This window comes from Macaca fascicularis, chromosome 1 (assembly GCF_037993035.2).
Source record: "Macaca fascicularis isolate 582-1 chromosome 1, T2T-MFA8v1.1".
NCBI lineage: Eukaryota > Metazoa > Chordata > Mammalia > Primates > Cercopithecidae > Macaca > Macaca fascicularis.
Genome location: NC_088375.1, coordinates 112,767,527 through 112,839,615, shown reverse-complemented (window position 1 = coordinate 112,839,615; position 72,089 = coordinate 112,767,527). Strand labels below are relative to the sequence as shown.

Here is a 72,089-nt window from a genome sequence, read left to right as displayed (position 1 = left end):
TTTCATGTTAACATTCTATTGTATGGATATACCACAGTTTGTTTCACCATTTACCTGTTGATAAACATTTGAGCTATTTTCAGCTTGAGGTTTTACAAATAAAGCCGCTATTAATATTAATGTACTAGTCTCTGTGTGGACATATACTTTTCTTTCTCTTGGGTAAATACCTACAGTGAGTTTACTAGGTCATATGGTAGGTATATGTTTAACTTTTTAAGAAGCTGCCAAACTGTTTTCTAAAGAGATTGTTATTTTACATTTCTAATAACAATGTATGAAAGTTTCAGTTGTTCCATATCCTTGGCAACACTTGGTTTGGCCCTTTAAATTTTAGCCACTCTAGAGGAAGTTTACTGGTATCTTATTTTAGTTTTAATTTGTGTGACCTTAATGAATAATGATGTTGAGCATATTTAATATACTTATTTGCTACCTATACATCTTCTTTGGTGAAATGTCTGTTCAAATTTGACTATTTTTAAATTTGATTGTTTGTCTTATAGTTGAATTGTAAATTTTTTTTATACTAGATACAAGTCCTTTTTTGGATATATGTTTGCAGATACTTTCTCCCAATCTGTGGCTTTGCTTTTCACTTCCATTAGAGTATTTTTTTGAAGAGTAAAAGTTTTTAAATTTTGATGATGGCAAATATATGAATATTTTCTATCTCTTGCTTTTTGTGTCATATCTATAAAATCTTTGCCTCACCAATGTCATTAAAGTGTCTCCTATTTTTTTGTAGAACTTTAATAGTTTTAGATTTTATATTTGGGTCTTTGATTACAAGACTATGTAGTACACATAAATTTTGTTACCCATTCTAGGTTTTTCAAATTTCCGTATAAATTTTAGAATCAAATTGTCATTTTTTTTTAAAAAAAGAGAAAATCCCTGCCATTATCTTGAATGGTATTACACAGAATCTATAGAACAATTTGGAGATAATTAACATGTTAATATTGAGTCTTCCTGTACATGAACAAGTTCCCAGCTTTATTTTTTTAAAATAGTTTCTGCTATTCTGAGTCTTTTGAGTTTTCATAGAATTTTTAGAATCTGCTTGTTTGTCTCCGCACAAAATCTACTGGAATTTTGAATGGCATCAGATCTATAGATCAATTTGGAAAAAACTGCCATCTTAAACAATATTGAGTTTTCCAATCCGAAAACATTGAAAGTTTGTATATTTATTTAGAGTTAACAAATTACCTCTGCAAGGTCTTTTTTTTTTTTCTTCTATTTTCAACTTTTATTTTAGAATCAGGAAGTACATGTGCATGTTTGTTATTATACAAAGGTATATTGCATGATGCTGACTCTGCAATGTTTTGAAACTTTCCATGTACAAGACTTGTATACCTTCTATTAAATGTATTCCTACATGTGGTATTCTTTTTAATGCTTTTATAAATTCTTAATTCCATTTTCAGATTGCTTATAGCAGGTAGGCGGAAATATAATTGATTGTTGTATATTGATCACATATCTTGTGACCTTGCTAAATTCCCTTATTAATTCTAGGATTTGTTTTGTTGTTATTGTTTCTTGTGTAGACTCCCTAGGGTTTCCTACATGCACAGTTGTGTCATCTGCCCGTAGGTATAGTTTTTTGCTTTTTGTTTTTTGTTTTCCTTTCTGATCTGTACGTCTTTTCTTTCCTTTTATTTTCTTTTGGCATGGATTACAACCTCCCATAGAGGTTAGAGTGAATCAAAGAGGTTAGAGCGAACATCCTTGCCTTTTACCCAATCTTAGAGGGAAAGTCTTCAGCCTTTTATTAAGACTGATGTTTGCCATAGGTTTTTTTGTAGATGGCTTTCACCAGACTGAGAAAGTTATCTTTTATTCCAAGTCTTTTGAGATTTTTAAAAATCATAAATAGGTATTGAATTTTGTCAAATATTTTTTGGCATTTATTGAAATTATCATGTGGTTTTGTCTTATATTATTTTAATATGATGTATTTAATTAATTGTTTTTTGGATGTTAAACAATGTTGCACTCCAGAATACATCCTACCTAGTCATGGTGTATAATTCTTTTTCATATTCTTATATTTCATTTTCTAATATTTCCATCTATATTCAGAAGAGATGTTGGTCTATCATTTTATTTTCTTGTAATATGCTTATCTTACTTTGGTATGAGGATGATATGGCCTCATAGAGTGAGTTGGAAACTGTTCCTTCTGCCTCTACTTTCTGGAAGAGCTTGTGGAGCAGCAGTCTTAGGTCTTTGTTAAGTGTTTGATGGAATTCACTGGCAAAGTCATGTAAGTCTGAGTTTGTATTTGTGAGAAGGTTTTAACTACTAATTTCTTTACAAATTTTACATCTGTTCAGATGTTTCATTTCTTCTTGAGTTAGTTTTGGTAGTTTATGGGGTTTTTTAAGAATTTGACTATTTCACCTAAGTTGTCTAATTTGTTGGCATAAAGTTCCTCATCATATTCCCTTATTATGCTTTTCATTTAATTTAAAATATTTTTTTCTTTTTTAACACAGGCATTTAAAGTCATATAAGTTTTTCTCCATGTTGCTTCAGCTGCATCCCATAAATTGTAATATGTGTGGTTTTAATACTGATTCAATTTAAAATACTTTCTAAATTTTTGGTAATGTCTTCCTTGACCTGAATTATTCAGAAATATATTGCTTAATTTCCAAATATTTGTGGAGTTTCCAAATTTCATTTTGTTGTTGGTTTCTAATTTAATTCCATTGTGTCTGGGGAACATACTTTGTATTATTTAAATCCTTTCATGGAAAGGGACAAAATGGCTGACTAGACACAGCCAGGAAATGCCTCTCCCACAGAGAGAATCCAGGATTTCAAGTAAAACATCATAGTTCAAACAGATCATTTGAGAAAAAACACAAAAAGTTGATAGAGAGGTGACAGAGACACTGAGGTTGGAGAAGGAGGAAGCTAGGACACCTGCATGGAGTTACCGAGAGTGCCAAGACCAGCTCCTGGTCCTGAGCAGGTCCTAGGGAAGGAGTGAGTGAAGGAACTCCCAGGCACCACACTCCTGCCACACACCTCTGGGATCCAAACTACAAGAGATCCTGTGATCCCCAAAGACATTTGAATTGATAGAGGAAACTGCCTTGAAAGTAGACAGAAGCAGAACTGGAATCTGCATGGAGCCCAGAGCTATAGCAAAATGTGACCATAGGCTCTCATTCACCAAGGCTCGCCATGTTACTGTGTGTGCCTCTAGCCCCTGCTGACTGCCAGGCTGGAAGAGAGCAGAGCTACCTTTCCCATGGGACAGGGGCACATCTGATACACATGGCCCTTGTCCACCAGCTCCTCCGAAGGCCACATGCCTGGCTGCTCCTGCAAGAGGGAGCACAGAGCACAGCCTCCAGCCTCCATCCTCCACTGCCCCACCTGAGTGTTTCTGCCAACAGCCTGGGAGCACTTTGGCTCCCTGGAGCACAGCTGGTACTCAACCCAAGAGGCCAGAGGACAAAGCCATGGGCCTGGTCTCCAACCCCCAGGGATTGTGCACACTGCCTAGGGGCATCAAGCTGAGATCTGTGACCTGACCTCAAGCGAGGGAGAAGCCTCCACTCTCAGAACACTGAGAAGAGTGAGGCGTGAGTTCGTGGCTATGTGCTGGTGTGGGAGTTGAGCACTCTTCCTATGCAAGGCTGGCCTGGGAAGAGCCTCGCCTGTTGGCCAACTGCAGCTTCTGCCCAAGAGGGCCCCAAGGCTTGGAACACCTGGAACAACTCAGCGATCTGGATGTGGAATGCTTGAGAAATCTAGCTGGTCAGGTCTCCTCCTGGCGCAAACACCTGAGGGAGGCCCAGCTGGGGTAGTGCAAGCTGAGTAGACCCAGTAGCCATCTCCTGGGCAAAAATTAAAAACCCAGGCCATGGATGCCACACCAGCTGCACACTCGTGATGCTACCACCCTGCCCAGGGATCCTCTGCCCATGACCCATTGCATCACCAGGCCAATGCAGACGTAGCCCACAACCCTCTCTGACTCTGCCAAGCTCAGAGAATCAGCAAGTTCGCTGGAGTGGTGGGTCTCTTGGTGACCCAACCTGTGGATCAGACTGCCCCTAACGGAGGTGGGAGTGCAGGCCACCAGGACGCCCAATGGAGCTAAGGAACGTAGGCACAGTGCTAGTGATTGGAGGGGGTCCCCCAAGGCCCAGGAACACATAAGACCAGGGAGACATGTCTTGCCCTCCCCTCTCCGGCTTCCCCTAAGCACTGCTAACAGCATACCCACGGGCTCTTACTCTTAAGTGCCATCTACTGGATCATGGCATGAATTACACTACCAACCAAAAATTCGTTGGGCAGGCAAAGCCTGTGAAACCCAGTGCAGGAAACTAGCTACAATTCAGGAATACCTACAGAGCCTATGCCCTTTGAAAGCACCCAGAAATGAAGCCAATTGACTGTACACAACATACACCACAGTCAAACCCTCAAGAGGAAAAAAAGAATATAAAAACAAAAAGCCCCACTCAGTCAACAGCAACTTTAAAAAGACAAAGAAACACCAGCCCTCTCTGGTGAGAAGGAATCAGGGCAAGAACTCCAGCAATTCAAAAAGTCAGAGTGTTTCCTTACCTACAAAGGATCGCCCCAGCTCCCCAACAACACATCCTAACCAGACTGAAATGTCTGAAATGACAGATTTAGAATTTAGAATCTGAATGGCAAGGAAGCTCAACAAGATTCAAGAGAAAGTTGAAATCCAAACTAAGAAAGGCAGTAAAATGATCCAAGAATTGAAAGACAACATAGCTATTTTAAAAAGAATCAAACTGAGCCTCTGAAATTGAGAAATTCACTACAAGAATTTCAAAATACAATGGAAAGCCTTAACAACAGAGCTAACCAAGCTGAGAAAAGAATTTCATACCTCAACAACACAGCAAGCAAAAAAGAAAAAACTCCATTAAATAGTGAGCAAAGGATATGAACAGATACTTCTCAAAAGAAGACATACGAGTGACCAACAAACATATGAAAAAACGCTCAACCTCAGCAATCACCAGAGAAATGCAAATCAAAACCACAACAAGGTACCATCTCACACCAGTCAGAATGGCTATTTTTAAAAAACCAAAAAGTAACAAATGCTGGTGAGGCTGTGGAGAAAAGAGAACGCTTATACACTGTTGGTGGGAATGTAAATTAGTTCATCCTCTGTGAAAAGCAGTTTGAAGATTTCTCAAAAAACTTAAAAAAACAAAAATTACCACTTAACCCAGCAGTCCCATTACTGGGTATATACCCAAAAGAAAATAAATCATTCTACAAAAAAAAGACACATGCACTCAGATGTTCGTCATATCACTTTATGATAGCAAAGGCATGGAATCAACCTAGGTACCCATCAATGGAGGATTGGATAAAGAAAATATGGTACATACACACCACGGAATACTACACAGCCATAAAAAAGAATGAAATCCTGTCCTTAGCAGCAACATGGATGAAGTTGTAGGTCATCATGCTAAGCAAATTAACACTGACACAGAAGACCAAATACTGCATGTTCTCACTTACAAGTGAGCACTAAACATTGGGATACATGGACATAAAGATGGGAATAATAGACACTGGAGACTACTATAGTGGGGAGGTAAGAAGGGAGGCAAGAGTTGAAAAACTAACTATTGGATACCATGGTCACTACCTGAGTGATGAGCACAATCACACACCAAACCTCAGCATCATGGAATATGCCCATGTAACAAACCTGCACATGTACCCCTTGAATCTACATTAAATGCTGAAATCTTTTAAAAAATAAAAATAAATAAACCCTTTAAATTCGTTATTGCTTTGTGGCCCAGTATGTGATTATCCTGGAGAATATTCCACATGTGCTTGAAAAGAATGTGTATTCTACTGTTGGATGGAGTATTTGATAGAGGTCTGTTATATCTAGTTAATAGTGTCTTGAAGTCTTTTCTATCCTTGCTGGTTTTCTGTCTATATTCTTATCCATTACTGATAGTGGAGTATTGAAACATCCAATTATTATTGTATTATCTATTTCACTTTTCAATTTTGTCAGTTTTTGTTTCATATCTTTGGATCTCTGCTCTTAAATGCGTATGTGTTTGTAATAATTAAAGCCTCCTTCTGAATTGACCTTTATGCCATTGCAAAATCTCCCTCTTTGTCTGAAGTAAGCTTGTTTGTCTCAAAGTCTATTTTTTCTGATATTAATATGGTCATTCCAGCTCCTTTACAGCTTGCACAGTGTATATTTTCCATCCTTTTACTTTCAATGTATTTGTATTTTTGAATTGAAAGTATATATCTTGAAGAAACACATATCATATAATTGGATCCTGCCTTTTTTTTTTTTTTTTTTTTTTTTTTGAGGTGAAGTCTCACTCTGTTACCCAGGCTGGAGTGCAGTGGCATGATCTTGGCTCACTGCAGCCTCAGCCTCCTGGGTTCAACTGATTTCTCCTGCCTCAGCCTTCCAAGTAGCTGAGATTACAGCACCCATTACCATGCCCGGCTAATTTTTGTATTTTTGGTAGAGATGGGGTTTCACCATGTTGGCCAGGCTGGTCTCAAACTCCTCACCTTAGGTGATCTGCCCGCCTTGGCCTCCCAAAGTGCTGGGATTATAGGTGTGAGCCACTGTGCCTGGCCTGGATCCTGCTTTTTAATCCAATCTGAATCCCTGCCTTTTATTTGTAGTGTTTAATCCACCTACATTTAACGTAGTTATTGAAATAATAGGAGTTACATCTGCTGTTTTGCAATTTGTTTTCTATATATTTTATGTATTTTTGTTCCTCTACTACTGCTACCTTTTGTGTTTATAGAGATTTTCAAATGTAGCATTTAAACTCCTTTGTTAGTTTTTTATTGTTTTGGTGACTAAACATAGACTTTCAGCTAGCTGTGGTGGCTCACGCCTGTAATCCCAGCACTTTGGGAGGCCGAGGCAGGCAGATCTCTTGAGGCCAGGAGTTTGAGACCAGCTTGGCCAACATGGTGAAATTCTGTCTCTACTAAAAATATAAAAGTTAGCCAGGTACGGTGGCACATGCCTGTAATGCCAACTGCTCAGGAAGCTGAGGAAGGAGAATCACTTGAACCGGGGAAGCAGAGATTGCAGTGAGCCGAGATCATGCCACTGCACTCCAGCCTGGGTGACAGAATGAGACTCCATCTTGAAATAAATAAATAGGCCGGGCGCGGTGGCTCACGCCTGTAATCCCAGCACTTTGGGAGGCCGAGGCGGGCGGATCACAAGGTCAGGAGATCAAGACCACGGTGAAACCCCATCTCTACTAAAAATACAAAAAATTAGCTGGGCGTGGTGGCGGGCGCCTGTAGTTCCAGCTACTCAGGAGGCTGAGGCAGGAGAATGGCGTGAACCTGGGAGGCGGAGCTTGCAGTGAGCCGAGATCGCGCCACTGCACTCCAGCCTGGGCAACAGAGCAAGATTCTGTCTCAAAAAAATAATAATAATAAAAATAAATAAATAAATAAATAAATAAATAAAAATAGACTTTATTTTTTAGAGCATTTTTAGGTTTACAGCAAAATCGTGCAGAAGGTACAGAGATTTCCCATATACTGAAGTTTTTTTTACTATATATTTTAAAAGTTTTTTAAGTGTTTGCTATGAGTATTGCATGAAATCTGTGTCTTAATCTAAACCTAAAAAGTTATGATTAATATTAACTTAAGTCCAGTAGTTTATAAAAACTTTGCTTCTATATAACTCCCGTCCCATTATAAGCTCATTAACACAAATTTGTAAGTATTATTTTATTTAAAAAAAATTTTTTATTTGATGTATTTATTTATTTATTTTTTTGGGCAGTGGGGGTGGAGGCTTACTTTGTCACCCAGGCTAGAGTGCAGTGACACAATCTCTGCTCACTGCAACCTCCACCTCCTGGGTTCAAGTGATTCTTCCACCTCAGCCTCCCAAGTAGGTGGGATTACAGGCGCACGCCCTTGTGCCTGGCTAATTTTTGTATTTTTAGTACAGACAGGGTTTCACCATGTTGGCCAGGCTGGTCTTGAACTCCTGACCTCAGGTGATCCATCTGCCTTGGCCTCCCAAAGTGCTGGGATTACAGATGTGAGCCACCATGCCCAGCCATAAGTATTATTTAAACAGTAGTCTTTAAAATCAGTTAAGAGAAGAAAAAATTTTAAATATAAGTTTATAATGACTTTTATATTTACTCCACTTAATTACTTTTACTGGTGTTCTTTAATGTTTCGTGAACATTTGGATTACTCTCTAGTGTTCTTTCTTTCTTTTTTTTTTTTTTCTGAGACGGAGTCTCACTCTGTCCCCCAGGCTGGAGGGCAGTGGCTGGATCTCAGCTCACTGCAAGCTCCGCCTCCCGGGTTCACGCCATTCTCCTGCCTCAGCCTCCCGAGTAGCTGGGACTACAGAGGCCCGCCACCTCGCCCGGCTAGTTTTTTGTATTTTTTAGTAGAGACGGGGTTTCACCGTGTTAGCCAGGATGGTCTTGATCTCCTGACCTCGTGATCTGCCCGTCTCGGCCTCCCAAAGTGCTGGGATTACAGGCTTGAGCCACCGCGCCCAGCCTGTTCTTTCCTTCAAGCCTGAGGTAACACCCTTTAGTATTTCTTATAGGGCAGGACTGCTGGTAGTTCATTATTTGTTATTGCTGAGTAGTATTCCATGATGGAAGTACCACAGTTTGTTTAACTATTCATTAACTAGAGGACATACTGAATGTTTCCAGTTTGGGGCTATACAATGAAATGTTATATATATATAGTTATATAAATATAGCTTATACACCACTATACAATTTATTATATATAAAAATGCTCATCTGAACAATCATGTACAAGCTTTAGTATGGACGTCAACATTCATTTCTCAGGGATAAATGGCCTGGTGAAAAGCTGATGGACTGTATAGCAAATGCACATTTAGTTTGTAAAGAAACTATCAAACTATTTCCCAGAGTGCTTGTATTATTTTATATTCCCATTAGCATTGTGAGAGAGATCCAGTTTCTCCATGTCCTTGCCAATATTTGGTACTATTTTTTTATTTGAGCTATTCTAATGGGTATGCTGTAACTCTTCATGGTCTTCTGTTGCTTTTCCCTAATGGCTGGTGACATTGAATATCATTGTTATCTACATAACTTATTTTATGAAATGCCTCCTTGTGTATTTTGCCAATTTTCTAATTTGATTTTTTATTGTGAAGTTTGAGACTTCTTTATAATTCTAGATGAGCCCTCTGTCAGATATATAGTTTGAAAATATTTTCTCCAGATCTGTAGCTTTTTTTTTGTCCTCTGATCTTCCAGAGAGAAAAAATTTTAAATTTTGATGATGTCAATTTACCATTTTTTTTCTTTTATGGATCAAGCCTTTGGTATTATGTCTAAAATGTGTTCACCAAATCATTGGTCCACAAAATTTTCTCCTATGCTTTTCCCTAAAAGTTTTATAGTTTTATGGTTTAAGTTTAAATATATGATGCATTTTGAGTTAATTTTAGTATAAAGTGTAAGGTTGAGGTTTAGTTTTTTTAAACATGGATATCTAAATGTTTCATCACCATTTACTTGAAAGACTGAATTGATTTTACACTTTCATCTTAAATCAGTTACCCATACCACATTAAGTCTGCTTCTAGGTTGTTTATTCTGTTCCATTGATCCATGTGTCTTATCCTTACACTAATACTACACAGCCTTGTTGTAAGGTACAGTACTTTTTCCCATTTAATTCTTTTTAAAACATAATTGCTTTAGCTATTCTAGTTCCTTTACCTTTTCATTTAAATTTTGGAATAATTTTGTCTATATCTGTTAAAAATCTCACTGGGATTTTGATGGAAAATGTATTAAACCTGTAAATACCAATTTGGAGAGAATTGACATGACTATATTGATCAATCCATGAACACATATGCTCTTCCACTTATTTTTAGAACTTCTTTGATTTCTTTCATGAGCATTTGGTTGTTTTCAGCATACAGGTTGTGTGTATGTTTCATTACATTTATGCCTAAGCATTTTTTTTTTTAACAATTGTAAATGGTATTGTATTTAAAATTTTTGGTTTCCACATCATGCAAGACAGCTGAGCCCCACAACTGGGGCTTAGCCTGGGAGGGTTCTTAATCTAACCCTGGAAATAATCCAAGGGCAAGTTGGTGGTGTCAGGCAGCAATTTTTATTGAAGCGGCAGTGTACAGCAGCAGTGGAGGTACTACTCTTTGCAGAGCAGGGCTGCCCAACAGGCAGTGAGCCCAGAGTAGTAGCTCAGGGCAGTTCTGCCATCGTATTCATATCCACTTTTAATTATATGCAAATTAAGAGACAGATTATGAAAAATTTTAAGAAAAATGGTGGTAACTTCCAGGTCTTGCCATGCCACTGGTAAACAGGTGGCACACTGGTGGGCATGTCTTAGGGGAAGGTGCTCCCACCCCATCCCTGTTTTAGCTAGTGCTCAATTTGGTCTGGTATCTGAGCCCCACTTCCAGAGTTGAGTCCCACCTCCGAAGTCAAGTCCTGTCTCCTACTTCACACATTCTCATTAATAGAATATAGATGTACAGTTGATACTTTGTTTGCTAATCTGTGACCTTGCTGTACTCATTTATTGGTTCTAGGATTTTTTTGTAGGTATCTTAGGATTTTCCACATAGACCATTATATCATCTGCAAATAAGAACAGTTTTATTTCTTTTTTCCTGATCTACCTGCCTTTAAAAATTTTTTTTGCCTTATTGCACTGCCTAGAACTTCCAGCACTACAGTGAATTGAGAGTAGTCAGAGCAGACATCCTTGTCTTGTTCCTGATCTTTGACCACTAAATGCAATGTTAGATGTGGGTTTTTCTTGTATATTCCCTTTATCAACTTGAGAACAACCCCCTCTATTCCTATTTTTCGGAGAGTTTTTGCCAAGGTTGTGTATTAGATTTTGTCAAATGCTTTTTCTGCACTGATAATACCATTTGGATGTTTGGTCCCTCCAAATCTTATGGTGAAATGTAATCCCCAGTGTTGGAGGTGGGCCCTGCTGGGAGGTGTTTGGGTCATGGGGGCATATCCATCATGAATGGCTTGGGCTGTCCTCATGATGGTGAGTGAGTTCACAAGAGATCTGGTTGTTTAAAAGTGTGTGGCACCACCCTCTCTCTCTTTTGCTCCCACTCTCATCACATGATGTGCTGGCTCCCCCTTTTTCTTTCACTGTGACTGAAAGCTTCCTGAAGCCCTCACCAGAAGCAGATGCCAGCACTATGCTTCAGGTAGAGCCTACAGAGATATGAGCCAATTAAACCTCTTTTCTTTATAAATTACCCAGCCTCAGGCATTTATTTACATTAACACAAAAAATGATGTAATACAATTAATATTATCATGTGACTTTTCTTCTTTAGCCTATTAATATGCTGAATCACGTTGATTAGTTTTTAATATTGAACCAGTCTTGCATTCCTGGAATAAATCCCATATGGTAGTGGTGTATAATTCTTATTACATATTGCTGAATTCTATATGCTGGTAGGTTAAGAATTTTTGTACCTATATTTATGAAGAATATTGATCTATAGTTTTCCTTCCTTTTGATGTCTTTGTCTAATTTTAGAATTGGAGTAATATTCACTTCATAAAATGATTTGGGAAGTTTTCCTTTTTCTTGTGTTTTTTGGAAGAGATTACGTAAAATTGATGTTAATCCTTTAAAAGTTTGGTGGAATTCTCCAGTGGACCCATCTGGGCTTGGAAGTTTCTTATACTGTATTTTTAAAATGAAAAAGTTAATTTTTTTAATAGTTATGGATAGGGCTATTCAAATTATCTATTTTATATTAAGTAAGTTGTGACAGTTTGTGCTTTTCAAGAAATTGGTCCATTTCATCTAACTTGTCAAGTTTATATGTGTAGAATTATTTATCATATTTTCTTACTATTCATTTGATATTGGCAGGGTCTCTGATGATATCCCCTGTTTTGTTCTGATATCAGTATTTGTGTCATCTCTCTTTCTCAGTCTTACTAGATGTCTATCAATCTTACTGATATTTTCAAAGAATGAGATTTTTTCATAAATTTTCTCTATTATTTCCTGTTTTCAATTTCATTGATTTCTGCATCATTTCCTTCCTCTCTCCTTGCTTATTTTTCTCTCTTTTTTCCGTGTGTGTGTATGTGTGTGTGTGTGTGTGTGTGGTGAGAGTTTAGACTAAGAATTCTAAACTTTTCCTCTTTTCTAATGTAATTATTTAGTGCTTTAAATTTTCCTTTCAGCACTGGGTTAGCTATATTCCAAAGTTTTTGATATGCTGTATTTTTATTTTCATCCCATTCAAAGTATTTATCAATTTCCCTTAAGGCTCTTTCTTTTACTCATGGACTATTTAAAAGTTGTTTGGTTTCCAAGTGTTTGGAGACTTAACTGTTACATTCCTGTTACTGATTTCTAGTGTGATTCTATTATAATCAGATAATATACTCTGATAATTTTAATTATTATATAATTTTTGATTTGTCAAGTTCTCCTTTTAGCTCTCTCAACTTTTATTTAACATGTTTCAAAGCTCTGTTTTTTGGTGTATATACATTTAGAATTACCTGGTCTTCTTGGTGGATTGACTCTTACGATATAAAGTTCCCCTTAATCCTTTGTTTTTAAATATGATATTAATGTACCCACTGCTGCTGTACTTTTTATCCAGCCTTTTACTTTCAGTATATCTTTATTGTTTTATTTAATATAAGTTTCTTGTAGAGATATATAGTTAGTGGGCCATTTTGTGGTTTTTGGTGGTGCTGGTGGAGGTTTGTTTTTTAAAATCTACCAATCTCTGTCTTCTACCTGACATGCTTAGACCATTTAAACGTAATATACTTATTGATATATTAGGGTTTCAGTCTGCTGTTTTATTTTTGTTGTCTATTTGCTCTTTCTGTTGTTCACTTCTCTGTAGTATTTTTTCCCTACCTTCCTGGGGGTTATCTGAACACTAAATAAATTCTACTTTGATTTATTTATAGTCTTTTGAGTTTATCTCTTAATGGAATATTTTTGGTGACTGTTCTAGGTATTATATATGTATAACTTATGACAGTCTACCTGTATAAACATTTTTTCAATTCTAGAGATGTGTAGAAAATTTACCTTTTTACATCTTTTTACCCTCTCCCATTAAATCATTTATTAAATATTTGCTCTACATACACTGAGTAATACATGAGACAGTGTTATAATTTTGCTTCAATCATAAAACTTAGAAAACTTCATGGGAAAAGGGAAGTCTATTGTATTTACCCATATTTATACTCTTTTCATTGCTCTTTCTTACTTCCTGATGTTTCAACATTTCTTCTTTCATCATTTCCTTTCTCTTCAGAGAAGTTTCATTTTAAAAGTTTTTTAATAGTAGATCTTCTGGTGACAGTCTTTTGGTGTTCCTTCATCTGAGAATATCTTAATTTTTTCTTCATTCCTAAAGGGTTATTTTTGCTGGATATATTCACTGGAGTTAGAATTACAGTTCTTTTCTTTCAGAACTTGAAAAATGTTGTACCACTTCCTTCTGGCCTCCATGGTTTCTGATGAGAAATCCACTATCAGTGGAGTTTGTTTCTTCCCTCTCATCAAGATGTCGTTTTCTTTCACTGCTTTCAAGACTTTTTTTCCCTTCAGTTTTCCGTAGTTTGTCTGTTGACTCTTCACATGGATTTCAATGAGCTTATTCTATTTTGGCTTTGCACATCTTGATTGGTAGGTTTATGTCTTTTGCCAGATTTGAGAGGTTTTCAGCTACTATTTCTTTGAACATTGTTAGCCCCACCCTCTCTCTCCTTTCCTGAGATTACAATATGAATGCTAGATCTTTTGTTATAATTCCACAGGTCCCTGAGGCTCTGTTCATTTGTTTTCAATCTGTTTTCTCTCTGGTGTTCAGATTGTTTAATTTCTATTGTTTTATTTGCATGTCCTCTGATTCTTTCCTCTGTACCATTTATTCAGCTTTTTAACTCATCCACTGATTTTTTTCATTTTGGTTATTATATTTTTTTAAATTTCCACTTTTTTTTTAAGTCTTCTCTTTCTCTGCTGAGACATTATTATTTTCTTTTCATTTGTTTTGAGCATTTTGTCATTGTTTGTTGAAGCAGTTACATGGTGGCTGCTTTAAAATCCTTGCCATAAAATTTTAGCATATATGTCATGTTGGTTTTGTTTTTTATTGACTGCCTTTTATCATTAAAATTGAAATCTTCCTATATTTTGGTATAAGTGAACTTTTTATTAAAATCTGCACATTTGAGTATTGTTATAAACTCTAGATCTTTTTTAAACCTTCTGTTTCTACAAGCCTCCTCTTACACCACCCCTGCAAAGGATGGGGGATGGTGCTCCCTTATTACTGCAAAGTAGGGGTGGAAGTCCAGATTTTTCACTTGACGTCCACTAACACCTGGTTATGGAGAGGAGACTCTTCATTACTGTTGGTGGGAATGGAATATCTGGCTCCCTACTAGACTTCTGTTGATACCACCCTGGCTGGGAAAGGCAGGCATGCCCCAGAACTGCTCTTGACATGAACTTCCTGGCATGGTGGTGGGTGACCTTGTTACTGCTGGGTGACTGTGATAGTCCTGACTTGGCCTTCCCTAACACCACCCCAACAAGAATGGGAAAGTCTCCTCATTACCACTGAGTGGAGGTGGATGTCCAAGCTCCTCATGTGGTCTTCACTGAAACTGCAGGGAATATGGTGAGGAATAGTCTCACTTGGGGATATCTATTCTCCCCACTAGGCCTTTGTTAACAAGTGTGGGGGTGGAGCTTCAGTTTTTTTCTGTGGTGTTTGGCTAAAGTAGAGCAGTTTTTGTCTAAATTTTTTCTGTCTTGCTGTGCTGCCACCTTTCTGATCCTGTGACTGAAGACAGCAGGCTTTTCCCCACTTTGTCTGTACCCACTGGTATTTCTGGGTTGCCAGCATGTAGATATATAAGACAAAATTAAAACAGCTAACTCACTACCATGTTTTTCCATGCATCCAAAGTTCCAAGGTCCCTGACTAGTCTGCCTTCTTCACCACCTTTCAGAGTTTTCTCATGTTTTCCGATATAGCATGTCCAGAGTTTTGAGCTTTAGTTAGAGGAAGGCATAGAGAAAAGCACTCTACTCCATCTTTCAGAAGAAGAAATACCTCTCTCTTTCATTTAGAAGATGGAATTCTTATTGTTTTATATAGAATTCTTCATTGACATTCTTTTTCTTTCAGCACATTGACTATGTTATCCCACTGCCTTCTGACCTCCATAGTTTCTGATGAAAAGTCAACTGTAAATCTTTTTTATAAGACCTTGTATGTGATGAGTCATTTTCTCTTGCTGCTTTTATGATTTTCTCTTTGTCTTTGGCTTTTTACCAGAGTCTGACAATGACATATTGAGGTATGGATCTTTTAAATTTTCTTTTAATTGAGGTTTTTTGAGGTTTTTGGATATGTAGGTGTTAATTTCCTACTGCTGCCATAGTAAATTACTACAAATAGTGATTTAGAATAGCTCTGGAGGTCAGAAGTCTAACATGAGTTCACTGGGCTAAAATCAAGGTGTCAAAAGGGCCACATTCCTTCTAGAGGCTTTAGAAAAGAATTATTTTCTTGCCTTTTCAAGCTTTAAAAGATTGATTATATTTCTTGGCTTGTGGCCTCTTCCTACATTTTCAAGTCTATCAATTGCCTCTCAAGTCTTAATCACACAGCACTTCCCTGATACTCCTTCCTCTGTCTTATAAAGACCTTTGTGATTACACTGGGTTCATGCAGAGAATCTAGGATAACCTTCTCATCTCAACATCTCTAACAATTATATCTGCAGTTTCTTCTGGTAACATATTCACAAATTTTGATGATTAGAATATGAACATCTTTGAAGGGTCATTGTTCTGCCCACCACAGTATCAAATGTGTTTTAAAATCAGATTTGGGAAGTTTTAAAATATTTATTTGAAGGTGGAAAAATCAACTCAAGGCAGGTTAGTAAGAGAAAAAGCATATAACTCTATTAACATGTGCACAGAGAGAGCCACAGAATGTCTTCCCACCTCCAAGGGTGTGCAGAAGTTTATATACCATCTGGAGGTTACAGAAAGAATGGGGGCTCAGAGTATGGCCAAAATCAGGTTTTGGTGGTAAATCAGGTTATAGCAGCATCTGGTTATGGGAGGAAAAGAAGATACTTGGCTAGCAAAGATGATCTCATTATATAAGTGAAATCTCACAAGTAGCAGCCCTCAGAGAGACTAGATGGTAAATGTTACTTTCAGACCTTTAAAATGTGTCAGACTGTCAGTTAATCTTTTCTAGCTCCAGACAAGAGAAGGCCTGGCTGCGTCAATGCAGATTCTCTACAGATACAAATTTTCTCCACAAAAGACAGCTTTGCTGGACTACGTATGTTTGCTGGCTTTTTGACAACCATCTCAGCCATCTCAAAATATGTTAAATAAATATATTTTGGGTTAAAATATTTTTATGTCTTTCAACGGGGTGGAGGGATAAGGAGAAGTTGGTTAAAGGGTACAAAAATAGTTATTATAGATGAAGGAACATGTTCTAATATTCGATAGTACAACAGGGAAATTATAGTTAACAATAACTGACTATATATTTCAAAATAGATAGAACAGAACAGTTGTAATGTTACCAATGCAAAGAAAAGGTGGTCAGAGATGATAGATACACCAGTTACCCTGATTTGATCATTACACATAGTATACAGGTATCAAATATCACATGTACTCAAAATATGTACAACTATTGTATATCAATAAAAATATTTTTATGTAGGCAAGTAATTTTTACATCCCTTTCTACATGCTCTCTTTTTGGTACTCTCATTATGCAAATGTGTTATTTTGATAGTGTTCCACAGGTCTCTGAGGCTCTGTTCATTTTTTCTTATTCTTTATTCTTTCTATCCTCAGACTGCATAATATCTATTGGCCTAGTTTCAAGTTTCCTGAACATTCTTCTGAAATTGTCTTTACAAAAATTGTTCACAGTGAGAGAAATCTAAGCTGACTCCATCTTGCTTCTAACCTCACAAGCTAATTGCCTCTGTTAACTTTTAAACAAAGATGTTAACAGTCCCTTCTTGAAACTAACCCCTTCCTTGCTAAGGGACAAAAACCACCTTTGTAAGACTAATGAAAGGCCACAAAATTAGGATTATAGGAGGAGCCTGAATTCTGCTAAAATATACACATAGTTAATGATAACAAGCCATTGTTCCCTACCTCACCTTTCTATAGTTGTTTACTGCTCTGGAGATCACAAGATTTGTAACTTCTCCAATTGCTCCTGTAGATAACATGACTATTGTCAAAACCTAAAATTGGTGTTTGAAATATTTTTCAGACTTGTGTATTCTGGTGACAAACTGATTCCACCCAGACCCATGACTTACAACAAGGAACTGGCTCAATCAGTCCTGTGAGCCCCCTGCCAGAAACTGATTCAGCATGTGAAGATAGTTTGTACACTCCTATGATTTCATCTGCAACCAATCAGCAGTACCCATTCCCTAGAACCCTGCCTGCCAAATTATCTTTAAAAACCCTAGCCTCTGAGCTTTTAGGGAGGCAGATTTGAGATTATCTCCTGTCTTCTCACTTGGCTGGTCCTGTGATAATTACATTTTTACTGCTGCAATACCACCGCTTCAGTGAGTTGGCTTTTCTGTTTAGCAGGCCAGAAGAACTCATTGGGCAGTTACACTTTTCTCTGCTAAAACTACCGGTTTAACTCATATAGAGAATTTTTCATTTCTGTTATTGTACTTTTCAACTCCAAAAATTCTATTTGTTGATTTTTACAACTTTTATCTCTTTATAGACACTCTCTATTTGGGGAGACATAGTTTTTATACTTTCCTTTAACTATTTTAACATAGTATTCTTTTTTAAACTTATTTTTAATAGCTGCTTTAAAGTCATTGTCTACTAAATCCAACAGCTTGTCCCTCTCAAGAATGTTTCCGATCAAATGCAGTTTTTTTCCTATGTGTGGGCCATACTTTCTCATTTCTTTGCATGTCTGATTTTTTGTTTTTGTTAAAACTGGACATTTTAGAGGAGAAGACATTGTAGCAATATTAGATTCAGATCCTCCTTCTATCCTCCAATTTTGTTATTGCTTTGGGGTTTTTAAATTGACAGATAAAGAGTATATATATTTATCATGTACAATATGATGTTTTGAAACATGTGTATGTCATGAAATGACTCAATCAAGCTAATTAAAAAAAAAAAATCCTGCTCGATACTTTTTTTTTTTCCCATGACTTTTCTAAACCAATTCTGTAGATTTTGTATTTCCTGGCGTGTGCAGCCACTGAGTTTCCTGATTACTTTTTAAAAATTCTCATTTTTACTTTCAAGCCTGTCTTCTTAGGGGTCACCTCTAGGTCAACATAGTTTGGTAATTATCCAATGATTGGTTGGAAGATTTTCTTAATGCCTTGATCCAGTGTCTTCAATGTTTTGCCAAGGAGATTTGTATGCGAAGGCACATCTTCAAATCTAAAGTGGTTTATAAGTCAGCATTAACATTTACTTCTTGCTTGCACAGGGCTACAAGTTTGCCCAAATGTAAGTTACTGGATCCTTCTCTAGTTTTCCCTGACCATGCACTTGGCCCTGTGCAGCACGTGTAGCCTTCTGGATCTCCAGGAATATGTCAGAGCTTTACAAAGTCCTCTGTTATCATATGACTTGTTCTCCAAGTCACCCTTTTAGATTTTTGGCCAGGCTCTTTTTTGTTATGGGCTGAATTGTGTTCCCCTCAAAATGGTGAAGTCCTCACCCCACTGTCTTAAAACATGGCTGTTTTTGGAAACAGGGGTTTAAAAAAGGTAATTAAGTTAAAATGAAGTCATTACGGTGAATTCTAATCAATGTGACTGGTGTCCTCATAGGAAAAGGAAATTTGTACACAGATATGCGCACAGGGAGGACAATGTGAAGACAGGGAGAGAATGGCCACCTACAAGTCAAGGAGAAATGTTATAAAAATATTGACAGTGCTCTGAGGTTGGGGGTTTTTACAAAGCTTGAAACAGGTCAAACTTCTTCACTGGCTGCCAGCTCTTCACAGCTACCACCCCAGTACTAGGGATTGGGTATTACAGACATGAACCGATGTGCCCAATCTCTTATTTCATTTTGGATATTTTCTATTAGTATGCCTTCACATTCACTAGCCTTTTGCTATATTTAATTTGCTGTTAATCTCATCCTGTGTATATTTTATCTCAGATATATCTTTACTTTAGAAATAAAGTATTTTAATATCTTCCATGTCTCGTTATCATATACATAATTTCCCCTACCTTCTTGAACATATAAATGTATTTATAATAGCTATTTTAACATCATTGGTTTATAAGTCTATAATGTGTGTCATTACTAAGTCTTTTAAATTATGTTTTCTTTTTAATATAGGTTGAATTTCCTGCTTCTTTGTATGCCTGCTGGTTTTGGATTGATGCCAGACACTGTGAATTTTACATAGATAAATGAAGACGTTTTAGTATTCCTTTAAGTATTTTTGGACTTTGTTCTTGGACACAGTTAAATTACTCAGAAATAATTTGATCCTTTTAAGACTAGCTTTTAAGCTTTGTTAGGTGAGTTTAGAATAGCCTTTTGTCTACTGTCAATTTTGCCTGTCTACTGAGGTATCTAATGAGTCTACTTTGTGTGTGTTAGGATTTCTTTGCACACTGATTGGTGCAAAGACGAACTATTCCCAGCCCTGTATGAGCTCTCCAGATTATTCCAACTGATTCTCTCTAATCTTTTCCTTGGTTCTCATGTGCTGATTAGCATTCTGCTGAAGAGGGAACTCTGTGGATCTCTGAGACTCTCATTTTATGTGCATCTCCTCTCCAGGGCTCTGCCATGCAAATTCTAGGTACCTTGATCTCCCCCAAACTCTGAATTTTCTCTTATTAATAAAGGGAGACCACTGGGCTCCACTTACGTACCCCCTCCTTGTGCTGTGGCCTGGACATCCTCTCCACGCAGTGAGCTGATGCATTCACAGGGTTTACCTCCTTTGTTTTCCCTGTCTCAGTATTCTCTGTCCCATTCCACTCATTGTTTAATATCTGAAAACACATTTTCTTTTATTTTTTCCCCCAAGTTTTTAATTGTTAAGACAGAAGGGAAAATCTGGTTGCTTTCATTCCATTATGGCTGGAAGAAGTTCCAAAACCTGAGGGTTTTTTTTGTTTTTTTTTGTTTTGTTGTGTTTCGAGAAGGTATCTCACTCTGTCACCCAGGCAGGAGTGCAATGGTGTGATCTTGGCTCACTGTAACCTCTGCCTCCCAGGTTCAAGAAATTCTCTTGCCTCAGCCCCCTAAGTAGCTGGGATTACAGCCACATGCCACGATGCCCAGCTAATTTTTATATTTTTAGTAGAAATGGGGTTTCACCATGTTGGCTAGGCTGGCCTTGAACTCCTGGCCTCAAGTGATCTGCCTGCCTCAGCCTCCCAAAGTGCTGGAATTACAGGTGTGAGCCACTGCACCCGGCAAAAACCTAATTCTTAAAATGGACAGTTGAACACTTGGGATTGGCATTCAAGGGGCTTCAATTACAGGGAAGTAAAGAAGGGCCAGGAACATTGTTTGTTGCTCTTTATATCAAATGAGAATTTAAGATTCAGCCATCCATCCAGATATAATGTTCAGAAGTCTGAACAGCAGGGAATATAGATGGAACTCAAACATGTCTAATGTATGATAGAGACTAAATATGTCCTGAGTACACCAACTGAGAAACCATTAACAAATTATCACAAATTTAGCAGCTTTAAACACCACAAATTTTATTATCTCACAGTTCTCCAGGTCAGAAATCCAAGTACAGCATGGCTTGACTTATTCCTTGGCTTGGGTTTCTCAAAAGACTACAGTTAAGGTGTTAGCAGGGTTGTGTTTCCTTCTGAAGGTTCTAGGAGAGAATCTTTTTCTAAGCTCATTCAGGTTGTCAGCAGAATTTAGTTCTATGTAGCAGAAGGATATAAGCCCTACTTGGTTTTCCGGCTGTCAATCATAGGTCATTCTCAGCTTCTAGAGGCTGCCAGTGTTCCCTAGCTCGTGGCTCCCTTCAAAGACAGCAATGGCACGTTGTGTCTTTCGTGTTTTGGATCTCTCTGACTCTGCTTCTTCTGCTTCATCTCTTTTGCTGTATGTCTTCTCACTCTAGTTGGGAAAACGTGTCACTTTTAAGTGCTCAAGTGATTAGATTTGGCTGACCCACATAACCCAGAATAATCTCCCTATATCAAGGTCCACAGTCTTGAGTACATTTGCAAAGTCCATTTAACATAACACATTCTCAGGATCCAGGCATTGGGGCATAGACCCCTCTCTGGGCATTGGAGGAAGTGGTGGTAGAATTATTTTGTCCACCACATCAGTGTACAGGCTAAAATCCCCATCTTATCCTTGACTTTTATATCCCATGAAGACAAATGAATAAACAACCATGGTATCCCTGGGAGACCTTTGACTTTGTTACCCTTGCTCGGTTATATGGTTTCATTTTGGAGGCTGGAAAATATGTAGATATCAAATATCATCCCAGAATATCAGAGGTGGAAGGAATGTTGTCAATCTTCTAGTCTAGCTCTGTTTTACAGATGAAGAAATTCATGTCCAGAGACAGAAAGGTTCTTTGACGAGTTAATAGAGCTGAACATTTATTCTGGATCTCCAAATCTTTGCCAATATATGGTTTTATTAATTATACAACTATGGGCATTTACCTACCCTCCCTAAACTTGTTTACTCATATACAATTAAGAATAATAACAGTACTTCTTAAAGATGTTTTAAGAATTAAAGGAAATAAATATATGTAAAGAAAGCACTGGCATTTAGTAAGTACTGAAAATACTAGCTATTATTATCGTTATTATTATTGTATTCTTATTCTAAAGGTCAAGGTTGCATCAACAGATAGGCTCCTCCTTTTGACTGAATTGATTGGTTAACTTAATAATTTAGTCACAGCAATTGTGAATTTGAGGTTTTATGTTATATCACCACCTTTTCCAACATGATGCTTTCTGCTTGACCGATCTGAACATTTAGATGGGTGAGAAAATCTATGCTACCATGACTGAACTTTCATTTTAAGGTGATAAAATACATATTATAATATTTATTTTCCATTTTAATAAATCTGGTTAATTTAATAAATCTGGTTAATTAATTCATTCATAAAATGTTTTATGAGTGTCAATTATTGGTCAGGCAGTAAACAGTCATGATTCTTGCTCACTCAGAGCTTATTCACCAGGGAGAAACTGGTAGTCAATGATAAACAAACACAAAAACAAATATTACTTTAAATTCTTTGAAGGTAAATAATAGGATGCTATTTCTTTTAATTAAAGAGATTTAATTAAAAATCACCTATACTAGATTAGTGGTCAGAAGGCTTCAAGATATAATATTCAAGCTGAGACACAAAGAATGAGAAGGAATAAGTCATGTAGAGAATGTTCATGTGTTTGGCAATGGAGAGGGAAATAAATACATACATTTGAAATATACTTGAGACAGAGAATCAACAGGATTCGCTGAAAAATTTGATATGGGCAGGGGATGAAGGAAGGAAGGACTTAAAGATGACTCCCGAGTTTCTGACCAGGAGTTAGGGAATATTGTGAGACGGAAGTTTAGAGGCAGTAGTTAATTTTATCAACCACTTGTAGTGTTATTTGCATCCTCATGATATTCAGCTATTTTAATTTTTAGTTTCAGAGGAAATTTTATCTAAAAGTATGGATAAAATCTACTTCCTTAGAGAATTCCTGTAAAAATGTTTAAAAAATGTAATTATAAAACAAAAAAAAAGCAGATACAACTGTAGGGATAGACCATAGTACTTATTTTATGAGAAATATGTGAATTTAATTATATACTAGTTGCTTAAAAGTGGATCTGGTAAAGTTGGTGAAAAAGAATCAGAGAAGGCAAGTCCATAAATAGAAAATAACGTCATATTCTTATCATAAATAGCATTTGAGTCAATCTGAAGAAATATGCAGGGGAAATAACATTTTTAAAGGGAAACTTGAAATGGGAGCAGTGGCATAATGGGGAGAATATATGTTGTAGATTAACCATGTTCACTGCTCTCTTGCATATTACTTATGTAATCCAAACAAAACCTCTGTAATCCAAACATTCCATATTACACATGGTCAAACTGAGGCATATAGAAGCTAAATGACTTGCTCCAGATCAAAGTTGACAAGTGACAAAGGCATGATTTAAACCTAGGTCTGTCAAACTCCCAAACCCAATTGCTTACACCAGGGGTTGGTAAACTTTTTCTGTAAAAGAACATAAAGTAAATACTTTAGGCTTTTGGGGGTCATATGTTCTCTTTATCAGCTACTCGATTTGGCCATTGTGGTATGAAAGCAGTTATAGACGATACATAAATGAAAGGGTGTGGCTGTGTTCCAATAAAACTTTGTTTATAAAAATAGGTGGAGTGCTGGATTTTACTGCTGACCACTGGTTTACACTAAGGAAAAAAGACAGCTTAGCGACCACTGGTTTACACTAAGGAAAAAAGACGGCTTAGCAGTTTCTAAAGAAAATTGGAAAGCCAAGATACACAAAGCTTCATTTAAGGACAATCCACCAAGAAAATAATTTCAGATGCAATTGAATGAGCTCTCAAGATTCCTAGAATTTGGGATTGTTATGTCACAGTCTAGCACATGTTTGTTGTTTCTGGTAAAGAGGGGGAAGAGATGAGTTAAATTTTTAAAATAATCCAGAAATATCATTCTACTCAGTTCCAAATTTGTCTTTCTCCCAACCTCTACTGAGCTACTTACTGGGAAACTGAATAGTGTAAGCTTGATGTTTTCCTCTGTATTCTCTTTATTTGTTCTCTGAGAGAGAGAACTAGCCACTGGCAGCACAAAGGAAAAGAGAGCAAAGACGAAGAGACGGATGCTCAAAGATTTTAGAGTGTATAGGATGAAGTCACTTCTGATGCTTCTAGAGTGGTGTTCTGTCATAATTAACCCAAAAGATCAGAAGTTTCTTACACAAAATGGGATGCTCGGTGCATTTGTTTTCTATTGCTACCATAACCAATTACCACAAACTTAGCAGTTTAAACAACCATTAATTATCTCAACATTCTGTGGGTCAGAAGGTCAGGTGTGGCATGGTTCAGCTGGGTGCTCTGCTGAAAACAAGGTGTCAGCTGGGTAGGATAGAGGGAGACTTTGCAGAAGATTCTACTTCCAAGTTTATTCAAGTTCCTGACAAAATTTAGTTTCTTCTGACTATAGGGCCATGGTTACCTTTTCTTTAACAGTGGCCCCCTTCATCTTCAAGTCAACAATGACATGCCAAATCCTACTTGTGATTTGAATCTCTGACTTTATCTTCAGCCCAAGAGAGATTTCTGCTTTTAAGGGCTCATGTGATTATCCCTTAAAAGGGCCAGTCACGGAGTTCAAGACCAGCCTGGCCAACATGGTGAAACCTTGTCTCTACTAAAAATACAAAAATCAGCCAGCTCTGGTGGCACATGCCTGTAATCCCAGCTACTCGGTAGGCTGAGGCAGGAGAATTGCTTGAACCTGGGAGGCAGAGGTTGCAGTGAGCCTAGATCGTGCCATTGCACTCCAGCTTGGGCAACAGAGCGAGACTCCATCTCAAAAAAAAAAAAGTCAGTGAAATAAGCCAAGATAATCTCTGTATTTTAAAGTCATGTGAGTAGTAACTTGAGTTACATCTGCAATTTCTTTCTGTCATGTAATGCCATTTATTTATTTGAATAACACGAGGGTAAAGATCATTGACGCTACCACACACTTGTTAAGGTAGAATTTTGTATTGTGACTTTTCTCACGGAAGAGAGAAGCTGGGAGAAAAAGTTTGGGGCTCTGGTATAATCCACCAACTGTTGTTTTTGCAACATCAGTGCTGACTAGATTTCCTTCCTTACATCGGAAAAAAAGTTTTCTAGAGAGCATATGGACTAAGGAGAGAGAAAAATTCCTTGGCTAAGAGACTTTATATACTGGTGGGGGTAAAGAGCGGGCAAACAAGCTAATAGACAATAGTGATATGCATGACAAGAAGACGGGGCAGAGAATCAAGGGAATGAGGGGGAATACAAAACCCTATTCTTAGAGTCAAGCTACACAATCCAGAAGACATATCATCTAATCTGAGAACTAAAGGATGAGTAAAAAGTTAATCAGCTCTCCTGATGTCTGTCATCATATCACATTATTATTTTATTTATCTCCCAATATTCATTTCAATTGAGAAAGAATTCAAAGAAGTAAAAAATCAAATAGTTGTCACTGAATTCATCTTTTTAAATTTTTCCAAGCACCCTGCATTACAAAGGCTTTTCTTCTTGTTCTCCTTGGTCATTTAGCTGATATCTCTTCTGGGAAATGCAGTCAGGGTCAGTCCTGCCTTCTATATTCCAATGGGTTATTTTCTTAGCCACTTGAGCTTCCTGGATATCTGCTACATGTCTACCACTATCTTGGTCATGCTGGTGAACTTCTTCCAGGAGAATAAGACCATCTCCTATGAGGGCTGCTTTCCCAGATCTTCCTCCTTGCATCATGAGCCAGCACTGAGGGGGTTTTGCTGGCTGCCGTAGCTCAGGACCACTGTGTGGCTATTTGCTACCCTCTTCAATATAAGCTCCTAATGAGTGGAAAGTTCTGTGTGTGTTTGGTGACTGGGTTTTGGATGCATGGGCTGGTCAATTCTGGGACACACACACAACACTGACAGCCACACTCACTGTGTGAACTAAACCCCATCAGCCACTTTCTCTGTGCCATCCCATTGCTCCTGAAGCTCTCCTGCTCAGACACCTCTGTCAGTGAGTCTGTGCTCCACGTGGCAAGGGCTGTCACTGACCTGAGCCCCTGCCTGTTTACTGCAATGTCCCTACGTACTCATCATCTCTACCATCATTAGGATTCCCTCTGCTCAGGGCAGGAGCAAGGCCTGCTCTACCTGTGCCTCCCACATCACCATGGTGGTGGTCTTCTTTGGAACAGATCACTTCAACTATGACAGGCCCAGAGAAGGGTGCTCCCTGGACAAAGACATCCTGGTCTTTGTGCTCTTTTGTGTTGTGACCCCAGCGTTGAACTCCAGCGCCTACAGCCTGAGAAACAAGGAGGTCAAGGGTGCAGTGAGGAGGTTGACAGGAAAACATGAATTCTCTAGTGAGGTCGGTGACTAGATAATGTTTCCCATTCTGGAAAATTTCTTAATTAGAGAAAAATATGAACATTCCAGTGACTATTATAAGAGGTTGCACTCCGTATAGCATCTTTTGACAATCTGATGCCCATCCCACCAGGACAAACAATAGCATCTGTGCAGAGAATTTCACACATTGCGATCTCATGTGCATTGTGTTCTCGCCAACGAACTGATATTTTAGAACATTTCATCATCCCCAAAAGAAGCCCCATACCCATTAGCAACCACTAATCATTTTCCCTAAAAACCTCCAACTTCAGGAGACTGTATTTCTTAAGAAGAGTCAAGTGAAGCAGTGGGAATGGAGAAGGAACAGAGAAATCTCTAACTGGTTGTGATCAATTAGTTATAAACACCACTGCAATTGGAACAGCCATTAGGCAACTATTAATCTACATGTCTCATGGATTTGCCAGTTCTGAACATTTAACATAAATGGAAATATACAATGTGGTGTCTTTTTTAAGACTGGCTTGTTTCACTTAGCATAGTGTTTTCAAGTTTCACCCATGTGGCAGCATGTTATCAGTACTTCATTCCTTTTCATGCCAAATAGGATTTCATTGTATGAGTATACCAAATTTTATTTGTCTGTTCATCAGTTAATGGGCAAATAAAAACATGTACAATATGTTACCAAACAATTATTTTTTGAGATAGAGTCTCACTCTGTCGCCAGGCTGGAGTGCAGTGGTATGATCTTGGCTCACTGAAACCTCTGCCTCCAAGATTCAAGTGATTCTCCTGCCTCAGCCTCCCGAGTAGCTGGGACTACAGGCACACACCACCACACCTGGCTAATTTTTTGTATTTTTAGTACAGACAGGGTTTCACCATGTTGGCCAGGAAGGCCTCGAACTCCTGGCCTCAGGTGTTCCATCTACCTTGGCCTCCCAAAGTGCTGGAATGACAGCTATGAGCCACTGTGCCCGGCCATCTTATGCTTTTAAGGGGTAGATATATCCTGACACTGGGCACAGTTCTTCTCAATTGTGAGAAATAAATAAACTACTGGTAAATAAAGTTACCATACATTTATTTATGGTAAATAAATAAACTTCTTACCACGAAGTCTCACTGAAAGGCTTGGATTTCTGGTTTTGGGGGTGGGGCTTGTGCTCCCCACACTACTGTGGAAAGAATACTCTTTGGTACAACTGGCTGTTGACCTCCATGCATCATGAGGGGGACCCGTCATTCCAGGAGCTGCCTACAGCACAGTCATTGCCTAATGCAAAAATCACTCCACAATTCATTCTTTTAGGGCCATGTATAAACACTTGTGGACTGTCCTTTTGGGAGTCGGTGTTTCCACTTTTTGGATATTATGAATAATGTTGCTAAGAACAATTGTGTATAAGTTGTTAGTGAACTTATATTATCATTTCTTTGGGGTATGTACCTGGGAGTTGAATTGCTGGGTCATATGGCAACTTACAATTTTTTCACATCCTCATCAACATTTGGTATCTGTCTCTTTCATGATAGTTATCCTAGTGAGGAAAGTGGTATCTCGTTGGTTTGATTTGTATTTCCTGGATAGCTGATGATTCTAAGGCTTTCAATAGGCACCATCTTTGGGCTTCTTCACATCTGGAAAAACCCATGTTGCTAAAGGATTTTTGAGCTTTAGACACATAACTCTTAACATTGTGTAATGTTTTTAATTTTGGTGCAGGAAAATACTGCAAGATTTTCAGACTTACACTTTCTCCACATCTGGGCCCTACAGAGCTGTTTGATGGCTCTGCCTTTTTCCCCTTCAGAACTCCACAGCAAGCAGTGCCATCAGCAGGTCATGAGCAATGGAGGACCAGAAATCAGGGGCCACGAATGTCTAAGGGGTGCTGGTGGGAAAGAAGGGAAGCACTGCATGCAGGGGGCAGCCCTAACTAGGAACCACTTGGAGCTGAGACAGCAGACATGTTGCAGTACTGTGGCTCCAGATACACGTTCCTCCGGTGGGGCATGTGGCATGAAGAGGCTAGGTCCAAGCAAAGCCCATGGCCATGGCCACCAGAACAAACAGAGAAAACTCCCTTATGTGTTGTAAAATCCAACCAAATAAACCCACATCCCTGCATATCCCTTCACTCACTAACAAGGAGGAAAACAAGGCTGTCCTTCAGGCTTTAACTTCCACAACTCCTGACAACAAATCCAGTGCCAAACTCCATTCACAAATGTCCCCAAAGAGACAGAAAGCTGATCTCCTCACTGTGTGCTGGGAAAAGAAGATTGCCACGACCTTAATGAATCCAAGAGAAAACTAATTGCTCTTCATTTCTACACTTTCTAATCAAGCTGTTGCCCTTGAGTTGTGTTTGTACTTGGAGGAGTCCCAGAACATTTGCTTAGAGAGAGATTAGATGGATACTCCCCAAGGCCAGTCCACAGGCATTTATACATGGCCATCCTAGAATAAGGAATCATGGAGTGATCAGAGAGGATTTTTGGTTCCTGCGTTAGGCAATGACTATGCTGTACGCAGCTCCTGGAATGGCAGGTCCCTTCATGATGCATGGAGTTCAACAGCCAGCTGTATCAAATAGTTTTCTTTCTCATAGCAGTGTGGGGAGCACAAGCCCCACCCCCAAAGACAGAAATCAAAGCCTTTCAGTGAGGCTCAGTGGTAATAGTTTATTACCATAAATAAATGTATGGTAACTTCATTTACCAATCATTTATTTATTTCTCACAATTGAGAAAAACGGTATCCAGTATCAGAATATAGCTACCCCTTAAATGCATAAGATATTGTATATATTTTTATTACCATTTTCATGACATTTATGCAATGACATAGGCTTAACATCATTTCTTGCATTATTCATGTCTGAAGTAGTAATAATAAAACCAGAGTTGAAATGACCTTAGAGATTATCTACTTGAAAGCCTGGTGGGTGCCTGAATTCCTAAAGCAATATGAATGGAAAATATGTTTATGGTTCATAATATGCAGTATAATATAAAGTATTACTCCTACTCTAATTTTGACAAGCAGGATAGTAGCAATAACTTTCAGGGAAAAAGCACAGGGTTACATTTCTCCTCTGATACACTGTAGTATGACAGCAGGGGCACACAAAAATTTGTTTTAAGAAAATGTAATTAAATTTTCCTAACACTTTTGTTTGGACACTTTTGTTCACTCTACTAGGAGTTCCTATCTTCATGTTGTAACACCCCAGTGCTTGCCAGGTGTGTTACAAGCCACTTTGCAATAATCAAGCTCTGAAGTTTGTGAATGATTTACTTCTCTCACAATTCCATAGATATATATAGATATATAAAGTATATATCTATATCTATATATATCTATATATACTTTAAGTTCTAGGGTGTATCTCCTAATGCTATCCGTCCTCCCTCCCCCCACCCCATGACAGGCCCCGGTGTGTGATGTTCCCCAACCTGAGTCCGAGTGATCTCATTGTTCAATTCCCACCTATGAGTGAGAACATGCGGTGTTTGGTTTTCTGTTCTTGTGATAGTTTGCTGAGAATGATGGTTTCCAGCTGCATCCATGTCCCTACAAAGGACATGAACTCATCCTTTTTATGGCTGCATAGTATTCCCTGGTGTATATGTCTCACAATCTATTTTAAAAGAAGCCTTGAGGTTATTCCTAAATAATTTTATTCCCAATCATTTGCCTTAGAGATTACTGATTGATTGGGAAAGAAGCAGGGTTGCTGCTCTCTGGTTGGGAACGGAGCAGAATGTGCCACGTGGTCTCCATCAGAACCATTGTTCTTACAGGGCCATGGTGCCACACATACGCCCCAACAGGCTCATCTTTTCCTCAGGTCTCTAAGATGTTTGCACCAGAACTGCTGAACAGAAATGCCCTTCAGAGGTCAGCTGAGATGTTCCTTCTTAATCTTCTTTCTCTGTAGGTCTGACTAAAGTGGTGGATTATTTTATATCTTTCCTGTTCCCCTGACTTCCACCTGATTGTTCGTGAACAGTGTTTGTGCCTCAAACTTTGGGTCTCTATTCAGCTTCAGTAGACAGGGAGTTTGGATGCCATTAGGAGTATCAGGCTCTGTGATGCCAGGGTCAAGGCCCTGAGGCACCTCTCATAGGTAGGGCATTGGAGGCCAGTCCTTCTTCACTCTGACATACATGTTCATGAGAGGGGGCTCAGAATTTGACAGTGGCTCTATGCTGTCAAGGTCATAGGCTGGGGAAGAAGTGCAATTTTCTATGAGACCCCTATAGAGTTACCCTCTTCTCCAAGCTGAGACTAAGTACACAGGTTAAGAAATGCCAATCTATGTCATGGTTGAGGCAGAGGCAGATGTTGAGAAATCCGTGCCTGATAAACACTACATACTATGATGCTGGGGTTCCCTTGGGGTAGGGGCAATTGGTGGAAAAATAAAATAGCTGATCATTTAAATCATTTTTATAATTATAAATCCAAGAACTTGGTTTAACTGATCTTATGAGTAACTTCTTTTCATAGTTTGTGACTTTTTTGTTGCTGATTTGTTTAACTTTTAGGAAATTAAAAAGTTGTAGATATTTCCCTGATTTGCTCCTCTTTTATTTCTTATTCCACAAAACATTTTTTGCAGGACAGTGAACTGGAAAAATTATGTTCTAAATGTCAGACGGACAGGATTAAATTCTCGCCTGTTGTAATTGTAGTTGTACAGCCTTAAGCATCAAATTCCTCACTTGCTAACCCTAATAAAATCTATAAGATTATGACAGATATATGAGATAATGTGTTCAAAGCAGCCAGCATAGTGTCTGGTATATCATATTACTCAATAAACAGTAGCTACCATTATACTTGGGCTATTGTTATCATCAGTCACAGTGCTTTTGAAGAGGGCTATGAAAGGATGGAAAGAATGTTGGAAGTGATGGTGAAGCTGGCTTTTTTTATTTGCTTAGTCATAAATGCATGTAAACGAAGTACTGAATGGACATACACCAAACCGTGAATAGTGGTGCTGGGCAGATTTTGGTATGATGGTGAAGATATTTCATTTTCATTTGATATGTCTTTGACTCTGATAAATTTTTCAGTGAGTATGTGCTATTTAAAAATGTTTAAACCCCACAATAATTTTCATTTTAAAAATATGAGGGAACTTCCCTATATATTTCTTTATGACTTTCTGTGAATCTATAAGTATTTCAAAATTAATTTTCTAAAATGTAAATGATAAATAAAATGTTGAATCTATCTATCTGTGACAGACCAAGTAGGCTTGTGTGTGTGTGTGTGTGTGTGTGTGTCAGAGTCTCACTTTGTCACCCTGGCATGATCTTGGCTCACTGCAGCTTCAGCCTCTCCAGTTCAAGAAATTCTCATGCCTCAGCCTCCTGAGTAGCTGGGATGACAGACGCCCAACACCATGCTCGGGTGATTTTTGTATTTTTAGTAGAGATGGTGTTTCACCATATTGACCAGGCTCGTCTTGAACTTCTGGCTTCAAGTAATCTGCCCACCTCGACCTCCCAAAGCCAAGTAGGCTTTTAGTCAAGTGAAATATTTACCATTCCAGAAGATGTTCATAGATACCAAAAGGGGATTTTCTCAAGTTGGATGAATACTAAGGAATGTATTTATATGTTAGGTTTGATCCAATCATGAAATTTTCATGATCTTAATAATGCCAAGTTTTTGCCTGTGTAATGACATGGATAGAACAATGGAATCTCAGGGCTGAAAAAAAAATGGTAAGAATTAACTCACTTGACACTTGAGTCAGTCTTTTTTTATAGGTGATCTAGCTAACATTTGAACATCTGCAGTAATGGAATCCCATTACTCTCTCAATATTGTACAATGCTTGCTTATCTAGCTTACATTCAGTTAGTGAACCAGAAGTTTCAAGGCTAAAAAAGACAAAGGAAGAATAGATACCAGGCCAATTAAGCCCAAGGGAAATTTCAGTTCAAGTTGATTTTTGACAAATTGGCCAAGTGAATTTCCAAGAAATACTTGGAATGAAACAAGCATGTAGAGTGGTGAGCAGGTAACCTGATATTCATACATCAGGAAGGGGGAGGTGGTATTGCTCAGTGGTCAAAATCAAGGCTCTGAATTTAGGCTACCAGTGCATCCTCTTGAAGCCTCAGTTTTCTTAGGTCTAATAACAGTATTTACTCTATCAAGTTGCTTTGAGAATGAATGGGGCAATCCATGAAGAGTTCCTGGCACATACATCATTTTCAACAGGTATTAAATAGGAGGCACAGTGATGGCGTTAGCAACATGCGCAGGTGGATAGGAGAACACAGTGCCCTACTTTTAGGCAGCCTTGACTGTGTAATCACAAATTTTGTAGGAAGTTTTCCAAAGCTGAATGGGTGAGAACAAGGTAAACCTTAACATCATTACTATAGACTGTTTGAGATGAAAGGGACCTCCATCCATCTCACCTCATGGAAATGCTCTTGATTTGCACACACATCAATGTTTGAGAAATACACATCTATTTGATGACCTCTGAATATTTCATGTGGTCCTTCATGCCCATATGATGTGGAAGTGTACAAATAGTAACCTGGGGCAAAGTGAAAATAGCTTATATTCCATAGCCACAAGTTAACTTTGCCACAAACACCTCAAATCTTCTGGACTTGCTATTAGAAAAATTCTCCTGAATGCTATTATTAATTGTTGAGAGAGAGAGAGAGAGAGAGAAAGTGTTTGTGTGTATGTGTGTCTGTGTGTGTGTGTCCATGTTTTAAGTGTATAGGCAATTTACTAGGCAACATGAAAATTAGATTTAAAAATTTTAATTATTGCTTTGTATTATTGAAATCAAATAAGAATAGGTATGCTGTTTTTCTTATGTGTTCCCAGGATTTTCATAATTACATCAACTACCCTGGTTTATTTTATGTCCATCCTGTTTCCTTTAAGAGAATAAATTACTAAGATTGGTCAACAAAACATTCCATAAGCGTTAGCTTTTATTATATAATGTGTATTTCTATTTATTATTTAGTTTGAAAAATCCTGATTGAATTGAGGTATGTAACAATGTTGTTTCTTTTCAAAGTAACTCATTGAGTTTTGTTTTATTTTTTGATTGGATGGGTTATAATAAACTTATCTTCATCTTTAAAGAAAAACACTTCCTTTAAACTAACTTCAGCAAGATTTCCTTCAAGCTAGACAATTTTGTGCATAGAATTAACCAAAGAAAACTTATTCTCCAATCTGTTTTTTTCTATGAAATCTATCCTCACTTATCAGTGGGAAAAAAAGATCATTACTATAAAGCAGAGGGTTTGAGATTGAGGTTGCCTATTCATATACAGTATGTATAAATCCCAAGGGGCGAATATCTAGAGTATCACATAAGCTATTATGTATAAGTGGTCCTTGTTAATGATGGATTTTGATGATGATGATGATGGTGATAATTCACCATTGTTGTCCTATGCAAACAGTATAAGCATGAAAAATTTGGAAAATAAAATAGACATCGCTCCTCACTTCATCCTTCTGGCCCACAAAAAGACTAGCCAATCAGAAGAAAAAAGTTTATTACAGTTCTGTTTCTACATAATATATATATTATATCCTATGAGTATGTTTCTCAGGAATGGGCTTCAAGTCATATTTGAAAACATGTAAAATAAGTAGTGTGTGCAGCTTCAGAAACCATTAGTTTTAAAAACCTTTGAACATTTAAAAATCACTTTTACGATTTGGTTATACACAGATCAGACCTTGTTTTTTTTTTTTTTTTTTTGTGGGGCTACCTTTCATTAAGAATTTTATTTCTTTCTATGAATAAACGTAGACATCTGCCTATAAAAGAGATTGTTGTGTCTACCTTTTCCATATCGTGAGTTTAATGCATGTCACCGTGTAATTGACAGAAAAAATAAACAATAGTACACACATTACATACAAATTTTCTGAGAAGACATGCAGATTCCCAGCCCAAATAGAATGTTGCTTTACTGTAAAGCAATGCCTACAGCTAACCTAGAGAAGTGCTGAGTATCAGTAAACCTACTTCTTGGATACATCTTACACCATACTTCCTATAAATTTTAGAGATCACAAGTCCCACCTTAGCCTTCTCTTCTTACTCCATTCTCCTTGGTGGATTCCATGTACATCTATGGCTTCAACAGACACCTTTAAGGCAATGACTCTCAAATCTTACCTAGAATAGGTATATCCTGTCTCCTGAGGACAAGTCCTGTATTTTAGACTGCCTATTGAGACTCTCCACATGGATATCCCATAGGTACCTAACACTCAACATTACTTAAATCTCCACTATCTTCTCTCCCAAAACTGCTGCACCTCATTTATTTCCTGTTTTAATTAATGACCCCACCATCCACTCAGGCTGCCCAAACTGATTTGGTGTCCTCACCACCCATAGACTTGAATGTGCGTCAAACTTAGCGCCTTTTTCACAAACTATTGCTTTAGTAGTTTTCTCCAAGCTCCAAAACCATCTTTACGTCTGCACATCTTCAATTACAGACCATTTTACTTGATGTGGTTTTAGCTCTCAAACTACTCTCTTGAACTAAACACAGATGTTTTAACCTGAGGAACATGGACTATAAAGGACTCATTATATGACCCCTTTGAAATCACAGATACTCCTCGACTTACAATGGGGTTGCATCCCAACAAACCCATCAAAAGCAGTAACTATCGTTAAGTCAAAGATGCATTCAATATACCTAACCTACTGAACATCATAGCTTAGCCTAGCCTACTTTAAACATGCTCGGAACACTTATATTAGCCTACAGTTGAGTAAAATCATCAAACACAAAGCTTATTCTATAATAAACTGTTGAATATCTCATGTAATTTATTGAACACTGTACTGAAAGTGAAAAATAGAATGGCTGTATGTATGGGTACACAAAGTATGGCTTCTACTGAATGCATATGGCTTGTGCGCCATCACAAAGTCAAAAAATCCTAAATCAAGCCATTATACGTCAGGCACCGTCTGCATATTGAAGATTCTGTGCATGGGTACACATGCATTCCTGGATCTGTAGATTCTTATCAGTTTCTCAGAGCTGCTGATTTTCTAAAACCCAGGCATCTACCTCCATATACTCCCTGCTTCTAATCTGCCCTTACCTAAAATGTGGTTTACGGGCCATTGTTGATACTCTGCAGTCATCCTGATCCATTCTCACACCAAAGCATGGCTTCCTGCTGCCCCATGAGGGGAGGGATTATTTTCTGAAGCCCCTATTGAAGGACTACTCAGCTGGATTTTTCTAAGGACTTTGCTCAGAGGCCAAGCCTGACATAGTCCTCACATCTCAGTCTTATTCCCCAAAGGCAGCTGATTCTCTGCTACCTCTTCTGGGGTAGCTAATGAGCTTGTGCTTGAAGTGAAAATAATTGGGTTCTTTAGGATTAGTCATGGAGTTTGGTGGAACCACCCAGAGTTGACCTACCAGCTCTCTGCAACTAGCAGAAATCTCCAGGGACTAGGGACATAGCTGTAGGTGACGGGGTTGCCAGCAAAACTCAGAACTCTGCAGTCTTCCTTCTTCTAATAGAAACACAGCTCTCAGCGAAATTCACTAGGATCTTGAGACCTACTAGATGCTTTCTCCTATAAACATGAGAACAATATGAGTCTTTTGAGTTTTCTTGCCCTTGGCTGGACAGACTCATGCTGCCTATTTGATTTGAAATTTCTGCCACCAATATTGCCTGGGATGCTGACCTGCTATCTTTTTGCTTATGGCAAAGAGTTTTCACACATGCTAACCTCCACAATAAAACACACACCCACACACACACATACATTGTGAGCATGGCTTTTCATCTGTGTTCCAGGGTTCATACGACCACCAACCAGGCTGACTCCCCTAAATTAATCATTATGAGGAGAATGAATTGTATTTACATATGCATGAAGGGGCAAGGCTGTAGGCAGGGAAACAATTTAAAGGCAGTTGCAATAACTCAGATAAAAGGTAATAAAGTACTGAACTATAATTCTGGTAGAGAGGAATTAGAAAGATGAGAAAAATGGAAAAATATTTAAGAGGTATCATAATTTATCAGACTTAGGTCTGACCAATTCTAAAATAAACATTGTGTGAAAAATGCCTCTTGCTTTTATCTTCCTCATTTTATTTTTAAAAAATGAATTCTACTTAACATACAGTAAAATGCAAAAATCTTAAGTGTACAAGCTGTTGAATTTTTACCTATATATGCAACAATGTAACCACTACCCAAATGAAGATATAGAACATTTCTATCAGCTCAGAAAATTTCTTCAGGCTCCTTTTCAATAAATGTCATTCAGAAAGGTAATTATTATAAACCAAAAATAAAATCCTAAGTACCCAACCAACTGAACAGACATCCTCTGGGCCAAGGGGACCCCATAGAACCTGAAAAACTGAATTCCCAGCCATTATAGGAAGGGAGATTGGACACATCTCATTATACTCCCTCCTTTTTGGAGTTTAGGCACAACTGACCAGCATTAACATTAAGATGGAGATCACAAGACCGACAAACTAGACTCTTTATTGCAATAAGATACCAAATTGCAACTTGACTCTGGGACAGCATCATGTGACAGATAACAGACCCTGAAGGAAATCAAAATATTTTATTCCAAAATACATTTCTTTGAAATATTTTGAAATGACCCTGCAAAGCCATTTCCCATGTGGGGAAAAAAAAAATGCATTCTTAGAGAATCTCCATTACTGCAGCCAGGTCTTTCATGGATCTAGGAAAGATTAATTAAGAGTCTGACACCTTTTAAGGTCTGAAGAAAGACATTTGCCATCTATTCTCTCTGAATGCTGCTATCTGGAGGCTTCACCTATATAACAAGAACCTTGGTCTTTACAAACCCCCTCCCCCTTATCTTAACTCAAGCATTTCTTTCTACTGTCTTCAAGTCTTTAGACAAAACTTACCTCTTTCAACCAATTACCAATCAGAAACTCTTTGAATCCACCTATTATGTATAAGCCCCAACTTCAAGATATCCTGCCTCTTTAGGCTGAACCCGTATACCTTTCATGTATTGATTTATGATTTTACCTACAATCCCTGGCCCGTGGTCACTCATATGGGCTCAGAATAAACCTCAAGTATTTTACAGAGATTGGTTTTCGTGTTAACACTACTATGCTTGCTTTATCACCAGAGATTAGTTTTGCCTATTTTTAAACTTCTTTTAAATAGAAACTACAGTACAAATTTTTTTTTATGTCTAACTTCTTTCATTTAAAAGAATATATTTTAGGTTTGCTATCCAAAACACCACCAGGATGACTAAACAGTAGAAAGGAGAGCTTTACTGGTAATAATTGTTTCCAAGCTGGGAAGAGAAAGTCTCCATCATGGACTGAAGGTCTCTCTCTTCAAAGAGGGTACGGACAGGTTGGGTTTTATGCCTTTCCAGGGCCTCTATCATAGATATTCAGCAGGTTTGGAAGAAAAGTTATACATATTTATGAGGGGAGTTGAGTGCATGCATAATGGATAAATATACATTTAACGTACATCCCATGTTCACTTTGGGGGCAGAGCTTTAGCATTAAAATGAGATGAAATTTGACTCTACATCAAAAGGTAAACTGTAGGCCATGAAGGTGGTTGGTGTGTAGCCTCTATAAGCTGGGTGAAACTGGCTTTGGGCCTGCAATTGCTTATCAGAGAAGAATGTTTGTAAGGCCAGTCTTCTGCCCAATCGGAGCTGTAGTGGTCTGGGCTGTAAATCAGAGCTAATTGCTCTGATTTGTTAGAGAGTTTAGTCATAAAAATTTAGAAATTTCTGAGGCCAGCCAGGCCCAGAGCTTGACTAGTAAGGAAACTAACTTTGTTTTCCTAATCCTTGGGTCATCCTAATTGATAAAGGGGCATCTATTTTGGGGTCTTAGATCACAGATTTATCAATATGTATCAATATTTTAATTTACCATATGGTATTCCCATATGTATATACTATACTTTTGTATCCATTCTCCTATTGATAAGCATACCATTGATTTCTAGTTTGTGCTATATGAAGAAATTTGTTTTGAACAGTTTTATACAAGTCATTTTCTATGCACATACACTTACTTTTCTTGGGTGTATACCTAGAAGTGGAATTTCTGAATCATAAAGTAACTATGTTTGACTGTTAGAAACTGCCAAATAATTTTCAAGAGAGGCTGAATTGATTTCCAGTTTTGACTCGTAGGTTTAGACAGCTGGAAGAATGTTGCTCCCGGCATTATAACAACAAAGCTGGACATAATGTGAATTCATGATTTTTCTTGAACCCATCAGGGAAGTGAGGTTGCAAGGCAAATGACTAAATAGAAAACTGGGGAGATTAGAAGCATGCAGGGAGAAACAGGACCTAAACATTTTTTAACCTGAGGCAGTAGCCATCAGATGCCATAAAATTGGTAAGAAGACTCGCAGCTTTTTGGTGAATTTAATTAATCGCTAAGGAGTAAGCAAAGTCCCTGGGGGCCATAGACATAAGGTTTGCACCTTTTTGCTTTTCCACCATGAACTCCACCAGACGCTCACAGTGAAGACCAAGAAGTATTCTGAGAAAGCTTCCCTAATGTTGCAGTGTGGGGAGGGTGGGGGAGGAGCAGTCAGTGCCAAAACTTCTCCATGACCCATTTCCCATATTTTTCCTACAGAACAAAAGCCACAATCTGCAAAGCAAAACTAGAAAGCTGTCACCTCAGGGCACTGTGGAAACTCACTGTAGCTGAAAAAGGGACAGGGACCAAAAAGTCTGACCCATCAGGGAGGGGCAGAAACGTGTGTTAGGCCCAGCACTACAGCTGGACGAAAGGCAGGATCACTGTGAAACTCATGCCCCAAGGCCCAGTCACAGTACCTAAGACTGGAGCTTACCCAGAACATGACAGGACACCTTCCCCCTTCTCCCTGGTAGCCAGGCTAACAAGCAATGAGTAAAATCAATAGTGGAATACATCTCAAAATATTCAGGAAAAGGGTTATTTCTGGGGTTAGTCATGTAAAGGGAAGACCCAAAGGCAAGCAGGGAGTAGAAACTAAAACAAACAAACAAACAAACAAACAAAAACCTTTGGCAAACTTTCCTATGGCCCAAGCACAAGATACCACTGGAGAAATTTGAAGCCTATAGCGCACTGAGGGTAAACACCTCAACACAAACTCCAAATTCAGCCCAACCCCTAACTAGATTAGCACATGCTCCAACATTAGAGGTCTAGAGGTCTAGCAGAAGAAGAGACATACTCATGTCCAAGCCAAAAAAGTGCTTTTACCTCATTCTCTACTGTCCTATATAACATTCCTAATTTCAGCAAAAAGTTATGAAGCATACAAAAAGGTAAGAAAATAACAGTCTGAAGAGACAAAGCAAACATTAGACCAGACTAAGATATCAAAGAGATAAGAAAACTATCAGACAGGGAATTTTAAACTACTATGATTAACAGGTTCAGGAATTTGGAGGAAAATGTAGGCAACATGCAAGATCAGACAGATAATTTCAGCAGACAGATGGAAACAATGAGAAAGATCAAATGAAAATGCTAAAATAAAAAGGAATGAAGAACACCTTTTATGGGTTCATCAGCCGAAAAAAGAATCAGTTAACTTGAATATATGTTAAAGAAATCATCAGACCCAAACACAAAGAGAAATAATAGTAAAAAAACAAAAAGAAAATCTCAGAGTATCAGACAACTATTGTACAATATCTAACATATACACAAGTTGAGTCCCAGAAGTAGGATTATAAGAAAATACATCTCAAAAGATCCAGAAAAATCACTTAACAAAATTTAACACCTATTCATGATAAAAACTCTTAGTAAAGAAGAGATAGACAGTAACTTCTTTAACTTTTAAGGAACATCTAGATCTTTGAGGAATCGCCACGCTGTCTTCCACAATGGTTTAATTAATTTACACTCTCACCAATAGTGTTTGTTTTTCTCTACAACCTCAACAGCATCTGTTATTTTTTGACTTTTTAATAATAGCCATTCTGACTAGTGTGAGATGGTATCTCATTGTGGTTTTGGTTTGCATTTCTCTAATGATTAGTGATGTTGAGCCTTTTTTTCACGATTGTTGGCCACATATAAAACAGAAATACCATTTAACCCAGCAATCCCATTACTGGGTATATACCCAAAGGAATATAAATCATTCTATTATAAAGACACACGCATGCATATGTTCACTGCAGCACTATTCACAATAGCAAAGACGTAAAATCAACCTAAATGGCCATCAATAATAGACCGTGTAAAGACAACGTGGCCCATATTCACCATGGAATACTATGCAACCATAAAAAGAATGAGATCATGTTCTTTGCAGGAACATGGATGGAGCTGGAGGCCATTATCCTTAGCAAACTAACACGGGAACAGAAAACCAAATACGACATGTTTTCACTTCTAAATGGGAGCTAAATGATAAGAACACATGGACACATAGAGGGGAACAACAGACACTGGAGCCTACTGGAGAGTGGAGGGTGGGAAGATAAAGATCAGGAAAAAGGAGGATCCATACTAAAGGATGCTAAGCTTAATACCTGGGTGACAAATAATCTCTACAACAAGCCCCCATGACACAAGTTTACCTATGTGTAAGTTTACCTACAGGTGGCTCGTGCCTGTAATCCCAGCACTTTAGGAAGCCAAGGCGGGCGGATCACCTAATGTCAGGAGTTCGAACCAGCCTGGCCAACATGGTGAAACCTCGTCTCTACTAAGTATATAAAAAATTAGCTGGGCACGGTGGTGTGTGCCTGTAATCCCAGCTACTCGGGAGGCTGAGGCAGGAGAATCGCTTGAACCCAGAAGGCAGAGGTTGCAGTGAGCCAAGATTGTGCCACTGTACTCCAGCCTGGGTGACAGAGCGCGACTCCATCTCAAAATAAATAAATAAATAAATAAATAAATAAATAAATAAATAAAATAAAAGTTAAACTTAAAAGATAAAATAAAGAACATCTAAACAAAACTCTACAGCTAGTAAAATGGTAAAATATTGAATGCTTTCCCCCTAAGATCAGGAATGAGGTAAGGATGTCCTAACTGCTCCTATTTCACATTGTTTGTATTTGCATTTACCTGATGTTGATGCATCTTTCCTAAGTTATTGGCATTTAAATATATTATTTTGTAAAGTGCTTGCTCATGTCTGCTGCAGGAGTCTGGGCAAGACAAAATGGTGACTTGGACTGGGGTATCACTAGTGATGGTGGTGAGAAATGACAGCATTTGTAAAATTTGAAAGGCAGAGTCGAAGAAAATATTTTATCCTGAAATATTTTACATGGACTACAAAATAATAGCATTGACAGCTTCAGTTGATTGAACACCTCCTTAAGTACAAGGCACATTATTTTATCTCATATTACTTCTTCCAGCAACTCTGATATAGGCCTGAATAAGATCAGAATACAATGAGCAAACTGAGGAACCAAGAAGTCAGCTAACTCATCCACCATCTACACCTAGTAACCAGTAGAAATAGGATTTTACAATCCACGTCTATCTGATTCAAGAGCCCACTTTTTCCAACATATCACCTCCTAAGATTGAAAAAGATGAGAAAATTACAGTTCATAAAAATGATTGTAAGCCTATGATAGCTTAATAGAAAGTGGGTAATTCTATCAACTTTTTTTCAAGAAATATGTAATGTTGGGCTGAGGATAAATCTTGGATTAATACAATTTAATAAGGTAACATATCCAAATACATGTTTAATTTAAAATTTTTATACCTTTTAATCTCTGAAAAGATAAATGACCCAAGTGATTTTTTAAAATTAGTATATTTCAAAACAGAGACTTAAAATTTTATTCTGAAGAGATAATCGGAGCTGTGTGAAATTACAGCATTCATAGGGAATGGAGACAATCTGAATGTTTAATCAAAAAGGAGATGCAATTTATTTCATATGATGAATCACAATGCATCCCTAAGAAATGAAGCTCATAATTTTTTGTCATTTATTTTTAATTGTGGTAAAATATATATATTTATTAGTTGACCATTTATAAGTATACAATTTTATGGCATGAAATACATTCACAATATTGTATAACCATCACTGTTATCTATAACCAAAAGTCTTTCGTCATCCTCAACATAAACTCTGTACCTATTAAACGGTAACTCCCCATTTCAACTCACCTTGAAGCCCCTGGTAACCTCTATTCTATTTTCTGTCTCCATTAACTAGCGTGTTCTAGGTATTTCATATAAGTGGAGTACCAATACAATATATATCTTTCCACATCTGGCTTATTTTACTTAGCATAATGTCTTCCAGGTCTATCCATGTTGTAGTATACATCAAAATTTCATTCCTTTTTATGGCTAAATAACAATTTGTTGTATGTATACCACATTTTGTATCTGCTGATGGACACTGGGGTTATTTCTGGCATTTGTGAACAAGGATGCTATGAACTTGGATGTACAAATATCTGTTTGAGTACCTGCTTTCAATTCTTTCAGACGTATTCCTACGAGCAGAATTGCTGGATCATATGGTAGTTCTATGTTTAACTTTTTGAAGAACTGTCAAAATGTTTTCTAAAGCAGATGCACCATCTTATATTAACACCAGCAATTCATGAGGGTTAAAATTTCTCCACGTTGTCGCCAAAATTTGTTGTTTTCCATTTTCTTTATTATAGCCATTTCAGTAAGTAAAAACTGGTATCTCATTGTAGTGTTGATTTGCATTTTCCTAATTACTAATGGTGTTGAGCATCTTTTCATGCCCTTATTTGTGTATCTTCTTTGGAGAAATGTCTATTCAAGTCCTGTGTCCACGTTTGAATTGGTTGGTTTTTTATAATTGTTGTTGAGTTGTAGGAGTTCCTTATATTATGAATATTAATGCATTACTAGATTTCTGATTTGCATATATTTTCTTCCATTCTACAGATTGCCTTTTTACTTTATTGATGGCATCCTTTGGATGACACTTTCTTAATTTCAATGAAGTAAATGTTACCTACTTTTTCTTTTGTTGTCTGTACTTTTGGTGTTATTTCTATGAAATAATAATCCAAATCCAAATCCAATGACAAGAAGATTGTTCCCAATTTTTTTCTGAGACTTTTATAGTTTTAGCTCTTATGTTTAGGTCTTTGATCAATTTTGAGTTAATTTTGTTTACAGTGTAAGTTAAGGGCCCCACTTCATTCTTTTGCATGTGGATATATAGTTTTCTTAGGACCATTTTCTGGAAAAACTGTTCTTTCCCCCACTGAATAGACTTGACATGCAAGTCTGAAAATCAATTAACCATATATGTGGAGGTTGATTTCTGAACTCTCTGGTCTATCCCATCAGTCTATGACTGTTCTTATTACAGTACCATACTGTTTCAGTTTAGTGTATCATTATAGTAAGTTTCAAAGCCAGGAAGTATGAATCCTCCAACTTTATTCTTCCTTTTCAAGGTTATTTTGGCTATCCAGGGTCCCTTGCAATTCCATAACATTTGAGGATGGGCTTTTACATTTCTGTGAAAATGGCTGCTGGAATATGATATGGATTTCACTGAATCTGTAGATCACTTTGGGTAGTATTGATATCTTAACAATGTTAAGTCTTTCTATCAATGAACGTAACATATATTTCATTTAGGTTTTTCTTTAATTTATTTCAACAATGTTTTGTAGTTTTCAGTGTACAAGTTCTTCATCTCCTTAGTAAGATTTATTCTAACTACTTAATTCTTTTAGATATACTGTAAGTAGAATTAATGTCTTAATTTCCTTTTTGAATTGCCATTGCTAGTATACAAACATGCAACTGATTGTGCTGTGAGCAACTTTGCTGAATTTGCTTATTAGCACTAGTAGTTTTCCAGAAGATGGTTTGACATTTTCTCTATATATGATCATGCCATACTTATAGAGAGGTAGTTTCAGTTCTTCTTTTCCAATTTGGAAAAACTGTTAATATTTTAAAGCTACAGCAAGCAAGATGTATGTAAAATGAAAAAAACTACAATGAAATACACTGAAAGGTAGTACTGACTGATTCTGCAGATGATTAAATTATTTATAGCTTTCTGCACGTTCTTAAATTTTTGTAATGAAATTTGTTTTATTACTTGCCAGGCGCAGTGGCTCATGCCTGTAATCCCAGCACTTTGGGAGGCCGAGGCGGGCACATCACAAGGTCAGGAGATCAAGACCATCCTGGCCAACATGGTGAAGCCTCATCTCTACTAAAAATACAAAAATTAGTCAGGCATGGTGGCACGTGCCTGTAGTCCCAGCTACTCAAGAGGCTGAGGCAGGAATCGCTTGAACCCGGGAGGCGCAGGTTGCAGTGAGCCAAGATTGCGCCACTGCACTCCAGCCTGCCGACAGAGCAAGACGGCGAAAAAAAAAAAAAAAATTAGCTGACAACATCACTAATCATCAGGGAAATGCAAATTAAAACCTCAATGAGATACCACTTTACCCCTGCAAGAATGACCATAATGAAAAAGTCGAAAAACAATAGCTGTTGGAGTGGATGTGGTGAAAAGGGAATACTTACACTGCTGATGGGAATGTAAATTACTACAACCACTATGGAAAACAGATGGAGATTCCTTAAAGTACTAAAAGTAGATCTACCATTCGATCCAGCAATCCCACTATGAGTATTTATCAAAGAAAAAGAAGTCATTATATGAAACAGACACATGAACATGCATGTTTACAGCAGCACAATTCACAACTGCAAAGATATGGAACCAACCTAAGTGCCCATCAACCAACGAGTGGATGAAGAAAATGTGGTATATATACAGCATGAAATACTACTCAGCCATAAAAAGGAATAAACTAACGTCTTTTGAAGCAACTTGGATGGAGCGCAGGCTATTATTCCAAGTGAAGTAATTTGAGAATGGAAAACCAAATACTGTATGTTTTCATTTATAAGTGTGAGCTAAGCCATGAGGATGCAAAAACATACAGAGTAATATAGTGGACACTGGGGACTCAGTGGGGAGGTTGGGAAGTGGGTAAGGGATGAAGGACTACACACTGGGTACAGTGTACACTGCTCAGGTGAGGGGTGCTCTAAAATCTCAGAATTCACTGCTAAAGAACTCATCTATGTAACCAAAACCACCTGTACCCCCAAAACCATAAACATTAAAAATAATAAAAAGAAAAAATGAGCTGACGTGTGTAGTGTGTAGTGTTGGTTCCCTGAGGTCAACCCTACATGTCATCCCTACCCAGGCTGATCTATGTCCAACATTATTTGACATGGCCATGCACATTTACAAACCCATTTGAGGTTGTTCTCAGTATATTCTCACTATGGTTTCTTTTTTCTTTGTTTTGTAGCTGTGACAGCAGTTGAAATGAGCGATCAAACATATGTCACCAAATTCATCTTTTGGGTATTTTCCAATCTCTCCAACCTACAAGGCTTGTTCTTTCTGGGCCTTCTGGTCATTTACCTGACACTCTGTGGGAGAACATGCCCATAGTGGTGGCTGCCAGAGTTAGCCCTCCACACTCCACTGTCTCATCTCCTCAGCAACCTGAGTTTCCTGGATATCTGCTACAGGTCTACCACCATCCCGGTCATGCTGGTGAACTTCTTCCAGGAGAAGAAGATCAACTCCTATGAGGGCTGCCTTTCCCAGATCTTCTTCCTTGCGTCATGAGCCAGCACTGAGGGTGTCTTGCTGGCTGCCATGGCTTATGACCACTGTGTGGACATTTGTCATCCTCTTCAATATAAGCTCCGAACTGTTTGGTAACTGGGTTTTGGATGTGTGGGCTGGTCAATTCTGGGACACACACAGCACTGACAGCCACATTCATTCTGTGTAAACCCAACCCAATCAGCCACTTTCTGTGTGTCATCCCATTGCTCCTGGAGCTCTCGTGCTCAGACATCTGTGTCAGTGAGTCTGTGCTCCACGTGGTAAGGGCCACCACCGGCCAGAGTCCCTGCCTGTTTATAGCAATGTCCTACATATTCATCATGTCTACCATCATTAGGATTCCCTCTGCTCAGGGCAGGAGCAAGGCCTGCTCTACCTGTGCCTCCCACATCACCATGGTGGTGGTCTTCTTTGCAACACACCACTTCAACTATGACAGGCCCAGAGAAGGGTGCTCCCTGGACAAAGACATCCTGGTCTCTGTGCTTTTCTGTGTTGTGACCCCAGCGTTGAACTCCAGCGCCTACAGCCTGAGAAACAGGAGGTCAAGAGTGCAGTGAGGAGGTTGACAGGAAAACACAGATTCTCTAGTGAGGTCAGCAACTAGATCACATTCTGGATTAGAGAAAAATATGAACATTCTAGTTTCAATTATAATTGTGCTCACTCCACATAGCATCTTTTGACAACTCTGATGCCCATCCCACCAGGACAAACAGCTATACCTGTGTTGAGCACTTAACACACTGTGATGTTGCATGCTTTCTGTTCTCTAATCCACTGATATTTTGGAACATCTTAATCATGCACTCCCAAAAACTAGCAGTCACTCCCTATTTGCCCCCAGTTTTGTAGCTCTAAACAACCACTAACCTGTTTCTGTGGTTTTGGATATTGCTATTCTGGATGTTTCATATAAAGGAAATCATATAATATGTGCCTGGTATGTCTAGCATCTCTCACTTGAGATAATGTTTTCAAGTTTCATCACTATGACAGCATGTATCAGTACTTCGGTCCTTCCTACTGCTAAATAATTTCCATCATATAGATACACCACATTTTATTAACCCATTTATCACTGGATAGACATTTTGGTTATTTTAACTTTTTATGAATAATGCTCCTATGAAAATTTATGTACAAATTTTTGGTAGACAAATATTTTTATATATCCTGGGTGTATAGCTAGGAAAGGAAGTGTTGGATCATATGGTAAATCTATGTTTAACTTTTTAAAGAACTTCCAGACTGTTTTCAAAGCAGTGGCACTAAGAACAGTGAGTGGAGTTTCTAATTTCTCTACATCCTCACCAACACTTATTGTTATGTCTGCCTTTTATTATAAGCATCCTGGCATATATGAAGCCCTATGTCAAATGCGATTTTGATTTACATTTCCCTGAAGGCTAATGACCCTAAGGGTTTTAATAATCTCCATTTCTGTGCTACTTCTTCGCACATGGAAAAACCCGTTGCTAGGGGATTTTTGAGCTTTAGTGACTTAACACTGTCTAATGTTTTTATCTTAATTCAGTGCAGGAAAATACTGCAAGATTTTCAGACTTATACCTTCTCCACATGTAGGCCCTACAGAACTATTTGATGGCTCTGCCATTTTCCCCTTCAGAACTCCACAACAAGCAGTGCCATCACCAGGTTATGAGCAATGGCAGGACCAGAAATCAGGGGCCACAAAGGTCTAAGTGGTGCCAGCAGGAAAGAAGGGAAGCACTGCATGCAGGGGGCAGCCCTAACTAGGAGCCGCTTGAAGCTGAGACAGCAGACATGTTGCAGTACTGTGGCTCCAGATACACGTTCCTCCGGTGGGGCATGTGGCATGAAGAGGCTAGGTCCAAGCAAAGCCCATGGCCATGGCCACCAGAACAAACAGAAAACACTCCCTCATGTACTGTAAAACCCAATCAAATAAACCCACATCCATGCATATGCCTTCACTCACTAACTAGGAGGAGGACAAGGCTGTCTTTCAGGCTTTAGCCACCACAACTCCTGACAACAAATCCAGTACCAAACTCTATTCACAGTGTCTCCAAAGAGCTAGAAAGCTGATCTCCTCACTGTGTGCTGGGAAAAGATGATAGCCACAACCTTAATGAATCCAAGAGAGAACTAATTGCTCTTCATTTCTACACTTTCTAATCAAGCTGTTGCCCTTGAGTTATGTTTGTACTTGGAGGAGTCCCAGAACATTTGCTTAGAGAGAGATTAGATGGATACTCCCTAAAGGACAGTCCACAGGCATTTATACATGGCCATCCTAGAAGAATGAATCATAGAGTGATCAGAGAGGATTTTTGGTTCCTGCATTAGGCAATGACTATGCCGTTGGCAGCTCCTGGAATGGCAGGTCCCTTCATGTTGCATGGAGTTCAATAGCCAGCTGTATCGAAGAATATTCTCTCCATAGCAGTGTTGGGAGCACAAGCCCCACCCCCAAAGCCAGAAATCAAAGCCTTTCAGTGAGGCTCAGTGGTACGTAATTTATTTATTTATCATCACGATTAAGAAAAACTGCCCAATGTCAGGATATACCTACCCCTTAGTAACACACTGTATATTGTGCATATTTTTATTACCATTTTGGTAACATTTATGTAATGACATATATTAACAAATTTTCTGTGTGTATACATTTCGACAGTACAACTTATAGAATTAGAGTAGAACTTACTTTAGAAATTATCTACTCCAGAACCTAAGGAATGTCTGAGTTATTTAAGTGAGATAATATAAGTGAAAAAATTTTCATGGCATAATACAAAATGCAAAGTATTAGTATTCTATTTTTGACAAGCAGGACAGAAAGGAATAATTTTTCAGGAGAAAGCACAGGGATATATTTCCACTATTACACATTACAGTGCAACAATAGGTGCAGATAAAATAATTGTCTAAAGAAATTTGATTAAATTCATACAAAACATATATTTGGAAACATTTATTCGCTAACCAGGGGTTCCCATCTTTATGTGGCAACACATTGATGTTTCGGAGAGGTGTGTTGCAAGCAATTTATTGACTATAATAAAGGCTTGAAGCTTGTGAATGACTTACTTTACCTATGATTCTTTTTATTAGAAATAAATATTTAAAGCTATTTGTAAATCATTTCATCCCCAATCATTTGCCTTAGAGATTACTGATTGGGAAAGAAAGAAGCAGAGTTGCTGCTCTCTGGCTGGGAACTGAACAGAACGTGCCACATGGTCTCCATTGGAACCATTGCTCTTACAGGGCCATGGTGCCACATTTATGCCCCAACAAGCTGTTCTTTTCCTCAGGTCTCTAAGATGTTTGCACCAGAACCATTGAACAGAAAAGTTCTCCAGTGCTCAGCTGAGATGTCCCTTCTTAACCTTTCTCTGTAGGTCTGACTAAAGTGCTGGATTTTATATCTTTCCTGTTCCCCTGACTTCCACCTGAGTTGTTCGTGAACAGTCTTTGAGCCCCAAGCTTTGGGTCCCTGTTTAGCTTGGATGCCACTGGGAGTATCAGACTCTGTGATGCCAGGGTCAAGGACCTAAAACACCTTCTCATAGGCAGGGCATTGCAGACCAGTCCTTCTCCACTCTGACATACATGTTCATGAGGGGTGCTCAGAATTTGCCAGTGGCTCTATGCTACCTCTGGCATAGGCTTGGGAGGAGTGCAATTTTCTGTAAGACCTCTATACAGTTACCCTCTTGTCAAAGTTAACACAGGTTAAGAAATGCAAATTTATGTCATGTTTCAGGCAGAGACAGATGTTGAGAAATATGTGCCCAATAAATCCTATATAGTCTCATCATGAGGCTGATACAGTAAATATAATTAGTGGAAAAATAAGTCAATAATTTCATCCTTTTTTAATTCCAAGAAATTCATTTAATCAGTGTTAGCATTAACTTTTGTTTTGACTTGTTTTGTTTTGTTGTTGCTACTGATTGAACTGATTCTCAGGAGACTGAAAAGAGGTAGGCATTTTTCTTATTTGGTCCTTTCTGTCTCTCTTTATTTTACGGAATTATGGAATGCAGAACAGGGAATTGGAAAGAGTATAGCCTTTAGAGTCAGATGGGCATGGGTTAAATCCCAGCCACTAATATAGTAGCCAGGTAATTTGAAGCATCAGTTTCCCCACCATCAGAGTAAACAGGCAACCTACAGAATGGGAGAAAATTTTTGCAATCGACCCATCTGACAAAGGGCTAATATCCAGAATCTATAAAGAACTCAAACAAATTTACAAGAAAAAAATCAAATCACCCCATCAAAAAGTGGGCAAAGGATATGAACAGACACTTCTCAAAAGAAGACATTTATGCAGCCAACAGACACATGAAAAAATGCTCATCATCACTGCTCATCAGAGAAATGCAAATCAAAACCACAAAGAGATACCATCTCACGCCAGTTAGAATAGCAATCATTAAAAAGTCGGGAAACAACAGGTGCTGGAGAGGTTGTGGAGAAATGGAACACTTTTACATTGTTGGTGGGACTGTAAACTAGTTCAACCATTGTGAAAGACAGTGAGGCTATTCCTCAAGAATCTAGAACTAGAAATACCATTTGACTCAGTCATCCTATTACTGGGTATATACCCAAAGGTATTATAAATCATGCTGCTATAAAGACACATGCACACGTATGTTTATTATGGCACTATTCACAATAGCAAAGGGTTGGAACCAACCCAAATGTCCATCAATGATAGACTGGATTAAGAAAATGTGGCACATATACACTATGGAATACTATGCAGCCACAAAAAAGGATGAGTTCATGTCCTTTGTAGGGACATGGATGCAGCTGGAAACCATCATTCTCAGCAAACTATCCCAAGGACAGAAAACCAAACACCGCATGTTCTCACTCATAGGTGGGAATTGAACAATGAGATCACTTGGACACAGGGTGGGGAACATCACACACCAGGGCCTGTCGTGGGGTGGCGGGAGGAGGGAGGGATAGCATTAGGAGATATACCTAATGTAAATGACGAGTTAATGGGTGCAGCACACCAACATGGCACATGTATACATATGTAACAAACCTGCACGTTGTGCACATGTACCCTAGAACTTAAAGTATAATAATAAAAAAAGCATCAGTTTCCTTACTTGCAAATCTTAATCAATTCCTACTATATAAGGTTGTTGTGATACATACATGAGACTGTGTGTGCAAAGCACCCAGTGTAGCTCCTGGTACCTTGTAAGTACTTAAGAAGCAGTAGCCACCATTATAATTGGGGCTATCGTTACTGTCCATCACAGGGCTATGTAGGGATGGAAGGGAAACTGGGATTGTTTGTTTCTGTTATTCAGTCAATCATATACAAATAACACACTGTGAACAGTGGTGCAGAGCAGAGTGTTCTGTGAAAGGGAAGATACTCCATTTACATTTTATGTATTTTTCACTTACGTGAAATTTTTCAGTGAGCACATGCTACTTTTGAAATTTAAAATTCCTATATAGTTTTTATTTTAAAAATGAAATGTTAAGGACAAGACTCCCTATATAGTTCCTTAACTTTTCCTGTGAATCTATAATTGCTCCAAAATAAAACATTTTAAAATCTCTATTTGATAAATAACATAAAATAAGGGATATATATATATATAGATAACATAACATTGGAGCCAAGGAGGCTTTTGGACATGTGAAATGTTTACCTTCCTGGAAGATGTTCATAAACACCAAAAGTGGATTTCCACAAGGTAGGTGAATACTAAGAGATGATTGATATTCTTGGTCTGATCTGATCTTATGAAATATGACATTTTCATGGTCATAAAAATGCTATGTTTTCACATTGAAAGAACAGTGGAATTTGGAGCTAAAAAGGACTATAAGAATCAACTCAAATGATCTTCACTTGAGACATGAGTTAATCTTTGCAGGAGATGCAGCTATCCAGCCTCTATTTGAATATCTCCAGTACTGTCATCTCATTACTCTATGTATTATAAAATGCTTGCGTAAGTAGTCTAAATGCAATTAATGAAATAAGAAGTTGCAATGTTAAAAAAAAAAGAAAGAATAGTTATCAGGTCTCTATACTTACATTTACACACTTCAATTAAGTAAAAAGGTGGAGATTTCAATTCATATGCCAAGTGGATTACTGAGAAATTCTTGGAATGAAGCAAATAGAGTTGTGAGCATGTAACTGAATATTCATACATTGTTATGAAAAGGGGGTGTTGCTCAGTAGTCAAAAATGAGACTCTGAATTCAGAATAGCAGGATAAACTCTTAAAGTCTCAGTTTTCTTATCTGCAAAATGGGGTTAATAGCAGTATTTACACTTTTTAGTTGTTTTGAGAATAAATGGGATAATTCATGAAGATTGCCTGGCACAGAGCACGTGCTCAACAAGTATTAATAAGATGAACAGTGTTGGTATTAGTAATACATACAAGAGGATAGGAAAACACAGTGCCTTACTTTGAGGTGGCCTTGACTGGCTAATCACATATTTTCCAGGAAGGTGTCCAGTGCTGAATAGGCGAGAACAACAAGGTCATCTTTTTTATCACCACTATAGGCTGTTGAGACAGAAGGGACCTCAGAGGTCAACCAGTCTGGATCTTTGTTTAGGAAGCAATGAAACAGAAGCCTAAATCATACTCTAACAGAAGTAAATCTCTAGGTTACTCCCTTCATAATTTTTAAAGAATATGTGATTCGAGACAAATAGGAGGTAGACAAAAGTTGGAGCAACTCAGAAGGAAGGAGCCAATTCTGGGTACCAGCCTCCATGGCTTTGCTTCTCTGCTCCCTTTACCTCAAATGATTATCCCCATATTTCTGCCTGTTTAAATCCTTTAAGGTCCACCATAGTGCTATGTCTTTAAAAAGCTTTTGATATCTCTAATCCTACAGACGTTCTTTACGGTGCTTCTATATTCATCAAACATTTATTGAATCCGTGCTTGTACATGAGGCTCCAGGCTACGTTTTCATACAGAATTGAAAGGCTCAGACTGTAACTTCAAGGTATTTGTATTTAAGATGGAAATGGGGGCTCTGAGCAAGCACTGAGTGTCCTCTTCCTACAACTGTTTAGCCAGGGGCTATCTGACCAAAGATTAATAAAGAAAAAAATAATAATAATTTAAAAAGTAAACAAAATGTCACAAAGCTTTCTGTCTCATATTGTAGTTTATCTTCCCATTAGATTGTTTGCTTATTGAAGACAGGAATAAGGTCTTACTCCCCTTTGGGTCTCTTTATAATACCTATTATAGAGCTGTATTAGACCCTATGGAGGAACTAAATTGGTTTGAATTGAAAACTAGCCACTACCAAAGAAAGATTATTGGAAAATGCTGAAAGAAAATAAGAATTTCATAGCTTGAAGAATTTTATAGCTAGAAGGCACTTACATGTCATAAGAGGTAGCAATTTGTCTTTCCTTTTTCCTTTACACTAGGAGAAATGCAGGTGAGATATAAAGGAATGAAAGAAATATTAAATGCTGTAATAAATTTCTGAGATGCAATGGAGAATTTTTCTTAACAAATTTATTAAGAAAAGACTTAGTCTACTAATTTTAGGGGTAAGCGTAGCTCTGTTAGGTGGAAATAGCTTACACTTGCTGCTCAAGTGTGGTCCCTGGGTCAGCAGCATTGGTGTTGCCTGGGAACTTACTGGAACTGCAGGTTATTTAATGCACATTCAAGTTTGGGAATGCACTGGCCTGCACGATGACCTCCGAATATGCCATCTGGTTCCAGGCACTCATATTATGGGGGAGAATACAAATAGAAATCGAGGCCAGGTGAAAATAATTCATAAATTCATGGCAATAAATTAACTTTACCACAAGCACCTGAAATAATTTGGGTTTTCTTTTAGAGAAATTGTCCTGCATACTGGTATTCTGCGCGTGTGTGAGAGCGCGCATGCGTGCGTGTGTGCGCGTGCGTGTGCGTGTGCGCGTGTGCGTGTGTGCGTACGTGTGTGTGCGCGCGCGCGTGTGGTTTAAGTAGATCAGCAATTTACCGGGCAATATGAAAATTCAATTTAAAAAGTTTAATAATTGCTTTGTGTTACTGAAATTAAGTATAAGTAGATGTTACCCTGATGTGCTATAAGGATTTTCAAAATCACATCAGTTACTCTAGTTAATGTATGCCTCATTTTGTTTCTTTTGAGGAAATAAACCCCTTAAGGTTAGTCAACAAAACATTTCATTTATTGCCAAAACAAACAAACAAAAAAAATCCTCTTTTAAGACCTCTACGCTTGTTTATTTTCCACAGTTTATATTTAGATTTAAAAATTATTTATGCTTAACTTCAGTACCAACTTTCTATTGAAATTTAAATACTTTAAGCTCCTGAAGCCCCCGAGATTTGGAATTTTTAATGAAAGCTGTACTGGCATATGAATCACGTGCCTTGAATTCTCAGAATCAAAGAATGCATGGGCTTTCAAGACTATAGAGCAGTTTGCAAATATAAGATATTATCAGTATCACTACTAATAATTACTATATGACTTAAACCCTCTGTGCCTCAGTTTATTTATCTCCAAAACGGGTATGGTAGGTTGTCTTATAGGTTATTATGTGAATCAAATAAGTTAATAAATGTAAAAAGCTGAGATGTAATACACGTAAAAAGTTAGCACATAATAGAGATTTAACTAGTGTTAGCTATTATTATATAATGTTTGTTTCTATCCATTACTCAGTTTGAAAAATACTGTTTGAATTCAGGTATGTAAAAATGTTGCATCTTTTCAAAGAAACTCATTGGGTTTTCGTTGGATGCATTATACTAAAATCAATTTAATCATTAAAGAAAAGCATACTTTGAAACTATTAAGAAAGATATATATTTTTGTTGTTGTTGTTGTTGTTGTTTGTTGTGTTTTCTGAGATAGAGTCTTACTCTGTTGCCCAGGCTGGTTTGCAGTGGCATGATCTCGGCTCACTGCAACCTCCGCCTCCCAGGTTCAAGCAATTCTCCTGCCTCAGCCTCCTGCGTAGCTAGGATTACAGGTGTGCGCCACCACACCCAGTTAATTTTTGTATTTTTAGTAGAGACAGGGTTTCACCATGTTGTCCAGGCTGGTCTCAAACTCCTGACCTTGTGATCCGCCCTCCTCGGCCTCCCAAAGTGCTGGGATTACAGGTGTGAGCCACCAAGCCCAGCCTAAGCAAGATTTTTTTAAAAGCCAATTTTTTGGTACAGAACCAGTCTAAGAAAAATCACCCTCAAATTATTTTTTTCTATGAAATCTATCTATCTCCATGTGATCATGGAGAATAAAGTCATTATTATACGGGAGAGGGTTTTCAATGAGGCTGCCTATTCCTAGGAATAAGAATTTAAATTCTAAGGGACAAGTGTATATTGTATTACAGAAAGTGTCATGCATAGGTGGTGATTGCTAATAATAAATTTTAATGATGACGGTGGTGATCGTCTCAGTCCTTTTCGCATTGCTCTAAAAGAATACCTGATGCTGGGTAGTTCATAAAGAAAAGAATTTTATTTGGCTCACAGTTCTGGAGGCTGTACAAGAAGCATGGCACCAGCATCTTCTGGTGAGGGTCTCAGGAAGCTTCCAATCATGACAGAAAGGGAAGTGGAGCTGGCATGTAAAGTGGTGAGAGAGAAAGAACGAGAGAGAGGAGGAGATGCCAGGCTTTTTGACAATCAGTCATGATGTGAACTAATAGAATGAGAACTCACTCATTGCTGCAAGGATGGCACCAAGCTGTTCATGAGAGATTTGCCCCCATGAGCCGAACCTCCCACTAGACCTCACTTCCAACATCTGGGATCAAATTTCAGCATGAAATTTGGAGGGCATGAAATATCCAAACTACATCAGGGATGATGAGTAATAAGAAAAAATAAGGCCAGGCACAGTGGCTCACCCTGTAATCCCAACACTTTGGGAGGTTGAGGTTGGCAGATCACTTGAATCCAGGAGTTTGCGATCAGCCTGGGCAACATGTCCAAACCCCGTCTCTGCTAATAATACAAAAAATTAGCCAGGTGGGGTGGTGCGTGCCTGTGATCCCAGCTACTCAGAAGGCTGAAGTGGGAGGATTGACAGCCTGGGAGGTTGAAGCTGCAGAGAGCCAAGATTGCACCACTGCACTCCAGCCTCGGCAACAGAGCCGACAGAGCAAAACCCTCTCTCAAAAAAAAAAAAAAAAAAAAAAAAAAGTAAGAAAAAATTCACATTACTACTTACCCACCTTATCCCCTGGCCCACAAGAAATTAGATTAGTCAGTTAAACTAAAGACAAAAAGTTACATGTAGACATACGTATACAGATTTTTTTAATGCCCTATAAATATGTTCCTCAGGCACTGACTTGAACTAATATGAAGTCACATTTCAAGACCTTTATAATAAGCAGTGTGTGCAACCTCAGAAACCATATTTTAGAAAATCCCTGAAAATTTATATTCAGTTTTCTAATTTAGATATCCATAGACTGGGTGATGTTTGGATCAGTTTCCCAAAGTAAACTCTTACAGAACCACCTTCCATGAGGAATTTCATTTCTTCCTGTGAATACATCTAGACATCTACCTATAAAAGAGATTTTCATATCTACCTTTTTGATATGAGGAGTGAAAAAAAAGTCCCTGATTTTCGAATGACTCAAAGTTTATGCAGTTAACAGAGAAAACAGAATAAAACACACACATAACATCAGAAATTTCCAGGAGTACATGCAGATTCCCAGCTCAGTTCCAATGGTGATTTACTGTAAATCATTGCTAATAAGGGATTAATAAGAGAAATGCTTATTATTTAGGGAAATTACTTAGGAAAAGCAATGCCTATAGCTGAGGTAGGTAGGGTTCTGAGTATTTTCAAGTCCTTTCTGGATACCTCTTCACCACATTTTCTGTAAACACTGAGGAGCGCAAGATTCCCACCTTAGCCTTCCTCTCCTCTCACTCTATCTATTCTTCTTGATTGAATTTATGTACACCTGTTGCTGCAACAGTTGTCTTCAGGATGACTCCCAAATTATTATCTGCAGTTCTAGCCTGTCTCCTGAGACCAAATCCTGTATTTTGAACAGCCTATTAGGAATTTCTGCATGGAGATCCCAAAATTACCTAACATTCAACATTATTTGAATCTAATCTACTATCTCCTCCCCCTAAATCTGCTCTACCTCATGTATTTCCTGCTTTAATTAATGATCCCACCATCCAGCCAGCCTGCCCAAACTGATTCCATATCCTCACACATCCTCACCACCCATGGATTTAAAGTGCTTCAACCATGGCTTCCTCTCTGTGAACCAACGCTTCAGGGATTTTCTCCAAGCTCCAAAACATCTTTAGCTATAGACCATTTCATTTTAATCTGTTTTTAGCACTCAAACCACTCTTTGGGACCAAACGAAGGTGTTTTAACCTGAGGCACACGGACTATCAACAATAGGCAGACTCTGTAACTCTTCTTGCCCATTCTTACACCAAAGCCTGGCTTCCAAGCAGACACAAAGTGAGACCCACATCTCTGAAAAATATTTTTTTAATTGGCCCAGCATAGTGGTGTATGCCTATAGTCCCAGCTACTTACGAGACTGTGGCATGAGGATTGCTTGAGCCCAGGAGTTTGAGGCTGCAGTGAGCCATGATCACACCACTGCACTCCAGCCTGGGCAACAGAGTGAGACCCCATCTTAAAAACAAAGGTAGGAAAAAATATAGCCTGAAGAGACAATACATAAAAACCAGACTCAAATATGAGAAATATTTTTAAACTATGAGACAAGGAATTTAAAATTATAATGATTAATCGCTTAGAAGCCTTAATGGAAAAAGTAACCAACCTGCAAGATCACATAGTTGATTTCAGCAGAGAGGTGAAAACTATAAGAAAAGATCAAATGGAAGTGCTATAAATTAAAAACACGGTAATAAAGATGAAGAATTCATTTAACAGGCTCTTCAATAAACTTGATACAGCTGAAGAAAGAATTCGTGAACTTCAAAATAGGTCAACAGAGGCCAGGTGCAGCGGCTCACAGCTGTAATCCCAACACTTTGGGAGGCTGAGGTGAGTGGATCACTTGAGGTCAGGAGTTCGAGGCCAGCCAGGCCAATATGGTGAACCCCTGTCTCAGGCTGGGTGTGGTGGCTCACGCCTGTAATCCCAGCACTTTGGGAGGCCGAGGCAGGTGGATCACGAGGTCAGGAGATCAAGACCATCCTGGCTAACATGGTGAAACCCCGTCTCTACCAAAATATAAAAACAAAATTAGCCGGGCGTGGTGGGTGCCTGTAGTCCCAGCTACTCGGGAGGCTGAGGTAGGAGAATGGTGTGAACCCAGGATGGGGAGCTTGCAGTCAGCCGAGATTGTGCCACTGCACTCCAGCCTGGGTGACAGAGCGAGAGCGAGATTCCATCTCAAAAAAAAAGAAAGAAAGAAAGAAAGAAAGAAAGAAACACCATCTCTACTAAAAACTACAAAAAAAAAAAAAAAAAAAAAAAAAAAAAAAAGCTGGATGCAGTGGTGGATGCCTGTAATCTCAGCTACTCAGGAGGCTGAGGGCAGAAGAATCTCTTAAAACTGAGAGGCAGAGGCAGAGGCTGTGGTGAGCCAAGATCACGCCACTGCACTCCAGCCTAGGTGACAGAGTGAGACTTCATCTCAAAAATTAAAAAAAAAAAAGAAAGAAAAAAGAAAATAAGTCAACAGAAATTACACAAACCAAACACAAGGAGAAAAAAAAGAGTTAAAAGCAATTTTTAAGCCAGAGTATCCAAGAGATATGGTACAGTACCAAACTGTCTAAAAATTGGAATTTGAGAAGGAAGAGACAAGTAGTAGGAGGAAAGAAACAACCAACAGAGCATCACAAATAAGAAATACAGCAGATTTCACATCAGAAACTACACAACCAGTGCTAAATGAAATGATGTGACATCTTTAAAGTGCTAAATGGGAAAAAAGAAAAAAAATAACCTGTTAACCTGAAGACATCCTTCAATTATTGAGAGAAATAAGGATTTTCTCAGACAAATAAAAACAGGGAATGTGTTGCCAACAAATATACTCTAAATAAATGTTAATGAAAGTTTTTCAGGTATAAGAAATATGCTGTAAGTCAGAAACTTGGATCTATACAAACAAATGGAGAGTGTTTGAAATGAATTAAATCAAGATAAATGTATTGGGTTGAATAGTGTTCCCCTAACATTCATGTCTCACCAGAATGTGATCTTATTTGGAAATAGGGCCTTTGAAGGTGTAATTATTTAAGTTAATAGGAGATTATACTGGATTAAGGTGGGACCTAAACACAGTTAGTGGCATCATTATAAGAAAAGGAGAGGACAAATAAAGACACACACAAACGAGAGCGCCATGCAAAAATAGAGGCAAAGACTGGAGTCATGCAGCTACAAGCTGAGGAACAACAGGGATTGTCAGGAACCACTGGCTGCTAGGGAGAAACAGAAAGGTTTTCTTCCCTAGAGCCTTCAAATTGGGTTTTAAAAGGCAGTATCCAACTATACACTGTCTAAAAGAAACCCACTGTAAATATAAGGAGAGGGGAGAGTTGAAAGTAAAAGAAGAGAGAAAGATATACTATGCAAATGTTGCATAGTAAAAGTGGGCAAAGGATATATTAATTTTAGACAAAATAGACTTCAGAATGAAGGAAGATCACCAGGGATTAAAAGGAATATTGCATAATGATAAATCAAATCTCCACGAAGACATTATCCTTTATGTGTAAGCACCTGAAAAAGAACTTCAAATTACATGAGGCCAAACCTGACAGATCTGAAAGGAAAAATAGACAAATGCACAATTATAGTTGGAAACTTCTACACGCCTTTCTCATTAACAATAAATATCAAGCAGAGCATATTCTTTGGCCATATAGAATAATAATATTAGAAAGATACCTAGAATATTCCTAAATATTGGCTATTAAACAATACATTTTAAGATAACTTATGAAGCAAAGAAAGTCTCAAAGGAAATTTTTAAATATTTTGAACTAAATGAAAATAAAAACAATAAATCAAAAATTCTGAAATACAGCTAAAGCAGGGTTTAGACAGAAATATATACCACTTAATGTGTATATTAGAAAAGCCTGTATCTATAATCATTAACCTAAACTTCTGTCTTAGAGAAAGAAGAAGATATCAAACCCAAAGCAAACAAAAGTAAAGAAACAATAAAGATTTGAGAAAAAAAATCAATGAAATTGAAACAATAGAGAAAAATCTGTGAAAATAAACTAGTTCTTTAAAAAGAGCAATAAGATTGATAAACATCTAGGCAGGTTGACTAAGAAAAAAAGACAGAAGACACAAATTATAAATGTCAGGAATAAGACAAGAGCAATCAATACTGACCCTACATTAAAAGGATAATTATGGACTACTACTACTTGACAGCATAGATGAAACATAACACTTTCTTGAAGACATCAGAAGGTCCCAAAACTCACTCAAGAAGAAATGGATAACCTGAATAGTTCTATGTATGTTAAAGGAATTGAATGTTTAGTTTAAAACATTCCAAAAAAGAAAAGTCCAGACCCATATGACTTGGGGGGTTTTTTTTTTCTTTTTTTTTCTTTTCTTTTCTTTTTTCTTTTTTTTTTTTTGAAACTTGGTAGATTTTTATTCAAACAATAAATCACTAAAACAAAAAAAAGGAAAGGAAAGGAAAAAAGGACAGGATAATTGGAAAAACTTAAACATACTGACTTGATAATGCCTTAGTAGACATTATTTTCTTTTTTTATTTTAATTTTTTAAGTTCTGAGGTACATGTGCAGGATGTGCGTGTTTGTTACATAGGTAAATGTGTGCCATGGTGGTTTGCTGCACCTAACAACCCATCACCTAGGTATTAAGCCCAGCATGCAAACGACCCCCATTAAAAAGTGGGCAAAGGATATAAACAGACACTTCTCAAAAAAAAAGACATACTTGCAGCCAACAAACATATGAAAAAAGCTCAGCATCACTGATTATTAGAGAAATGCAAATCAAAACCACAATGAGATACCCTCTCACACCAGTCAGAATGGTGTTTATTAAATAGTCAAGAAACAACAGATGCTGGTGAGATTGTGGAGAAATAGGAACATTTTTACACTGTTGGTAGAAATGTAAATTAGTTCAACCATTGCGGAAGACAGTGTGGTGATTCCCCAAAGATTTAGAACTGGAAATACCACTTAACCCAGCAAACCCATTAACTGAGTATGAATCCAAAGGAATATAAATCATTCTTTCTTTTTATTTTATTTTATTTTTTTGGAGACAGAGTCTCACTCTGTCACCCAGGCTGGAGTGCAGTGGCGTGATCTTGGCTCACTGCAACCTCTGCCTCCCAGGTTCAAGCGATTCTCTTGTCTCAGCCTCCCGGGTAGCTGGAACTACAGGCACATGCCACCACACCCAGCTAATTGTTTTTGTTTTTTGTTTGTTTGTTTGTTTTGTATTTTTAGAAGGGACAGGGTTTCACCATGTTAGCCAGGATGATCTCTATTTCCTGAGCGCATGATTCACCCACCTCAGCCTCCCAAAGTGCTGAGATTACAGGCGTGAGCCACTGTGGCCAGCCTAACTCATTCTATTATAAAGATACATGCACGCATATGTTCTCTACAGCATTATTCACAATACCAAAGACATGGAATCAACTCAAATGCCCATCAATGACAGACTGGATAAAGAAAATGTGGTATATATACATCATGAAATACTATGCAGCCATAAAAAGTTATGAGATCATATCCCTTTGCAGGGACATGGATGAAGCTGGAAGCCATTATCCTCAACAAACTAACACAGAAACAGAAAATAAAAAGCTGCATGTTCTCACTTATAAGTGAAAGCTGAACAATGAGATCACATGGACACAGGGAGGGGAGCAACACTCACTGGGGCCTGTTGGGGAAGGGCAAAGAGAGTGGGGAGAACATCAGGCTTATATGATTTCACTGTTGAATTTGACCAGGCATTTAAGGAACACATTACACCAATTATAAACAATTTCTCACAGAAAATATAAGAGGAGAGAAACTTCTGCACATATTTCATATGGCCAGCATGAGCCTGATAACAAAACTAGACAAAGATATTACAAGAAAACTAAAGATCATAAATATAGATGTAAAAGTCGTCAACAAAATATTAGCAAATTGAATCCAGAAGTATATAAAAAGAATAATACATTGCAATTAATTGAGATTGATTCTAGGAATGCAAAGTTAGTTTATCATTGAAAAAGTCAATCCATATAATTTACCATATTAACAGACTAAATAAGAAAACACGTATATTATCTCAGTAGATGCAGAAAAATCATCTAAGAAAATTCAACATCCATTCATGATAAAACCTATCAATAAAGTAGGGACAAACTGGAACTTTTTAACCTAATAAAGAGTATTGAGCACACAAAATGCAGCAGGCATATAACTTATATTATCTCATATTAGTTTTCTCAACAATTGTTAAGATAGACACCATTAATATCAGAATACAATGAGCAAACGAAGAACAGAGATCAACTAACTTTTCCACTGTCTACATCTAGTAAATGGCAGACGTAGAATTTCAAACCACATCTTTTAGGCTCAAGAGCCCGCTGTTTCTACTATATCATCTTCCCTTCAAGACAGAAAAAGAAATAAAAATTGCAGTTCACAATAATGTTTCAGAGATTAGAAAGCATAGCTTAATACAAATTTGGCAATTGTATCAATTATCTTTTCAGGATGAACATAGTTTCTGAGCTTAAATCTAGGGCTACTAAAATTTAATAAGGAAAAAAGAAAAATATATAAGTAAAATATATATTATTGGTTGAAATTTCTTATATCTTATAAACCCTGAAAAACATATTTTAACTCTTATTGAGAAAAATAAAGTTATCTAAAACCAGGCTGACTTAAAATTTAATTCTGAGAAATAATCAGAAATGTTCACAGATACTCATGTCTGAAAATTTTCATTCCAGTATTTATAATAGCAAAAGGAAGAGAAGCCATCTAAATGTTCATTCAAAAGAGAGATACTAAATTTATTTTGTGTGATGGAATAATACAGTGTAATTTTGGGAATTTGTGCTCCTAATATTTTAAACTCATAAGCAGAGATCAGGATTCATATATAGAGAAAAAGACTGGAATGGATAATACTGAAAGGTAGCATTGATTCCGTGGATGGTTTTATCCTTCTTTATATCTTTCTGCATTTTCTCAATTTTTCATAATAAAAATGTGTTACTTAAAAAATAAGATATTTAGAAAAAGGAATTTAACACAGTGGAGTGCAATTTTAGAAAGGAGCTAATGCAGAGCCAGTGAGAAATGAGCTTACTTTAACATGGGGGTTAACAGCTTGTTGCTGATTTTAAAACGTCTCCATTTATTCTTACCAGCCAGCAGCCATACAAAACCCTGTGCGAAGTTGTGATCTTCCTAAAGGTACTCCTGCATACCTCTTCAGGCTGCTGTGTATACATTATTTGACATGGCTCTGCAAGTTCAGAAACCCAATAGTGGTGCTTTCAGTAGTTCTCATTATAGTTTCTTTTTTCTTATCATTTTGTAGCTGTGACATCATTTGAAATAAATAAACAAATGTCACTGGATTTGTCTTCCTGGGATTTTTCAACCATCCAACTGACAGGGCTTGTTCTTTCTGGTTTCATGATCATTTACCTGACAACCTGACAACCTGACAACTCTCCTAGGGAACATGCTCATAATGCAGGCCACCAGGGTCAGTCCTGCCCTCCAAACTCCAATGGGTTATTTCCTCAGCAATCTGAGCTTCCTGGATATCTGCTACGTGTCTACCACCATCTTGGTCATGCCAGTGAACTTCTTCCAGGAGAAGAAGACCATCTCCTATGAGGGCTGCCCTTCTCAGATCTTCTTCCTTGTGACATGAGCTGGCATTAAGGGTGTCTTTTTGGCTACTATGGCTTATGACCACTATGTGGCTATTTGCCACCCTCTTCAATATGGGATCCTCATGAGTGTGAAGGTCTGTGTTTGTTTAATGACTTGGTCCTGGATGTGTGGGCTGGTGAATTCTGGGACACACACAGTGCTGGACAGCTACAGTTACTCTGTATGAACTCAAACCAGACCCACTACTTGCTCTGTGGCATCCCATTGCTCCTGAGGCTCTCCTTCTCAGACACTTCTGTCAGTGAGTCTGTGCTCCATGGGGCCAGTGCCACTGTTGGCCTGAGCTCCTGCCTGTTTACTGCAGCATCTGACATACTCATCATTTCTGCTATCCTTCAGATTCCCTCTCCTCAGGGCCAGAGAAAGATCTTTTCTACCTGGGCGTCCCACCTCACCGTGGTAGTGGTCTTCTTTGGGATATCCCCCTTCAACTATGACACGCCTAAGTAACTCCTAGCTACTTATCTAGGAACTTTGCTTTCAACAAAATTGAAGGAGGACCTAGTTCAGTACTCAGATGGTACATCACTTTTTATATTTACTTAGACATTTACCATTTCTGATGATTTTCATCATTTCATAAAGATTCTAGATTCATTCTGATCTCATTTCTCTTCAGCCAGAAGAATGTTGTTTAGCATGTTCTATTATACAGCTCTTCCAGCAACATAATCTCTTAGTTTTCTTTCATCTGAGATTGTCATTATTTTACCTTAATTCTAGAAGAATACTTTCTCTAACTACAGAATTCTGGGTTGAAAGTTTTTTCCTTTGATTACTTTAAAAATTGTGTTCCACTGTCTTCTGACTTGCATTGTTTATGATGAAAGGTCAATGAAAATTTAAATTTCTCTTGGTCCTCTGGCTATAATGTATCATTCTTTTCTAGTTGCTTTCAAGGTATTTTCTTTGTCTCTGCTTTTTGGCAGTTCAATAAGAACCTTAAAAATAAACAGATCAAACTCTTCTCTTAAAAAGTTAGAATGGCTGAATGGATAAAATCAACATGATCCAACTATATGCTGCTTGTGTGAAACTCATCTTGCCAGCAAAAATGCATATAGACTAAGAAGAAAAGAATGGAAAAAGATATTCCACACAAACAGAAACCAAAAGTGAGCAAGAGTTGCTATACTTATAACAAATAAAACAAACTTTAAGTCAAGAGACTAAAAAGGACAAAGAAGGTCATGGTACAATGACAAAGGTATCAATCCAGCAAGAGGATATAATATTCTAAATATATATGCACCTAACACTAGAGCACCCAGATTCATAAAACAAATATTACTAGATCAAAAGAGAGAGAGATAGACTACAATACAATAATAATGGGAGACTTGAGTACCCCACTCTCAGCATTAGACAGATCATCTAAACAGAAAATCAAAACAGAAACATGAGATTTAAACTGGACTTTAGACCAAATGGAGCTAACAGACATTAACAGAACATGCTGTCCAAAAACTGCAGAATACACATTCTTTTCATCAGCACATGAAACATTCTCCAGTGTAGACCATATGTTAGGTCAGAAAACAAATCTCAACAAATTTTTAAAATCAAAATAATATAAAGTACCTTCTCAGACCACAATGTGGTGAAATGAGAAATCAATGCCAACAGGAACTCTGGAAACTATACAAATACATGGAAAGTGAACAACATGTTTCTTAATGATTATTGAGTCAATGAAGAAATTAAGATGGAAATTTAAAAATTCCAATAAACAAGCATACCCAAAATGAAACACAGCATACCCCAAACTGTGGGATAAAGCAATAGCAATTGTAAGAGGAAAGATTATAGCAGTAAATGCCAACATTGAAAAAGCAGAAACGTTACAAGCTAACAACCTAACAATGCACCTCAAAGAACTAGAAAAGCAAGAACAAACCATACCCAAAATTAGCAGAAGAAAAGAAATGATAAAGATCAGAACAAAACTAAATGAAATAGAGACTAAAAGATACAAAGCATAGGCGAAATAAAAAGTTAGTTTTTCTAAAAGATAAACAAAATTGATAAACCACTAGCTAGACTAACCAAGAAAAGAGCCAAATAAGCAAATTCAAAAATGAAAAGGGACACATTGTAACTGATGCTACAGAAAAACAAAAGATCATTAGAGACTATTATGAACAATTATGTGCTGACAAACTGGAAAACATAGAGGAAATAGATAAGTTTCTGGAAACACACAGCCTGCCAAGACTGAATCACGAAGAAAGAGAAAATCTGAATAGGTCAATAAGAGTAACAAGACTGAATCAGTAATAAAAAGCCTCCCAACAGGAAAAACCCAGAACTAGATGGACTCATAGCTGAATTCTGCCAGATATACAAAAAAGAATGAATATCATTCCTCCTGAAACTACTCCAAGAATTAAAGAGAAAGGAATCCCCTCTAACTCATTCTATGAAGTCAGCATTGCCCTGGTATCAAAACCAGACAAAGACACAACAATAAAAGAAAACTACAGGCCAATATCCCTGATGAACATAGATGCAAAAATCCTCAAATACTAGCAAATTGAGTCCAACAGCATATCAAAAAGATAATCCACCACAATCAGGTAGGATTTATATCAAGGATGCATGGACGGTTCAACATACACAAATCAATAAATGCAATACATTACATCAACAGAATGAAGGGGAAAAAACATGTGATAATCTCAACAGACTCAGAAAAAGCATTTGATAAAATTCAACGTCCCTTCAGGATTAAAAAAAAAAACTCTTGGAGCACACCCAAGATGGCCGAACAGGAACAGCTCCAGCCTCCAGCTCCCAGTGTGAGTGACACAGAAGATGGGTGATTTCTGCATTTTCAACTGAGGTACCAGGTTCATCTCACTGGGGAGTGCTGGACAAACAGTGCTGGTCAGCTGGTGCAGCCCAACCAGCGAGAGCTGAGGCAGGGCAAGGCATCGCCTCACGTAGGAAGTGCAAGGGGGAAGAGAATCCCTTTTCCTAGCCAAGGGAAACTGAGACACACAACACCTGGAAAATGAGGTAACTCTCACCCTAATACTGCGCTTTACCAAGGGTCTTAGCAAATGGCACACCAGGAGATTATATCCCACACCTGGCCTGGAGGGTCCCACGCCCATGGAGCCTCCCTCATTGCTAGCACAGCAGTCTGAGACCTAACTGCAAGGTGGCAGCGAGGCTGGGGGATGGGCGCCCGCCATTGCTGAGGCTTACATAAGTAAACAAAGCCGCTGGGAAGCTCAAACTGGGTGGAGCCCACTGCAGCTCAAGGAGGCCAGCCTGCCTCTGTAGACTCCTCCTCTGGGGACAGGGCATAGCTAAACAAAAAGCAGCAGAAGCCTCGGCAGAAGTAAATGCCCCTGTCTGATAGCTTTGAAGAGAGCAGTGGATCTCCCAGCATGGAGGTTGAGATCTGAGAACAGACAGACTGCCTATTCAAGTGGGTCCCTGACCCCTGAGTAGCTTAACTAGGAGACATCCCCCACTAGGTGCAGACCGACACCTCACACCCCACACGGCAGGGTACACCTCTGAGATGAAGCTTCCAGAGCAAGAATCAGACAGCAACACTCGCTGTGCAGCAATATTCTATCTTCTGCAGCCTCCGCTGCTGATACCCTGGCAAAGAGGATCTGGAGTGGACCTCAAGCAAACTCCAACAGACCTACAACTGAGGGTCCTGACTGTTAGAAGGAAAACTATCAAACAGAAAGGACACCCACACCAAAACCCCATCAGTACATCACCATCATCAAAGACCAAAGGCAGATAAAACCACAAAGATGGGGGAAAAGCAGGGCAGAAAAGCTGGAAATTCAAAAAATCTGAGTGCATTTCCCCCTCCAAAGGAACACAGCTCATCACCAGCAACAGAACAAAGCTGGACGGAGAATCAGTTTGATGAGTTGACAGAAGAAGGCTTCAGTCGATCAAACTTCTCAGAGCTAAAGGAGGAACTATGCAACCAGCACAAAGAAACTAAAAACCTTGAAAAAAGAATGGATGAATAGATAACTAGAATAATGAATGCAGAAAAGACCTTAAAAGAACTGATAGAGAAGAAAAACATAACACGAGAACTACGTGACAAATGCACAAGCTTCAGTAACCGACTCGATCAACTGGAAGAAAGAGTATCAGCGATTAAAGATCAAATGAATGAAATACAAACTACCATCAGAGAATACTAAAAACACCTCTACGCAAAGAAACTAGAAAACCTAGAAATGGATAATTTCCTAGACACTTACACTCCCCCAAGACTAAACTAGGAAGAAGTTGAATCCCTGAATAGACCAATAGCAGCCTCTGAAATTGAGGCAATAATTAATAGCCTACCAACCAAAAAAGTCCAGGACCAGACGGATTCACAGTCGAATTCTACCAGAGGTACAAAGAGGAGTTGGTACCACTCCTTCTGAAACTATTCCAATCAATAGAAAAAGAGGGAATCCTTCCTAACTCATTTTACGAGGCCAACATCATCCTGATACCAAAGCCTGGCAGAGATACAACAAAAAAAGAGAATTTTAGACTAATATCCCTGATGAATATCAATGCAAAAGTCCTCAATAAAATACTGGCAAACCGAATCCAGCAGCACATCAAAAAGCTTACCCACGATTATCAAGTGGGCTTCATCCCTGGGATGCAAGGCTGGTTCAACACATGCAAATCAAAAAATGTAATCCAGCATATAAACAGAACCAAAGACAAGAACCACATGATTATCTCAAAAGATGCAGAAAAGGCCTTCGACAAAATTCAACAGCCCTTCATGCTAAAAACTCTCAATAAACTTGGTATTGATGGAACGTATCTCAAAATAATAAGAGCTATTTAGGACAAACCCACAGCCAATATCATACTGAATAGGCAAAAACTGGAAAAATTCCCTTTGAAAACTGGCACAAGAGAGGGATGCCCTCTCTCACCACTCCTATTCAACATAGTGTTGGAAGTTCTGGCTAGGGCAATCAGGCAAGAGAAAGAAATCAAGGGTATTCAGTTAGGAAAAGAAGTCAAATTGTCCCTGTTTGCAGATGACATGATTGTGTATTTAGAAAACCCCATCGTCTCAGCCCAGAATCTCCTTAAGCTGATAAGCAACTTCAGCAAAGTCTCAGGATACAAAATCAATGTGCAAAAATCACAAGCATTCTTATACACCAGTAACAGACAAACAGAGAGCCAAATCATGAATGAACTTCCATTCACAATTGCTTCAAAGAGAATAAAATACCTAGGAATCCAACTTACAAGGGATGTAAAGGACCTCTTCAAGGAGAACTACAAACCACTGCTCAGTGAAATAAAAGAGGACACAAACAAATGGAAGAACATACCATGCTCATGGATAGGAAGAATCAATATCGTGAAAATGGCCATACTGCCCAAGGTTATTTATAGATTCAATGCCATCCCCATCAAGCTACCAATGAGTTTCTTCACAGAATTGGAAAAAACTGCTTTAAAGTTCATATGGAACCAGAAAAGATCCCACACTGCCAAGACAATCCTAAGTCAAAAGAACAAAGCTGGAGGCATCACGCTACCTGACTTCAAATTATACTACAAGAATATAGTAACCAAAACAGCATGGTACTGGTACCAAAACAGAGATATAGACCAATGGAACAGAACAGAGCCCTCAGAAATAATACCACACATCTACAGCCATCTGATCTTTGATAAACCTGACAAAAACAAGAAATGGGGAAAGGATTCCCTATTTAATAAATGGTGCTGAGAAAATTGGCTAGCCATAAGTAGAAAGCTGAAACTGGATCTTTTCCTTACTCCTTACACGAAAATTAATTCAAGGTGCATTAGAGACTTAAATGTTAGACCTAAAGCCATAAAAACCCTAGAAGAAAACCTAGGTAATAGCATTCAGGACATAGGCATGGGCAAGGACTTCATGTCTAAAACACCAAAAGCAACGGCAACAAAGGCCAAAATTGACATATGGGATCTAATTAAACTAAAGAGCTTCTGCACAGCAAAAGAAACTACCATCAGAGTGAACAGGCAACCTACAGAATGGGAGAAAATTTTTGCAATTTACTCATCTGACAAAGGGCTAATATCCAGAACCTATAAAGAACTCAATCAAATTAACAAGAAAAAAACAACCCCATCAAAAAGTGGGCAAAGGATATGAACAGAAACTTCTCAAAAGAAGACATTCATGCAGCCAACAGACATGTGAAAAAATGCTCATCATAACTCACCATCAGAGAAATGCAAATCAAAACCACAATGAGATACCATCTCACACCAGTTAGAATGGCAATCATTAAAAAATCAGGAAACAACAGACGCTGGAGAGGACGTGGAGAAATAGGAAAACTTTTACACTGTTGGTAGGACTGTAAACTAGTTCAACCATTGTGGAAAAGAGTGTGGCGATTCCTCAAGGATCTAGAACTAGAAATACCATTTGACCCAGCCATCCCATTACTGGGGATATACCCAAAGGATCATAAGTCATGCTGCGATAAAGACACATGCACACGTATGTTTATTGTGGCACTACTCACAATAGCAAAGAGTTGGAATCAACCCAAATGTCCATCAGTGACAGACTGGATTAAGAAAATGTGGCACATATACACCATGGAATACTATGCAGCCATAAAAAAGGATGAGTTCGTGTCCTTTGTAAGGACATGGATGCAGGTGGAAACCATCATTCTCAGCAAACTATCACAAGAACAGAAAACCAAATACCGCATATTCTCACTCATAGGTGGGAACTGAACAATGAGATCACTTCGACACAGGAAGGGGAACATCACACACCGGGCCCTATTGTGGGGAGGGGTGAGGGGGGAGGGATAGCATTAGAAGATATACCTAATGTAAATGATGAGTAAATGGGTGCAGCACACGAATATGGCACATGTATACATATGTACCATATCTGCACGTTCTGCACATGTACCCTAGAAATTAAAGTATAATAAAATAAAATAAACTCTCCGTAAACATAGAAGTAACATACCTCAAAATAATAAAGAGGATATAAAACAAACCCACAGCTAACATTATACCAAATGAGGAAAAGTGAAAGACTTTCCTCTAAGAACTAGAACAAGATAAGGATGCCTACTTTCACCATTCCTATTCAACATAGTACTGGAAGTCCCAGCCACAATCAGACAAGAGAAAGAAATAAAAGACATCCAAATTGGCAAAGAGGAAGTCAAATTGTTTCTCTTTGCTGATTATATAATCTTATAACTTTAAAAACCTAAAGACTCCACAAAAATCTCTTAGATTTGTTAAAGGAATTCAGTAAAGCTGCAGGATACAAAATCAATGTGCAAAAATCAGTAGCATTTCTATATACTAATAATGATCTGGCCAGGAAAAAAATCCCGAAGGCAATGTCATTTACAATCGGTACAAAAAAAGGATGAAATATCTAGGAAAAATTTTAACAAAGGAGGTGAAAGACCTCCACAAGGAAAACTACAAAACGCTGGTAAAAGAAATTGAAGATAACACAAATGAATGGAAAAACATCCCATGCACATGGACCAAAAGCATTAATATTATTAAAATGACTGTATTGTCCAAAGCAATCTACAGATTCAATGCAATCCTGATAAAAATACCAACATCGTTCTTCACAGAGTTACAAAAAACAAGCCTAAAATTCATATGGAATCAAAGAAGAACCTGAATAGCCAAATAAACTCTGAGCAAAAAAAAAAAAAAAAGAGAGAGAGCTGTGGGCATTACACTACCTTACTTTAAAATATATTACAGCATGGTATTGGTATAAATATAGATACATAGAACAATGGAACAAAATAGAGAACCCAGAAATAAAGCCACATATTTACAGCCAAGTGATCTTTGACAAAGCCAACAAGAACCTAACATTGATTGGTGAAAAGACACCCTCCTCAATAAATGGTAATGGAAAAAGTGCATAGCCACATGCAGAACAATGAAAATGGACCCCTATACCTCACCATATTAAAAACTCAACTTGAAATGGATTAAAGATTTAAACATAACACTTGCAACTACAAAAATACTAGAAGAAAATCTAAGAATAACTCCTACATTTTGCC

General features: G+C 38.0%; 3 pseudogenes; all 3 read left to right on the top strand.

Moving 5' to 3' along the window:
* Window positions 1-25,330: 25,330 nt before the first annotated feature.
* On the top strand, window positions 25,331-28,411 carry LOC141409895 (olfactory receptor 5J3-like; annotated as a pseudogene).
* A 419-nt stretch (window positions 28,412-28,830) lies between these two features.
* Window positions 28,831-47,783, top strand: LOC141409893 (olfactory receptor 5V1-like; annotated as a pseudogene).
* On the top strand, window positions 47,706-64,455 carry LOC141409891 (olfactory receptor 5V1-like; annotated as a pseudogene).
* Window positions 64,456-72,089: the final 7,634 nt, after the last annotated feature.